Below are 60,948 nucleotides of genomic sequence, written 5' to 3' on the forward strand. Positions count from 1 at the left end.
GAACGGAGGATTCCAGAGAGTTCTTCTCTCGGAGCTTGGGAGGCTGATGGTGACGCGGTGGTCCGGCGGCCTTAGAGGCTTCAGACGGTGGTGGCGCAGAAGAGGAAAATGAAGAGCGCAAGGAGTAGAGTAAGTAAAACCAAACCTTTCTTTATTCTCATTTACTGCAATCAATTATTTGTTATTGTGTTTCTCTTAACTGTAAAACGTAAAGGGGAGCTCTATTTATAGAGCTCCGATAAACAGAAAACCACAAAATAATAACAGAAACTAAAGTCCAAAACAAAACGAACTTTGGTTCAATTTACAGTAGTGAATCTATATGATTCTCAACAGCCTCCCCTCAAACTGGATGGTGTATGGTCACCAATCCAAGTTTGGGAACAATAGACTTGAACTTCACGCGATGAGGAAATTTGATGAAGATGTCGGCAAGCTGTTCATCGGATCGCACAGGAAGAAGGGTGAGGAGATGTTCCTGAAGCTTTTCACGAACAACATGGCAATCGAGCTTGATATGCTTGGTGCGTTCGTGAAAACTCTGATTGTGAGCTATGTGTCTCGCAGACTTGTTGTCACAGTACAAAGCAGGAGTCCCCGACTCCTTAATTTGGAAGTCGTGTAATAGATAGCATAGCCACTGTATCTCACATACAGTGGCAGCGAGTGCTCTGTACTCAGCTTCTGTGGAAGAACGGGAAACGGTCTTCTGCTTTTTAGACTTCCAGTAAATGAGAGATGATCCGAGGAAGATACAGAATCCTGTTGTGGATCTTCTAGTATTGGGGCAAGTAGCCCAGTCAGAGTCACTAAAGGCCTTTAACTGCATATGGGAGTCAGCAGAGAAAAACAGCCCTTCAGAGGGCTTGGACTTAAGATACCTAAGAATGTGCTGAATGGCACGATAGTGATAGTCAGTTGGTGATTGCATGAATTGACTAAGTAAATTAACAGAGAAACATAAATCAGGTCTTGTATTTGTAAGATAGAGTAACTTTCCTATAAGCCTTCTATATGGACCTAGATCATCCAAGTAACTGTCCTCCTTATATAATGAGGTTGTATCACTGAGGAAAGGAGTAGAGGAAGGTTTGCATCCCAACATCCCTATCTCCTCCAGTATGTCCAAAGCATACTTCCTTTGGCATAAATGAATGCCTTTCTTTGACCTGGCTACTTCCAATCCTAGGAAATACTTGAGTTCACCCAGATTCTTTATTATAAACTTCTTGTGTAGGAGTTCCTTCATGCAGTTGATCTCTATCATAGAGTTCCCTGTCAAAACAATGTCATCCACATATACAAGTAGAGCAGTGAAACTGGTAGGGGTTGTTCTAATGAATAGAGAATGGTCAAACTTAGATTGAATATAGTTGACAGAGGTTAGGAAAGTAGATAATTTTTCAAACCACTGCCTACTGGCCTGTTTTAAGCCATACAGGGATTTTCTCAATCTGCAAACCTGCCCCTTATTGTGGTCTGTCTAGACATCTTTATTGTGTTTGAATATTGTGTTTGAATATCTAAGAGATTAATATTTTTACATAAATATTTATAACTTATCTCTAAGGAATTATCGCTTGTATACTTGTGATGTGAATGCTTGAATATGTTAGAGATATATTGTGTGGATGAGTGCATAGAGTTTGGGTCATGAAGTCCAACCCTGATGAGTCTTTACCCATATCACTTTATAATATTTATATCTAGTAATTTTATATGTTTGTAACTTATTTGAACCAATCACGGTTTATATTCATTACTTAAACTAGTAAATAATCATAATTATTTAAACAAATGCAAATCCTTTGAAAAACGGTACTTGGACTTACAATCTAAATTACTTAAAAAATTTGGTGTACTTGTTAAGGAGTTAACAAATACTAACAATGAAAATATATTTATTCGTATTTCTTCAATGATAGATTTTATCTCTAAAGTGTGCATCTATAAAGCCCTTTTCATTTAATTCTATTTTACTAAAATACTTTTTTAGGGAGAAGTAACATTTTTTTTTTTATCTTTTTGATTCTTCTTGCATGCATTCTTGCATTATTTATTCATAATTCAAACACCCAATTGTCTTTTAGTTATGAAAACTATGATAACTCTCAAACCTAGACCTCCTTTCCTTAGATTTACCATGTCAATTTCCTCTGGTCTCTTGATGTTATATGAATAGGTTGAAGATTCATCTAACTTGCTCTGTTTAATATCATCGCTAAGAACCAAATCAAAAATATTGTTGAATTTTAACTTATTGCTTCCCAACAAACTACTTACAATTATGATAATAACATTTCAACTTTCTGGTAAAGAAGACAAAAATATTAACAAATTATACTTCTTCATTGAATTTCATTCCAAATAACTCAATTGAGTTGTGACTATATTGAGTTCATTCATATGTTGTGTTGCTAATGCACCTTTTAACATCCATAATTTAAATTGGATTGTAATAGATAGAGGCAGCAAACATTTTTCTAAAAAATATTAGGCTTTAATACTATGAAAAACTATGTATAAGATTAATCTCTCTTGTGTTTCATTATAATAAAATAAATATGGATTAAGCTCAAAATATAAATAAAAAATAATTACAAACTAACTAAAGATAAAAAATTAAGATAATATATCTAACATTTTGGAAACCTTGTATCAATAATTTAATTGCATTATTCCTGTTCTCTAAACTAAAAGTATTTTAAGATTTAAAGAAAATAAGTCTCTTAAATTTTTTTTAAAACAGATTGATATCCTCTTTATTTAACAAAATCATTCATTATTTTCTCACACCACAAAGTTTGCTTTGCATGTCTAAGTTTAAAACTTTAAACTACCAAGAAAAGTAACACTTAAAACATTAAATGAATTTTAGAAATAATAATTAACACTTGATGGATGATAAGTTATCTATTTATTATTTTTCAACATATTAAGTTTATTTACTATTTATTGGCATTTAAAATATAGAAATATAAAGATGAATACTTAAACAGTAATTTACCTGAAAGATTAGTTCCAATTTTGGAATTAGTAGTAAGAAAAAAATAATAAATATTTTTATGTACAAAATAATTACAAAACTATATAATGAATTATGGTAAGAAGTTGGTTATTTCAAAGTTTTATAAAAAATATAACAGGAGCTACTTATTTATGACACCTGTATCAATTTGTCTACTTCTCTATGTAAATAGAAAAATATTTTGAGATAGATAATTTCTATCTGTATTTTATACATCAACATAGTTTATATTACATGTAGTTTTAATTTAGACATAGTCACATTTTTTAAAATTTTGTATGTTTAAAGAATTAATTAGCAAATACTTATTTAAATGTTATAGGCTTTTTGTATTTTGTGTTGTGCTGTAAATTAATTAGCTAGTAGTGAGAAAGTGAAATAATAGTGTGCTCCCCACTTTGAGTTGAGGAATATGGAGAACTGGAATGGCGCATTGATGATAGAGATATGACAGAGCATGAGCATGTGTACTGCAGCTTTCAAAATCCATTTTTATTCTTTCCAATGCAATCTTTATATCTCGATTGTTACAGCTGATAAAAACGGATTAATTTAATATGTTTAATCTAATATGTTCAAAAATAGATTAAGTCAAATTTATCTACTAATTGAACGAATGATTAATCTAGCTTCATCTTAATAGGTCACTTAACATTTTAAACAACACATAATTTATCACAATAAGTAGGAATACAAATATCAATCAAATTTTATATTGAATAAAAAAATATTATACAACATAAGAAAAATTTAGAAACTCATCTTTTAAATTCTAAATTAGAAGTTGCGATAAAGTTGACTCTCGTACACTACTACTTTTTATTATTCTTTATATTTTTTTTTCTTTTTATATAAAGACAAAAATAATTTTATTATAATCATTATCAAATGATAATTATGGGTGTCAGATAATCTATTTCCTATCTCATATTATGTAGAACTTTATCATATAATTATTATACCAAATAGTCACAAAATATTCATTAAACCAGATCGAATGGTTAAATCTTACAGTTGTTCTTATACAATATAATTAAGTTTGATAGTAATAATTTATGTTAAAATGTAATTATCATTAATTAGGTTAATAGTAAATCGACAATTTTAAAATGTATATATATATATATATGTTTGAGATAATAAGATAAATAATTAAAATTATTACGAATTTGTTTTTGAATCTGTTAAATCTTTGTTGATTTTGATATTAAAATATTTTTTATAAGTAATTTTCGAACTCGAACAAACAAGATGAATAATAAATAATAATAAAGAGAAATATTTTCTTAAATATGATTTAAGAAACTTATAACTTCAATCCTAGTCGAAATAATTATTTTTAGTGGTTAAAGAAATCATTGGTGGTGACTGTAGGTGTAGTGGAAGTGTGAAATAATTATTTTATCAACACACAAAAATAGATAAAAAAAATATCTTTAAATGAAGGAGATGTGTGTTGATAAAATATACTAATAGATAAATGAAATGAATATGGATAAAAAAATACAACTGTGGATAAAACACGTCAGACGAAGATATGAATATAGACGAAGGATAAGTATGAATATTTATCATATTTAAATCTCAATTTTTGAATTACAATAATATATAATTCCTAATTATTGTCATAAACATACATATATTTATAATATTTAAATTAGCACGACTTTAATTGACACAAAAATTAAAAATATATTATATTATTATCATATTCAATATCCTAACTTAAATAAATAATAAAATAAATGAAATTAGTATGAGTTTAATCAATATTAATTTAAATAAAACAAATAAGATTAGTATCAATTTAATTATGTTAGTGTTTTTATTTATTATGTTAGCGTTGATACGAACACAAATATGTTTACTTACTAAAAATTATTAATGTCACCTTATAATAGGTTAAGCCAACACTAATATTATTCTAACAGTAAATGGACTACTAGTATTTGTTAAGCCAACATTAATCTGACACTAACAATTTTTTTTATTTATTACAATATAACATTGACTAAACCAATTTTTAATAACTACTTATATATATATATATATATATATATATATATATATATATATATATAAAGTTGAGCTTAATCAACTTTGATAATTTCACCTTTTGGTTGATGTTATTATTTGAAAGTTAATATAATATTTATAAATAATAATATTGAAATAAGTTCAAATATATCCTTATGTCAATAGATTCGTGTGGCTTTAGTAATGTAATTTTACTAATTTTGACTAAAGATCAATAAATTTAAAAGAAAAAACAAGATATGTTAAAATACATAGTATTCAAAGTAACCAAACTTTAAATTATTTTACTCGACAAGGACGAGCATTAGATTTTATGAACTCATGTCAATATATATTTTCTAACTAATATGTTTAACATAACCTCATTTACACAATAGTCTCACTAATCCCAAATTTTTCATGGTTAGTTTTAACTGTAATGCAAAAACATTTTCTTAACTATTTTTACACAAAGTCCCCATTAAAATTTGGGATTAAAGAATGATAAAGAGATAAAACATTAAACCTAAATTTTTTAAATTTCTTTTAAAAAATTTTTAATTTATTTTCAAAAAATTCTTTGCCACGTGTAACATATAGAGTACCTGAATTTCAATTTCATTCCTATATTTTTAAATTTAATTTAATCATTTTTTTTAAATTTAGTAATTGTATATTTTTTTTATAAATTGAGATTACAATTAATTTTTATATAAATATTATATTAATTCTTTTATTAAAATTGATATTTTTATTAAATATTCTTAATAACATTTATTTTATTTATATTTATATTTATATTTTACGTTGAAATTTATTTAAACTTTGTTTTAAAATTTTACATACATTTATGTTGATATTTTATTACATCAAACTTTAATATTATTTTTTATTTGAATTTATATTTCAAATAATTATATATAAATTTATAAATTTATATTTCAAATATTTGTATAATATTATATATCAAGAATTTTTATATAAATATTAGAGTTAATTTAAAAATAACAACTTTGTAAATTCAAATATAAAATTAAAAAAAAAATATAATCATACAAAATAAATATATTTAAAATTGTAATACAAAATTGAAATAAAGTTTAATGGATTTGAAAACCACAAATACTATAAAAAAGACGATCATCTAACCCAATTGACTGTGTCATTCATCTTGAACCATTCAACGGTATTGTGAAATTAAAGGTTGAATACATAAATATATTAGCCTAATATACTGACAAACATAATGGTCAAATATATTGTATAGTGTCAGCTTAGGTTATTTAATTTCCACTGCTATACATACCAGAATCTTTGGTGCCGATTGGTGAACCTAAAATTAGAGCCATTTTGAAACTGAAATCACTCAACTGCTTTGTATGAAAAGCAATGTGCATGTTTAGAAAACTGCCAGATGTTATTAATTGTTACAAAAATGTCATTTAAATTGTGAAATGCGGTCAATGAAAATTGTAATATATATGTTTAAGAAAATTTACTGTCATATTATTGTCTCTTTAATTGTTTTACACCTTCCAGTTAAAAACGACTACAATTTTTTCATCCTGAAAAAGTAGCATAAAATTGTTATAGTTAGTGATAAATAATTGGAGGTGTTGAAACGCTCAATTTCAAAAAAGTGTATTAAGCATTTTAAAAATTAGTTAATTTATTCATATGATTTGAGTTACAGTAAAACATTGTGGTCAATTGGGTTGATTTTAAACTTGTTCATGTTTTACTTGAAAATTTATACAAGTTGATGGATTTATTAATGCTTTATCCGAATTTTTATCCTAAAAGTATTTATAGAAATTTTTCTCATTTTATCTATTTAAAATCCTAAAATTATAGGAGTTAATAAGAGTTTCTCCTTCATGCTTATGCTTTAAAGGTAGTTTCTTTATGCTACTCCATAAATTTTTCCTTCACTTTTTGCATTACAAAAATCATTTTAACCGTTTTCTAGTTATATAATTTAGAAATATTCTTGAAAGTCTTTTACTTTCAAATTCGAAATCTAAAATTATGATTTCTAAATAATATTTTGTGATTGTTTTTTCATATTACACAAGCAAAAAATACTTATAATCCAAAACTATTTTCTTTTTAACATTCTTTAACTTTTTGAAGTTATTTCTGACTTTAGAATTTAATAATTCAAAAATTATTTTTAAGTTTCAAATTATATAATCCAAAAAAATGTTTTTTTTTAAAATAACTTTCAAATTATGTAATGAAACTCATTTAATTTTCAAATTAAATAATAAAAAAGAACAATTTTTTTATACATATAATAATACAGAGGCAAAATTTACGGAGGCAAGAAGATGCCACATGCTCTAAAATAAAAATATACACAAACAGATTAGAAAATTTGGGGGCCAAACAAACGTACTCCTTCTATATATTTATAATATAACATAAATTAAAAAAAATATTCTTTATTTATATATATATATATATATATATATATATATATATATATATATATTATAAATACAATGTTTCTAAAAAGAAATCCTCACTAGTTTTGTTATCTAAAATATAGAGTATATATGTTCACCCACTCCCATCGACATTCACATATTAGCTCAGGGAAGTACCAATTTCATTCATCTCTCTTCAACAATTCTACACTACCAAATAAATATTTGAATAATCAAATTTTTTATCTGTAAGAAAATAAAAATAAAATAAATTTTTTCATAAATTTACTCTATATACAAATAACAAATAGATTTTAAACTAATAATTTCTTTTACTAATTAATTTATGTATTACAAATGAGTTTTTTAAAAATCTGAAAAAAAAAACTCTTTTTATGAGAACTAAAGTCATGTGAAAGTTTACTATAAAGATAGGAGTAATTGTAGAAGAATACTTTTAAATTTATTTGATACATGATATTAAGAATAAAATAATTAAAAAAAAGTAATTTTTTATATTTTAAAAAAATAAAAAATAATAAAAAATAGTGTTAAATAAATGTAAAAAATCTGTATACGTCCGTATAAGTTACTGGTAGAGATGACGCACCTATATATCTATATTCATTTTACATTAATTTTATAACAGGAGAATAAAAAATAACGTGTTAAGTGAGTCAAAAAAGTGTGTCAAACATCTTTCTTCTTATTATAATCATACAAGGCAAAGAAGCTTTTTTCTTTACAAAATGTAAGAAAAGCAATACACATATTTTGACCTTTACAAAACTGTAGGAATTTCAAAAGAGAGGTCTTTTCACAAAGAAAGCAAACACGTCATGCGTACATTGTTAAATAATGAAAAGCCAAGGAAAATTGTAATACAGATTCCATAAAAGTAACTTTATAGTATATTTTTCTTTTTCATTTTGTTACACCTAACTGTTCAAGAGAACAACTAATGAATTAAAACGTGTGTTCACATTCTATTATGTATGACAATTTCAGGTGGCTGTCGTTGGTCGGTCACTCTTGTCCTGCCGTGTTCTTATCAAAGTAGAACCACCTATTATTTTTAAAGGTAAATTGCACATTGCTTTTACCTAGTACAACTTCTTCTTTGTGTCCAGTTTCTCACCCTATATATAAATGCTTCCATATTCTTTCTCAATTCTCAGGTCATTAAGCTGCAGTGTTTGGTAACTTTCATCTCTCTTCCCAGAAATACATAGTAATATGGAAAACCTAAATGAGGTGCAAGAAGAACCAGTTAGCCCTATGGGACAATACTTCAACAGTTCTGCGCTGTGCATATATATTATTGGAGTGTTGGAATTTGAAGTTCCCATTGATGACCTGCAAACCTTCACTCTCATTAAAGATGTTTTCCTTCCCATCAATCCACGCTTCTCTTCCATCATGGTTCTCTCTCTTTTACTGTTTCATTTATTTTCATGTCTATATTACGATTATCATGGCATTCATATGGTTTATGATGAAAGCAGGTTCAAGATAAAGATGGAGCGAAACGATGGAAGCAAGTTGAAGTCAATTTGAAAGATCACGTGCAGTTTCCCAAATTCCCCAAAGGGAAAACAGTGGAATCTTACGACAAGTTTTTTCATGATTATTTATCAAGCATGGCAATGGAGCAATTACCACAAAGCAGACCTTTGTGGGAAATTCATGTGATCAGCTACCCTTCTAAAGATGCTTCTGGCAGTATAATATTTAAGCTTCACCATGCACTTGGAGATGGTTATTCTCTCGTTGGTGCTCTTCTTTCTTGTCTGCAACGATCAGATGACCCTTCTCTTCCCTTGTCGTTTCCTAGTCTGAGACCTTCAAAGCCACAAGCATCAACTAAAAGCTTCTGGAGAAGGTTTTCTTGGATGTTCTCCTCTGCCATAAACACTGCCTCAGATTTTGGATGGAGTGTACTCAAGAGTAGCATCATGAGTGATGATAAAACACCAATAAGATCTGGAGATGAAGGAACCGAATTTCGCCCAATTTCCATATCAAGTATGGACTTCTCCATTGACCATATCAAGAACATCAAGTCCAGGCTCGGAGTGGTATTAATTCCTTATTTATTCTTAAAAATTTTCTGAGTTACGACATTATAAATGCTCATACGTCACTTCTGTTACAGAAAATACTTTTCAGAATGCATGCATATATGTACATCCAAAAAATAATTAATTTATGAAGAAAAATAATATCTTGACAACTAATCCAAATGTATAACGTATCATGGTTTTTTTAGACCTGGCTATGATTTTTTAAGTCATAGGAAAATAAGTGATGTACCTTTTCATGCAATTAATTTTACATCTCAATTGCAGATTGATTTGAATTTTCTTTTACATGGTTTAAAAAAAGATATTTTAAAGGAGCTACCCACGTAGTTAATTAGTAGCAAAGCAATACTCCAAAACATTTGCTCTTGAATCTAGTTGTGCCTCAAAGTTTATAGGAAAAATATACATGCATGACTCATTGAACAGTTTCAATAGGACATGTTTCTTATACACAAAACTTGTCTTGAGATAAATATGTGCTTACAAAATACATAAAAAATGAGAAATTAATGCATGATATCATAATTTCCTTTTGATAGCACACACTCACTAACTCTCTCTCTATATAGTATGTAGAGAATAAAGACATTCAATCATTATCTGTTTTGACATTAGATTATCTTATTTTCTCTGCATGATTCTCCTATGGCAGACTATAAACGATGTGATCACTGGAATGGTGTTCTATGGGACGAGGTTATATATGGAAGACATGGACTTGAAGTCAAAAACAGCAGATTCCACTGCATTGGTTTTGTTGAATACGAGAAACATAGAAGGTTACCAAACAATAAATGATATGCTCCACAGTAAAGCCAAGGGTCCATGGGGGAATAAAATTTCCTTTTTGCATGTACCAATACCGAAATTAAATCAAAACAGAATGTCAAACCCTATAGATTTCATTTGGGACTCCCATAATATAATCAAGAGAAAGAAACAATCTTTAGCAGTTGCCCTCACTGGAACTCTTTTGGACATGGAGAGCAAATTCAGAGGACAAGAGGTTGGTATCCTTAAATTCAATGTCATATATACCATTATGTTATTATACGTTCTTTCATTCACTGCTTTCTTTAGCTCTTATTTTCTTAACTTCATGTAAATATGTCCTTATTGTACTTGCTTTTATAAAGTATATAAGAAATTGGATCAGAATTTTTCAACAGGGTTATTGGTTAATTTTGTTGCAGGCAGTAGCAAAACACCTTCGAGGGACAGTAATGAATTCAAGTGCAGTGATTTCAAGCTTGGTTGGACCAACACAACAAATGTCTTTAGCTAATCATGCTGTTAAGGGCTTGTATTTCACATTGGCTGGTGGACCTGAGGTATCCTAAGTCTCCTTCCTGCTTTAAATTAATCAAGTTTTAGAAGGAGAAACAAAAAGAAGGAAACAGTTTTCTTTTTGCCAAATATTTCATAATTATGAAATTTTCTCAATGAAAGAAATCAAATAACACTTTTCATAGACTTGATTTCTTTATTTAAAAGTGGAAAAAAAGAAGAAGACATTTTAACTATGAGCTATGTGCATTGCAGAGTCTTGCCATTTCAGTTATGAGCTATGTGGGAGTGCTTAGAATCACCCTAAAGACAGAAAAGGACTTCATAGATGAAGAGAAATTGAAGGCATGCATACAAAGTGCCTTTCAGATGATACTCAAAGCAACTACAGCAAATTCCTGACAGAGCAATACTTTAGTGTGCTTGCCACTCAACACAGAAGTCAAAATTCTTACATTTATTTTGAGGATTGGAATTGCTTGTTTTAATTTCTTTTGTACAAGTATCATGTCATTATTTCTTAGGTTTGATGAACACCTTAATTCATTAATTAATATGATGTGTGTATGCTCTGAAACTTCATAACGGAGGTCCACTCATCCGTGTAGATTTTCCATATGAAGTTATGTATTTCTACTATTCTCCATGTCTCGCTTAAATGCAAATTTTCGTGTTAATGAAAAAATCAGTATTTGTGATATTTATTTATTACAGATGGGCGGGCAGGAATTTAACAAGAATGTTAAGGGTGGCTTGTTTTCTGGAAATAACGTGCACTACATAAAAATAGTGTCGTTAAAAAAAGTTGACAAACTTTCAAATTCAATGCATTTTTTTTTTCAAGTTTGTATTACTTTAAATTTTTATATTTCCTAAAAGTTTTTGTTGTATTCAATATTTAAAATTTTGTTAACGAATGATGTAATTGTTATTTTTGTTTTTTCATTTTTAACCGAAATTATAACTTACTTATTTCTTCTTTCATATTTTCCAACTCGTTAATAAACTCATTTCTTCTCTGTTAAAAGTGAGAGTTGAATTGTGAGTTTTGGGACAATGGAGAATAAGAAGTGGGTGATAAATAAATTAGAAATAGGAAAATGAAAATAACGATCACATCATCTTATCTTATTGGCAACAAAGCCAAATAATCGAGTACTTGAATAAAAATAAAAACATTTTGAGCACTCAATGCAAATTTTTTATATTTAATAGTTTTTCTTTTTTTGTCTCTGTTAAAATTACTCAATGTAATATGTGATTCATTTGTATCAATGTAGTCATCAATTTTGTTAACAAGAGTCAACGTGATTTCTTTTGTTAAATTGGTGCTAACACCGTTTATAAAATAATAACATGACAATGTAAATGACAAAATCTTATGTAATAATCATCTTAAATATTTATAATGTTACGTATCATTCACATTATCACATTATCATCCTATAAAAAATGTGAACATTAATTTAATGAAAGAGATCATATTAATTACTTTTAACAAAAATAAGATTATATTGAGAAAAAAAACGAGGGATCATGTTGAATAATTTTGACAAAAATTGAGAAAAAAAAGTTATTAAACCTTTCTAACATAAAACCAATTGAAAATACCTAATTTTATAAGATACTCAATTAATTAAGTTTCATTTTTTTAATTCGTATAATTGAATTTTAAATCCAACTCCATTAATGACGTGAGCCCATGTTTAGTTGAGTTGTGAAAGGTCACATTAAGTTGATCAAACCCACTTCAATTGAATTGAGTCAAACTTAGATGTGGTAGCATAACTTAAGTCTAGTAAGGGAGGGTCAACTCAACGTCAAGTTGGTTAGGTTAAGGTTCACATGAGCACAATCGAGTCGAAACCCATTAAGTTGAGTTGGGTTGGATCCAAGTCAAAAGAGGTTAGATTAGATTGGACCTAAGTCATGCTAGGATAGGTAGAGTCAGGTCAAGTTCAAGTAAGGCCTAGAAAATTTTGGTTAGGTCAGACCCAAGTTACTTTAGGTTAAGTTAGGTTGAATCCATGTTTGGCTAGGTAGAACTTAATCCAAGTTAAGATGGATGATGACATTAGACTGAACTCATCATATAACACTTGGTAGAGCTAAATTAAAGTAAAGTCAAATTGTGTTGAGTCAAGTCAAGTGTAGGTTAAAATCTCAATTTGATCGAGCTTAATCCACATTAGGATGAGTCTATAGGACTGAATTCAGGTTAAGTTGGATCTGATCCGATTTGATTAAGTTGAACTTAAATCTAACCAATCTAAATTAAACCTAAATCTAATTTAATACAACCATATTTTTATCAATACATTGTGATTGTCAATTGACAATAGTTATAGCTAAAAACAAAAATTACAATGGAAAGAACAAATATATACAATTAAGACAAAATTTGGTGAAACGACTATTAAAGAGTGGAACAATTTTCATTGACTTTATGAAGTTAAAATGGAATCTAGCAGATCCTTTGATAAAATCTTTGTGAAGAAACATTGTTTTAGAAATATCAAAGGCAATAAGACTGAAGTCACTTGCAAACAAATAAGTGAGGGTAATATAACCTTTTTGATTGGAGATCCCATGAATAAAGTTCATGTGAGTAAATTCTACGTGGGAAAGTAAATTGATTTTAAATCAATTTATGTCCATTCCTATATGATGTGTGTGAAAGTGTTAAAGATTTCATTATTAAGAGGTTAAACTTTGTAATTAAATTTTATGTGGTGAAAATTTTAGTTTAAACAAAAATTTTAATAATTTTATATCCTTTAAGAGTAATGTATGATTTTCAACATAATGAAATAACACGTAACAATATCGAATATAGTGGCTTGTATAAGATCTTGATGTGATCCCTAAAACACTCACAAATACCTAACATTTGATAACTTAGTAATGCAACAAGAATTATGAGATGATGATAAACTGCTAGTAAACTAAGTATTTTAGTTCGTATAGATTATTATATAACTATATTGTATGCTAAGTTTATCAATTTAAATTTAATTTATATAATTTATTATACCAACTTTTACACATTAAATCTTATCTGAAACTCATTTTTTTCTCTCTTTTATTCTTTCTATCTCTTACTTTTTGCAATATGTGTTGAAATATTGCAAAAGGGATAAATCCAGAACAGTGTTGATCTGTTGCAGAACCTTTCCACAAAGTGGTTCCGCAAGCCGTGGTTATTGTTCCGCAAACATGGTTTCTTTTATGCAAATTGCAGTTTCCATCTCAGTTTCTTCGATGTGGGAAGTGGGTTTCAGAAGCCACTTCCTATTATTTATAAATAGATCATTCATGTTTCAAAAACACAATTTAACATCTCTTTTCTTATTATCATCCTTTTTATTTTATTCTCTTATATTATCTGAGTATATTTACCTTTAAAAGAATTTCTTATAATTTTTGAGTTTTTCTAAAAATTCAAAAAAAATCTTGTTATATTTCGAAGAATTTGTTCAATATACTACGAATAAAATAAATTTTAACGACACTAGATATACATAAAACCATATTCGTGTTTTCGATAACCGTTTGAACATAATCTTTGTCTTATTATAGCAACATCGGTGGTGCAAACATATTGGACAATAAATGCGGGTCAGCTTACGTTATTTAATTTTCGGTGACATGTAGTTAACAGTTAGCCAGCAATATTGGTTGGCGTTTGGTGAACCTAATTCAAAGTACAAATGTTTGGACAAACACGGTTCTTAAAAGAGTTTAATCAACTTAATTATTTTTTCATTTGCGTATAATCCTTTGATTTTGTTTATTAAACATGTTTATCTTTTAAAATTCGATTTAAAAGAATTTTCATATATGGAATAAATCGCAAGTGAACCCTACTACGTGCGTACATCATTACTCCATTTTGAAGATTTGTCTGAAATGACACAAGCTTCTTTTTCCGACTGTATGAAAACCAATAGGTATATTTTGACTTAATTTGAAAGTGCCGCCTGATATATTTAGCTATGTTTGAAAGGAAAAAAACACGATAAAAGGTCAAACAAACAAAAATAAACGTAAATTTTCATTTATTTTGATTTTTTTTTGCAATAGAAAAGAAAAATGGTGTACAAAAATATTATTACTATTTTTATTATCATAGAAATGTGTAATGTTATATAAACCATAATTGAAAATATTTGGAACGGTTTTTATTAATAATTGATATATTCATATTTCTCTTTACAAATAACAATCTTCTTCATAATAGAAATAGTAGAAATATGAGCAATTTAAACTTACATTAATAAAGAATTAAATATATTTTTAATTCTTAAACTTTAACAGAAATTATAATTTTTTTGTCTCAAAAAATAAAACTGGAATCCATTTTATAACTTTGATATATTTTAATCTTTAAACTTTAAAAATAATCTATAATCCTCTTAATTCAACTGCATTAAATATTTTTAAGGTGTCAAACATGTTTTAAAATACGTTTTTCACAGTTTTAACATATTTCAGACGGTTTTAACGTGTTTAAGTTTAAATGTCAATCTAAAACACTTTTTAATAAACTCAAAATGTTAATGTTAATAGGTTAAAAAGACTATACTAATTTATTTTTAAAATTTAAAAATTAAAATATATCGAAATTTAGAATAAAAAAAATTCTAATTAAGACTAAAACCATATTTAAGCTTTAAATAAATAAATAATCTAATTATGTCAAGGGCTAATATTGCAACATTTAAATGGATTATTGTTTGTGATTAATAAACATTAAAAATAAAAGAGGTAACAATGTGTACTTGTTTACGTAATAATGAATTGTTGGTTCTTATGTACAGTTGAATCTGTCATTCTTGCTCTATGCCTTTTTTCTTATCAAAGTAAAACTTACTCCATTTCAGTGGTAACTTACAACAATCTAAGGTCACTCTGGCACGTCTTTATCGCTTGCTTTTCGTCCTCACCTTCGTTCTGTGTACTATATATATGGTTTCATTTCCTCTTGAAGTTGTCAAATTTCATAAAAGATATACTATGGAACACCAAAAAGAGGAGCTAGCAGAACCAGTTAGTCCTGTGGGACAATACTTCAACAGCTCTGTGCTATGCATTTACATCATAGGAGTTTTAGAATTCGAAGTTCCAATAGATGACTTGCAAACATATGCTCTTCTCCAGGATGTTTTCCTTCCCATCAATCCACGCTTCTCCTCCATCATGGTTCTCTCTTTTGCTTCCTTACTACACTGTTTCATTTATTTTCATGTGCATGTGATGTTCAAGAACATTAGAATATATAACACAATTTTTAAGTCCCCAATATTTGGCTAGTTAATGTCATGATCTCGTTATTAAGTTAGTGCATACCAGTTTTTACCTTTCATATCAAGTCTGAAATTTGCATTGATCATATGGTTACCAGGTCCAAGATAAAAATGGAGAGAAACAATGGAAGAAAGTTGATGTGAACTTGAAAGATCATGTTCACATCCCCATATTCCCCGAGGGCAAAACAGTGGAACATGACAAATATTTCCATGACTATTTATCAAGCATAGCAATGGAGCAATTGCCACAAAGCAGACCTTTATGGGAAATTCACATGATCAACTACCCTACAAGTGATGCATGTAGCACTATAATATTTAAGCTTCACCATGCACTTGGTGATGGCTATTCTCTCATGGGTGCACTTCTTTCTTGTCTACACCGAGCTGATGACCCTTTTCTTCCCTTGTCCTTTCCTTCTCTCAAACAATCTAAACCAGAAGCTTCCACTAAAAGCTTCTGCAGAAAATTCTCCTATATGTTGTCCTCTGCCTTTAACACTGTCTCAGATTTTGGATGGAGTGTGTTGAAGAGTAGCATCATCAGTGATGATAGAACACCAATAAGGTTCGGAGATGATGGAGCCGACTTTCAACCAATTTCCATATCAAGCATGACATTCTCCATTGACCATATCAAGGACATCAAATCCAGACTTGGAGTGGTATGAAAACAATTTCTGGTTGTTGAACTTTATCTTTGACTTTAGCCATACATATAGTCTTTTTGGATCGCCTACTTGTCAGAGTAGACACATGTATACTATTATTCAGTATTCAACTTGTGGTGGTAGAACTGGTTGGATCTTATTATTATTCAGTATTCAGTATTCATCTTTATACAATCACTTATCTAATTACATTCCATCATGCAATAAAACAACCTTACCATGTAACCACTACTTTCTATGAATCATGGTCCATCACTATCTTCAAATCATTGACATAGTATCATTTTTTTTGAACAAACTTTGTATTACCAATTGCAGTCTATAAACGATGTTATCACCGGAATTGTCTTCTATGGAACTCGATTATATATGCAAGATATGGATTCCAAATCAAAGAGCTCACACTCCACGGCATTAGTATTACTGAATACGAGAAACATTGAAGGTTATCAGTCAATCAATGATATGCTCAATACTAAAGCTAAGGGTCCATGGGGGAACAAAATTACCTTCTTGCATGTTCCAATACCAAAATTAAATGAGACCAGAATTTCTACCCCTCTTGAATTTATTCGGGATTCACATAACATCATCAAGAGGAAGAAACAATCTTTGGGTGTTGTTCTCACCGGGACACTTTTGGACATAGAGGGCAAACTGAGAGGACAAGAGGTTGGTAGAATATTTGGTTACTTAGCTTGAAGTTGATCATGATGTAGTTACTTACATTTTTCCTACCAATAATCTGTGACTGCTTCTTATGCAGCGAATATAAGCACTTCAATCAGAATGCTACAATTGTTAATTTAGTTCTTGTTGTTGCAGGCAGTAGCCAAACGCATTCGTGGCACATTGACAAAATCAAGTGCAGTGATTTCAAATTTGGTTGGACCAGTACAACAAATGGCTTTAGCTAACCATCCTGTGAAAGGCTTGTACTTTACATTGGCTGGTGGACCTGAGGTATTCTCAATCCCTTTCATTTTTTAACTAATCATGTCAGTATGTGAGAATCTGCATTGATTCTTAATTTCCTTTTCTAGATACCAAATAAATTTTCTAATTTTCTGGTAGCCAAAATAGGAATGACACTTTAAGAAGGTTTTCTCATAATTTTTGGCTTAAGAAGGAAAGTTTTTATCTCTTTGTTCCTTGACTTGATTGCTGTGATACAAAAGCACCATTTAATGGTATTTGCAGAGTCTGGTCATTTCGATCATGAGCTACATGGAAGTTATAAAAGTTACCCTCAAAACGGAAAAAGACTTCATAGACGAACAGAAATTAAAGTCATGCATGCAAACTGCATTTGAGATGATTCTCCGAGCAGCTATGGAAATTCCTCTCCAAACAAAACGTTAGAGTTCTCCCTCACCAAATCGTTGTAAAGAGCTTGGAGCTGCTTAATACGAAATCAGAGAGAGAAATTTACATATTATTTCCCAGGATTTATCAACGCCTTCAATTGCTATTCCATTGAATTTGTCGTGTGTATGTTATGGAAATTAACACGAAGCCCACCTTGGGATCTGTCGTGTATATATATATTTTCTTGCTCTATCTGTCAGCAGCGATGGTTAAAACTACCATGGCTATGGTAGTTTTGCTGAACAGGAAAATCTCACCTACGTAATCGTTGAACACTTGTCATGATATTTTTTATACAATTAATAAATAATCGTCTACAACATGAATTAATTACAAAGCTGTTGGATGTTTTTTACACGTCTATACATGGAGAGAAAGAGAGATCATTATATGAACTCCTATAAATTGTCATACATCACTGATAACTTCTCAGTACAGATCACTTCTGAGAGAGACACTTTTGTAAATTGTACTCATACGAAGTCATAATCCTTATCAATTGTCTCCTAAATTAATATATAGGGATAGAGAAGACTTTCATGATAATACACTCATTATAACTATATGTAATAAAGTGATAACAATTCATAATTTTATACGTATTTTTAAAATAATTATTATGAAATTGTTAATTTAATCATAAATCTTAAATTTGTACTTTAGAGTTAATTTAAGAAAGAAAGAAAATTCATCCACCGATTGTTTTCCCCTAAGTCGACTAAATCATCGTAACATGGTGTGTTTCGCCACCAACTTTGACTGTCAACGCAACAGCTGTTTCATCATTCATTACAGCGACAAATCACAAGAAAATAGGTTTTTTTTTAAGAAATTAGAATGGATTGGGGTCTTCTTCCACATTCTGCGGAGAAAAAATATTTTGTAGTTCGTGGAAAAACAATTCTTAATTTATCATGATAGATTTTTTTTTTAAAATAAAACTGTCGCAAGGTTGTTAAATATTAAAATAAACAATGTATGAAGAGGTAGATGTACATGTAATATTTAATAAAATGAATTGATTACATATAATATAATATGACTATTGAAAAAATTTAAATAAATAAATTATAATCTTTTTTTGTCTTTTTTCCGTATATATTAGTTAATTTTTTTTATCTGTACTTAATCTCATACTCAAATCCATAATTATATTCTTATGCACCACTAATTATGAGAGAGAACACTAAATTATTCATTGTAATGGCTACAATATATGGACGAAATCCAGATTTATAACGGTTACATTGATTTAGCGTGGTAAACTGAAATTGGGAGAAACATGACTCCTCGTGTCTCTCTAAACTAATAGTGAGTTTTGGTGGAAAACTTGAAGAGCATATAGTGATTGTAAGGCTTTTCTGGGGTCACAATTGTCGAAGGAAAATTAGGATGATTCACAGAATCAGGGAAGGCTTGAGTCTCCAAACACAGTCCTGCATGAGCATTGTATACAAATCCACCTTTCCCCTTCAGATTCTTGATATAGTTACCACTGTAAAACTGCAAACCAGGAGCATTTGTATACAGCTCCAACACTCTTCCAGATTTCTTATCCTGCACTATAGCTGCTAGTTTCTTCTTTTTTCCCTTCTCAACATCCAGCACATAGTTGATGTCATAACCTTTGGTTTCAGCCAGCTGGTTGATCCTGCTTCCAATAATCTGTGGCTTAAGGAAATCATAAGCTGTTCCTTTCACAGAAGCAAATTTTCCTGTGGGAATGAGTTTGCTGTCAACAACTGTGATTTGTGAACCAAATATCTGCACAACCTCGTTCAGAATGTCGCCACTGTTTTGGCCTCCTAGGTTCCAGTAAGCATGGTTGGCCAAGTTCAATGGAGTTGGTTTGTTCAGAGCTTTTCCTTTCATAAGTATAACCAATTGGTTTTTCCCACTTAGAATGTAGCTCACACTTATAGTCACATCACCAGGGAATCCTGAAACACAAATATCAGTACTTTCTATCTCTGTCAGAAATTATTTAGCTCACACTTACACAACATATTGTTCACTTTTCTGATCTTTTACTTTAAGCATTTCGAAGCAATGAAAAGAACGGTACAATGGCTGACCTTCTTCACCATCAACGCTGTGGTAACTGAAAGTGATTCTAGGACTTGGACCTTCCTTTTGATACCTTTCCACTTTCCAAAGAACATCACTAAATCCTCTGGATCCACCTAATAAATAAACAGGACAGACAGAGCACTATGGTAAAAAGACTATACGACAACTAAGGTAAAGGTATAGGTATTTTTTCACTTATGTTAAACATACCATGAAGTGTGTTGTTTCCTTCATTGGCAACTAATTTGTAATGGATTCCATTTAGAGTAAACTGAGCTCCTCCAATTCTGTTGGCTACCCGGCCAACAGTAGCACCAAAATATGTTGTATCATTCTGCAAACAGTTGGCATGCAATAACTTGGTCACAATTTATCCACTATATATGAGGGATGTTGGGTGGAAATAAAAAGAACAAACTTTGTGGTATATAAATCCTCTGTTTGGTAGGGTTAAGTTGAAAAAAAAGGAAATTTGAATTGAAAAGAAAGCATAAATCATAATGTTACTATTTCTCCACAACTCTAACTTCCACCAAGTAACTTACAGTAATCACAGTACCCTGAGCCTCACACGGTGTAAATAATAATGATATATTAATAGATTTTCTAACAAACATTTTGTCATTTTTTTTATTAAGTTTATAATATATCAGTATAATAATAAATAAATAATAAACTAGGAAAAAAATAACATATATAATATGATAAAAAAAACATGTATGAAAATATTTTTTCCGTTTAAAAAGGCTCGGGAAAATTTTTATCTGATAAGGGCACTTCACCTACTACCGTGTAGTGCGTCCTTTCTACGATATCAGAAGAATAATTGATTTTGGAAACTTCCAACGTGCTTCACTGCCTTTCTTTTTACCCTTTGATGTTTCTTTGTGAAAATCTTTCTAAACAAGACTACCACTAAACTAGTGCAATGTGTATTAAGATATATTCTCCGTCTTAAATTATTATAATTTAACTGAATAATGCCTTTTCAAATTAAATAGTATTTATATTTTTAATAAAATATTAAACTATTTATTTTATGCATACCTCCATATAAAGTAATCAAGAATTTTTATTTATAAAAAAAATTATTGGAAATTTATTTTTAATAAGAACTATATTTATTATTACTGTTCATCTATTTATAAAACTTTAACTTCAATCATTATACTATTTAACAATCAGAGCAAATTACTATTATTTTAATTAATTTTGGTCATCAATGATTATACCACGAAACATCATTGCAACCAAATATTCGACGGAATCGCACGATGCCTGTATAATTTCCTCAGATCTAACCTACACCTATCCGAATGCAACACTCAACACACCTTGTTGTCAACTTGTCATTACTTGTATGCTACTTTTCTTCATTATAAAATAGTTAGTTAGATAATATCTACATACAGGAGAAGTATCACTTCTATAATTTTAATTTTTTCAAAATAAAAATTTAATGAATTAAAATTTTATCTACAATCTCAAATCAACAAATTTTTTTTTTAAGAAATAAAACAATTAAATAATACAAGTTAATACATTTTTTTACATACAACTGGGGAAGGTAAATATGACAAATATGTATGTAGGAATGTCAGAGTGCCAACAACTAGAAAAGGGCGTTGAAAATTAAAAAACGCTATCCCTTTCTGTATTAAAAAATTGACTTATACGTCGACCCTTTTTTTCCATACTGACACAAACTTCAAAACTATCTTAATATAGTGAAATTTATTAATAAGTATTCAGACCAAAATAATAATATTTTAATCTAAAAGTAATACGTTATATTGGACTCAAGTGGTGACCAGACTCTGGGATGGCGACAAACTATACTCCAAAAGCCAACCAAACATTTTTTGCGAAACCGAATTATTCATAGCTATCACATGTTTGAATAAATCCAAGTTGTTGAACACGAGAAAATTATAGCTTTGCAGAAGAAAAGAAATCACAGAAGGTAGCAAAGTCTGAACTCACAATAATGAACAAATACAGGAGAGAGTAGACTCACAGTGTAATCCTTAAGAGAATCGTATCCAAGAACAACGTCACCCAACTTTCCTAAACACAGATGACAGAGAAATCAGGAAAATAAAGAAGGAAAAACCATGATTTGAAGTTTAGATCAGTGAATTATACCATTCTTATCAGGGAGAAAGAGGGACACAATTGATGCACCCCAGTTGGTGACCTTCAAAGAAAGTTCACCTTTCTTAAGCTCAAATATTCTTATGTTTTCCTTCTCAACAACATAGCATTTGACAGAGGCAGAAGCTGCTAAGATGAGACTCAGAAGCAAGACGAAGATCTTGGTCATTTTTGTTGCACGTATGAAGGAAGAATGAGAAGAAGAGATTGTAATGTAGGAGGAGGGAGAGAAAGGGATAATGAGGAAAAATGAAAGACAGTGGGTGAGAGTGTCACATAGCACTTCACTGTTTTCGGTTTAAAACCACAGTTTACATGATATACTCTGACTAGGCTTGTTGGGCCTAGTGGACCCTCTGTATTTATTTGTCCTCCACCCAACTCAATGAATTTAAGGTTATCTTTTCAACCTCTGAAAATCATTTAATTAATTCAAATTTGAAAAATAAAACCATTTAAAAGGATCAAGTGATAATCAAAATGTTAGAGCAGTTCAAACTCAACACTTTTTGGAAAGAAACTTACAGATGAACTTATACTTATAGCTTGAGATTAGTTTAGTTTAATTTTGAATCCAAACAAAACTTGAATCAAATGAATTTTAATTTTATATAAATTAAATTAAGATATATTGTGTAATATATGTTTAAAATAAATATTATCATGTCTTGCTTAATTAGTCGAGTAGATTCCTTGTTTTTATCAACGTTTGAGAACTTTTGGTTTTTGTTTCAATAATTGTCTATAAACATATGTATAAGTTCTCTTTGAGTCCATGCTTGTTTGAAGGCAAACCTAAATCCTTTGACCAAGGAAGAAAAGAAAACAAAAATCAAGGCAAAAACCTGCTTCCAAATCGGCTTTTTCTTCCTACACTATATAATTTCTAAATGCATCTTTATAATTTTTAAAATGATCATGTATGTGTTGTACAATTGACATCTAGATTACTTGTTATGAAAATTTTTCAGAACAAGTTTTCTATAATTTTGGAACATAATTTTTGGAATAAGTTTTGTAGAACACAAAATGTATTCTAGAATAAACTTTTCAAAACAAAATTTGGAAACAAACTTTCTAAAATAATTTTTTTTTTAGAATAAATTTTCCAAAATGCATTTTTGAACGAGTTTTTCAAAACAAAATTTGTCAAACAAACTTTTCAGAACATATCATAACTTTCAGAATGACAATCTTTTCAAAATGAGCTCTCTCTTCATCTTCTTGTTCTTCCTCACAATGCACTACAAAACTAAGGTGCAGCATGTGATGGATGGCGTAGTGGCGACAACTGTGGTGTGGTGAAACGAGGAAAAGTATTTTAGTCTTTTTCCTGTTAGTATGGGGATAGAGTTAGTAATAATGTGGGTGTATGATGGAAAAGCCTCCAAAATTGAAATATGATTGTTTCTGCTCTCAATCTTTGAGCTGCTTGGGCCATTGTTTTAAAAAATGGTAGGGTCTTCCTGCACCTCCATAAATTTGTCCCTGCACCCTATTTGAAAATTCCATTTTCGTCTTTTCGGATTATATAATTTGAAAGTTAAAAATATTTTTCGAATTGAGAAATTCATAAGTAAAAATTAAGAAGAAAAAAGCAGTGCTGGGATTATACTTAATTGACTTCTGAATTTCGCAATTCGAAAGTTATCTATAATTTTCAAATTATACAATGCAAAATCCATTTTTATTTTTTAAATTATATAATCCAATAATTATTTTTAACTTTCAAATAACTTCCGAATTAAATAATTCATAAAGGAAAAAAATTTGGTACAAGAATGCAGTGGGAAATTTATGGAGGTGTAAGAAAAAAAAACTGTCGAAGAAAATGTATCACAATTTTTGAGTTGCGCTTCAGTAAAAACATCTTCCTATACACACAAACATCTACACCTTAATGAAGACATCACAATCTATATATTTTCACACACTAGTGCGAATTTAAAGATGGTACGTAAACAATAATAGTAACATAATGGGTCTCATTTACATTCAAATCATTCAATATATATAATATTGAGACAATATCATTACAAAACACATAAGTGCGTCCAAAACTCCAATTTTACAGTAGATCTTGTTGTTTTGTGCCCATCTTATTCACAAATAAAAACCATAAAACATGATATCATATGATCATGCGTCTTTATTTTGGTAACTAACCACAGAATTTATGCTTAGACACAAAAGGCAAAAAGCGAAGTTCCAGCAGTATAATTTCCAAGAAACAATCCAAAGCCTATCTTATATCCATTTCCAACATATATGCACCCATCACTGACAGACAAGCCACCGTACACCGATGATCCTGTCTCATACGACCACACAATACTACCAGTCTCAGCGTTAATTGCATAAATAGGTCCTTTGACATCTACGGATCCTGCAAACACAATGCCATTAGCTACAGAAACAGGACCATAAGAAGAGGCATTACTAGGGTTTTCTGTGGACCACAAGATCTTCCCACTCTTTGCCTCCATTGCTACCCACCCTCCACTTCTTGTAGTCTTCTTCGATGGTCTGAGGGTGAAGTTCTTGTGATCAGAATTAGCAATGTTAGTATAAACCCTTTCTATGTCACTCGCTGCTCCCCATGTTCCACCTCCTGCAACTCCTCCTGGTCCAGCTTCCTATACAAATCAAACTTTTCGATGTTAAGATGATGTAATACAGTTTAATATATATTAATTCCTTAGGTTTTGAGCATTCTTAATATTTAAAACCCTAACCGTGGACCAAATTAGCTTGCCGTCATCACGGTGCAAAGCCCAAGCAAAACCACTCTTTTGCACAGCAACAACAACATCGTGTTTTGTTTTGTTGACATCGATTGTGAGAATGATTGGTGCCTCCCCAAAATCAGCATCTGGGTTAGGACCAGGTGGACAATTAGGTGTTGACAAATTGCTGCATGAAAGGAACCAAACATCGTACCCTCCGAATTGGTGGTACCATTCGATTTTTCCATCATCCAAGTCAAGTGCAAGGATTGAATCAGAGTGATTTTCCGGCTCAACACAATCATCAGGGTGAGTGGGTCGTGTTGCATTATTTTCTTTTTCTTGACATTGACGTATTTCCAAAGGGGCAGAATACAAGTTTCCAGTGGCAATATATATATGGTTCCTTGATGCATCGATGGAAGGGCTACTTCCCCATACAGCTGCTCCAGCATATTCTCCTTTTTTTCCATGATTATCAGGTACCATGAAGGTTTGCCACAAAATAGCACCAGATTTAACATCTAGCTTTGAGAAGCTTCCTCGAAAGGTGCAACATTCTTCAGGTGTCAGAATTTCTTCTTGTGAAGATGTCCCAACATAAAAAGCCCTGTATAGATTTGGAACTTCATGTGCAAGAATACTTTTACATTGATTCTTTTACGGTGGTTTTGTGTGTGTCTGTGATCATTTTCTTTATGTAAATGACACTTGAAAGTTACTCGTCTGTGTGGCACTTCATCATTCAATCAATTTGAATTTACATGAAAAATTGTTTCTATCATTTTAGATTTGTTTTTTACTATACAAGTCACAACCTACTTATAATATTTTAATATTTACATTATATATCCACCATTGAATTATATTGATTTAACATGGATTCAACTATTAATGGCATAGCAATTGTTAACTTCCAAAGAACTGATGATGTATAATATATATACTATTTTTCGGAGACCGCGCCCCCGATAAATTAAATATAATTCAATGATATGGAAAGAAACGTTGAAAAGTGTACATTAATTTGTGAAATACTTTTCACATTCATACAACCAAAAGTCAGTGTTTTTCTTTAGTTGACTTTTCGTGCTTTTATCATTTGGAAACATAGTTATGCTTATCTGGTACCATATTTTAATACACAAATCCATATTATTTAACATCTCAACATCTCAGTAGACTTCCAATATAGTAGAGACGACAAATAAACCAGTCTTCTCGAATTAATACTAATTTTAATGGAAATTTTTTGTATTTACTAGATATGCATAGATAATATTTAATTTTTTAAATTAAGGTTTGGTACTGAGTAATGATATTACGAGACACTTTTATATTCATTTATTATCGAATATAAAAATAAAATAGTTATAAAAGTGTAAATTTATGTATATTTTTAAGAAAAAAAAAGTAAAAAGTAAATAAAAATAATGTCAAATGATTGTAAGAAATTTAAGTGTATGAAGTAATATTTTTTAAGTTTATTGGAACAAAAATCTCGTTATAGAATATGGGTGAAAGGAAAGAACTGACCCGTTGTAGTAGGTTCCAGACATGGTGATAGCACTTGTGTTATGACTGTCCAAACGTGTCTTCCAAACTAACTCTCCTGTTGATCTTTTGAGAGCAATAACAAGTGCAGGACCATATATTCCGACCAACAGAACATCATCGTCTGCTATAGTTGGTGTTGCTCTTGACACAGTCCAGTTAACACCTGGTACAAACCCTGTTGCACTTAGCCCCGTTAGATTCTGCAAGTTCTGCTTCCACACCAGAGATCCATCTCCTGTTCTCACCGCATAAAGCTCTCCATTCCACGATGGAAAGTAGAGTATGCCATCGAAAATAGCTGGAGTTGCAGTTATGTCTTTGCCCGCTTCGAACTTCCACTTCAAACTCAAGTTCGAAACAGTTTCAACGCTGATCTTCTGTTCCATGCTGGCATATCTTCTGTTGTATATATCCCCACCATGGTTTAACCAGTTTTGTGTCTTTTCCTGAAACTACTCAACAATAGTAAATTCAGCCTAAGTAGTCAGTGATTAAAATCAATAGTAGGAAACAAATTAAAGTTAGCATGGCACAGCGCTTACATGAGAAGCTTCGGATAATGAACTTGTTAGTAGGCATATTACAAGCATGAAAATTATAAAACATGTGATTTGCTCGAATTTTGCCATGATGTTATGAAGTTGGATGTGTGTAATTGTAACCTTCAGGACTTTCCAACAGTGTTTGGATTTACCATTTATATATGTATGAAAGTGTAGTTGTTATTTTATTATGATATGACAGGCAGAATAATTTTGTTTCTGAAAATGTTTTTTTTAACACTATATGCATCATTTTGACAATTTATTTTTAGAAGTATTTTTGTGATTAAAGGATAAAGTATGTGTCAAAATAATACTGCCTTTTGTTTTAGTTTACCGTGTCAATGAGGGCGGCATTCATTTTGAGAGGCATTTTGGTTGTGTATAGACATTGGCTTAGTTGTCATCCTTCATAAAGAAAGAGAGGTAAAACATCTTTATAAAAAACAAGCAACTAATGCAATCCTTCTAATTCCTTCTAGATCAATACTTGTATATTGATTGTTTAAAGTAGAGCCTGTTAATTTGATTCTGTCTACCGGACAGGCTCTAACTTATGCTTGGATGGGTCCAATTCGATCTTTCAGCTAGCTCATGCTAACCTATTTCAAATATAAGTATGAATTAACCAGAGCCAACATTCGATCTGAGCTAAAAATTTAACTTAGGTCTACTTATTAAATTCGATGGATTTTTGGTGAGGATTAATTTGGATGAATTCGATGAAATTCAATTAAGGATGACTCGATCGAATTTGACCAAATTTTGACTCGAGTTGACTAGGTCAAATTTGATTGATTTTTGACCTGAGACGACAAGATCGAATTTAACCAAATTTTGGTCAAGAATAACTCAAGCAAATTTGGCCTTTTTTATTTGGAAAGGGTCAACTCAGCTGAATTTAAACAAATTTCAATGGAGGTTGACTTGGTTGAATTCGACCAACTATTGACTAGCGAGGACTTGGTGGAATTCAACAAAATTTTCGACTTGAACCAACTCAATCGAAATTATGCCAATGTAGAATCAATTGAATTTGACAAATTTTTGACCGAAGTCGACTTAATCAAATTCAAAATGGAGTCTTTTCTTACTTTCCAAATTCACCTAGGGATCAAATTTGATCGAGTTTGACTTGACCGAATTCAGCCGAATTTCGGTTGGGTTGTCTTAACGAAGATTTGCCCAAGGAAAACTTGACTAAATTAAGCCAAATTCCGATCATGGCCAACTCGATCAAATTTAGTCAAATTTTGGTTGACACCTACTCAGCTGAATTTGATCAAATTTTGTTTGGGATTGACTTGATCAAACTTATTTTTGGGACAAACTCAGCCAAATTCGACCGAGGTAGACTTGACTAAATTTGGTTAAATTTTTACTAGGATGACTCATCAAATTTGATCAAAGACTGGTCGAATCGATATATGATCTTCATTAAATGAATTGTTTCTAAAAATTAATTAAAGTCTTGTAAAAAGATCAAACACACCTTAATTCTAACCCTAATCCATTTGAAAGCAGACTTTAGGGGTTGAAGCTTTTTTTTCCTTTGTCAAGTAGAGATTTATAGAGGTGTTTTCAAAGATGAATTAAGAAACAGCCATGAACCATAGATGAAGCTGATAATTTTAATTTTAATTTAAAGTCATTTTGTTTAAATAACTATCGATTTAAATACTTCTTTAAAGACTACATGAATTGTCTAGAGAAACAATAACGTTAACGTTTGAATTGTGAAGGAATATGATAGTTATAATTTTGGTATTTTGGATGAGTTATTGTTATTGTCATGTGGATCACCATTAATCGGGATCCCACATAGCAGGACACAACAATTCAACCCATGCTCCGAGCATGGGAAAATAGAGAGCAAACCATACAAATATACTGCACAGGGTTTTTCTTCATCATGGAAGACATAATCTTTTCTGCGCAAAGGAATTGAACAACAAATCATGCTGCAAATCGACCCCAATATTAAATGTGCAAGACAACGGCATAATCGAAGGAGCAAAGCTAGAAAGTGTTTTCAAAACCCCTATAAAAGGGAAGGCGTTCCAGCGTTATTTAAAACCCCTATAACTCATTCATTGTTTTTCCGCGAATAAAGGAATCTGGTAATAGTGATTAATGTTGTATGCATTTCCGTCTTTTCACGCTATAATGCAAACTTCTTACTTTATATGGTGATGTTTGCGGTGAAGTCACGATAAGATCATGCTATTTTGTATAAAACTCCAAGTTTCTTCCTCTAAATAAAGAACTTTTAAAACCTATCATAGTCAACTTTTAACCACTTGACATGAATTCATATTAGAGATGAGATTTAGACATTGGCCTTTTCTAATTTTGAGAAAGTATTATTTTGATTATGGACATCTATTTTTAATTTGATATGAAAATAAAAATAAATAAGAATGAATAAATATATATTTGTCCTCTTATTTTTATTTACTCACATCTTAAAATTAAAATATTTTAATTAATTAGATAATTTTAAAAACTTTTTTCTATTTTTTTTTGTCATTTGTTTTATTTTCTTTCAAGACTATTACATAAAAAATTATTTTTTTCTCAATTACTAAAGTCATTTACTTATAAATAAAATTTATTTAAATTTTTAAGAAATTCTTTCTCATCATAATTTTAATTACACGTTTTTTTATCTTATCTTTTTGAACGAGGTATCGTAATTTAAGAAAGTAACCTCAACATTGATTGAATAAAATTGTTAAACTCTTAAACTATTGAATAACATAAAACATTTATTTTCACTTTTATTTATGATTTTTACTTTTGTATTTTTATTTAAATAATTCTTTTTTGTTACACAATATTTCATTAATCTCTTTTAATAATTTAACTTATTTGTATCGAAAATACTTACTTAATACATTTTTTTATTCAAATAAATTTGTAGAAAAATTTTCAGTTCTAAAATTTAGTTATTATTTAAATTTAATAAATTAATATTAAAATATTGTAAATTTTTATATTATATATATATATATATATATATATATATATATATATATATATATATATATATATATATATATATCTTCCTTAACTTTGTTTGGAATATTAGTTGGTTTTTTGTTATCTTTAAATAATTTGAACTATCTCTCTGCATGAGTTTTTAAATTGTCTGGATGTCGTTTACAAAATCCTTTAACAGGTTCGGGATAAAACGAAATTGTAAATACTACATTTAAAAAAGATTAACATTTTTAACTATGGTTCTTACCATCATAATCGTTGTTTATCAATTGTAACGAGGATTATGGTCATGCTCATTATTGTTTGGTAGTTCTATTTAGTTTTATTTTTATTTTTTGTATATTGTATTATGTTACTGAATCGTCATTATAAATATTTTTCATTTTTATTTTATCTATTTCTTAATTCTTATTTGACAATGAAATTTCTATACATCGTGGTTTTTAAAATATAACAACAAACTTAATAGTTATTGTCATTGATAGACCTTTAATGATGATTCAAGAGTAGGAGTAGATAGTCAATCTTAACCGTCATAAAAAAAGTTTTCTACAAAAGTGTCACTAATTTTGTTTTATATATTTTGTGATGACTTTTATAATTATACTTTTTTTGACAAATTGTTGATATAACATATGTTCATTTAGGTAATTTTGTTATAAAATCTCTCGGATATTTACTCATTCACATTCATTACAATCCGTAACTTTTTATCACAAAATTTGTTATTTATAATTGATGAAAACATGACTTTTTTAGCGTGCTAATCTTTGTATTTTCAACACTTCTTCAAAATTCAAATGTGAAATTATAGTAATTTATTTCCTGTGGAACCATGTAGACAATCCAAGCAAAGTGCCAAACACACATTAATGTTAGTATTGACCTTCACCATATTTACTAAAAAAATTTCCGTACTCACATCATCAAGTGCTCACCAATTTATAATTGACCTCGATTGAGTTAGGCATGAACTGACTTTTTAAAGATATTTTCAAAATAAAAAAATATATTTTTTAAAATTTAAACTATTTTTTGTGTATGGCATAAATTGTATAATTTTCTAATAATTAAAAAAATAATATGAAATAAATTATGTTGAATTGATTTTGTTTAATGAAATGTTAATGAGATATTAATCCATGGAGTTTTAAATTCGTATAATGTATTAATCAAAGTGTTTCTTTTTAATAATTGATAAATTGAAATACACTTTACGTGGATTAGATGGATCATAGACAAAAGTTTTCTATTTAAATACTTTATATATTTTAATTTCATTAATCTCTTAATATAACAAGTCACATTTGGTTATATGCTATCATTTATCCGATAACATTAACATAAAAGACTTTACTTTCAAACAAAAAAAAAACGCACCACTATTGTTTTCCTTATATTCGCAATAGTCTCTTCGAAACAAGTTTCTCAAACATATATCTTGAAAATTGACTCAGCATCTACAGGTTCAATCATGCCACTACCATGCAACATGCACTTGTATCTTTGTCTGATGTTATTATATATCCATTCAGTAGTGGTCTTTGCAGCAAAACCTGATGTATGATATATAGTAACCCTCATTATATCGTTCGTGTACATATAGTTTTAAGGACTACTCATGAATTTTTGCGTTGGTTTTAGGTAGCAAGACACCAATCACAAGGCTGGTTAAACCATGGTGGAGATTTGTTCAACCGAAGACATGCTTCCAAGGAGCGTAAGATCAGTCCCAAAACTGCCCCAGACCTACGTATGAAGTGGAAATTCTATGCTGGCAGAGACATCACTGCAACACCAGCCATATATGATGGTACCCTTTATTTTCCAAGCTGGAATGGTAACATCTATGCAGTTAAAGAAGCTGATGGATCGCTTGTTTGGAAGCAGAACTTGGACAAATTGACAGGTCTGAAAGCACCCGAAGGCCTTGTTAATAACGTAAATTGGACAGTGTCACGCTCAACTCCTACAGTGGCCGGTGATTTAATGATTTTTGGAATGTATGGTCCTGCTGCTGTTATTGCTGTCAAAAGAGAAACAGGTAAGCTTGTGTGGAAGACCATTTTGGATTACCATCCTAAAGCACTCGTCACCATGTCAGGAACATATTACAAAAGGTCACTATTTGCGCATCTATTTGCCTTATTTTCTTAGTGGTAATGTTATAAAATTTGTTTATGCTCAACCCTCTTCAGAGGTTACTACGTTGGATCATCTTCCTTGGAGTCACTTGTAACCCTTGATGAGTGCTGCACGTTTCGTGGAAGTTTTGTAAAACTTGATTCTGAATCCGGTGACATCTTGTGGAGGACCTATACGATACCAGATAACAATAACAGAAAAGGAGGATATGCAGGAGCTGCCGTTTGGGGAAGTAGTCCTTCCATTGATGAGAAAAGAAATCATGTCTATATTGGCACAGGGAGCCTATATGCTGCCCCATTACGGATACGCCAGTGTCGAGAGAGACAAATTAATCGAACTCAGCCTACTCAACCAGATGAGTGTGTTGAGCCAGACAACCACTCGGACTCAATCTTAGCCCTTGATTTGGATGATGGGAAGATCAAATGGTACCAGCAGTGTGGAGGCTACGATGTGTCAATCTTAGTATGCAGCGCTTCTCCCACACCTGGTCCTGATTGTCCTCCTCAAGCAGACGAACCAGATGTTGATTTTGGTGAGGCACCTATGATGTTGACCGTATATATAAACCGGATCAAGAGAGATATTGTTGTTGCTGTCCAGAAAAGTGGCATAGCATGGGCTTTTGATCGCAATGATGGTCACCTCGTTTGGCATACGGTAATACATAATTTATAGTATGATAGTTTTCTATTTTCATCTCTCCCACCCTTTTCAACGAACAGTTGGTGGATATCTCTGTATCAGTTGAAAAGTTTATTCATTTTGTTTTGTAGGAAGCTGGGCCATATGGGTTGGCAGGAGGTGGATCATGGGGTGCAGCAACTGATGAAAAGAGGGTTTACACGAACATTGTGAATTCTGATGCCCAAAATTTCACGCTCAGACCCTCAAATAAGATTACAACTGCGGGTGGGTGGGTGGCAATGGAGGCTAACGATGGTAGAGTTTTGTGGTCAACAGCAAACCCAGCTAACAGCACTGCTTATGGCCCTGTCAGTGTTGCAAATGGTGTTGTCTTTGCTGGATCCGCTGATAGAATGGGATACATATATGCAATTGATGGAAAGAGTGGGAAAATTTTATGGTGGTATAAAACTGGAGCTAGTGTCTATGGAGGCATGTCAATCAACAAAGGTTGCATCTATGTCGGCCATGGATACAATGCTGCTTATGGGTATACCTTGAACTTAACAGAGGGAAAGTTTCTGTTTGCTTTCTGTGTCTAAGAAGTTGCATCGTTGTATTACTTTTATTTTAAGGAATAATTCAGTTCTTTAGCTTTTGTAAAAAAGGTGTTAAAAGTTTTCTATCTCTTTCAAAAAAATATGTGATAATCATAAATGGATTATTAATAAAACGAAAACTAGCATATATTTTCCTCTGTTTTTAGCGTAGTTTTAAACATTTATTTATGCATCGTTAATTTTGTTTTCTTACTCAAATTATGATGACATAATACAATTTAGTCAAATTAACAACTCTGCTGATAATGTGAATTTTTAATTACCGTATCATCCCTTATCAAAGGTCGAATAAGAACTGCAATTGGTCTATTTACTGAACAGGGGACTAAAATATCCAAACTTCAATTTGAATGAGGCACTGGAAGCGAATATTAAATCTTTAATAATAACTTCGAGTGTTCAAAGTCAATCAAATAAATATGCACACTAAAAATAATTAATAAACATTAAGTGTTATAAAAATTCATAATTAATTTAACAAAATTTCTTATATTAAAAATAATATTGTAATATTTCAAATTATTAATTATAAAAACAAATCTAAACAAACCAGTTAAAAAAAATTTATTAGTCATAAAAGAAATATTTTTATTTAAAAAAAATCTATTATATAAATTTATATTATTTTAATTATAAATTAATTGTACTTAAGATACTCTATAGCGTTCTTCAATAAGTATTTATAAATGATGTAACATACCAATAGTTTTTGGTACAGATATACTGTTTATTCATCCATTACAATACTAAAAATAACATTAATGACTTCAGACACAGAAGGCAAAGAGTGAAGTTCCACCAGTTAAGTTTGTGGCAAACCCTAGATTTACATTATATCCATGACCCACATATATGCAACCGTTGCTAATTGACATGCCTCCATAAACACTGGCTCCTGTTTTGTAAGACCACAAAATCTTCCCACTCTTTGCATTAATTGCATAAATGGATCCCATTCTATCAGTTGATCCAGCAAATACAACTTCATTTGCAACACTAACAGGACCATTAGCAGTGCTATTACTAGGGTTTGCTGTGGACCATAGAATGTTACCTTTGTTTGAATCCATTGCCACCCACCCTCCAGTGGTTGTAGTTATATTTAATGGTGAAAGAGTAAAATTTTTGGCCCCAGAGTTTGCAATATTGGTGTAAACTCTCCTTTCATCGGTTGCTGCACCCCACGTTCCACCTCCTGCAAACCCACCGGGTCCAGCTTCCTGCACAGTATGAGTTTCTTTATCAGTTAAAAAGAAATAACAAAAGGTACAAGAAGTGATACAAACTTAAACTTTGGGAATAATCATAGGTTTAACAAAGTGAGTTAAATGCATTTAGTAATGAGTTTGAAGAACAATCAAAATCACATTAGGGTGTGATCACAGGCATTGGTTTTTAAAGAAATTCTGTACACTTTTCCAAGTAATGGATTTCGATCTTCTAAACTTTATAAATTATATTACAAATTTCATATATTGTTGCTGTAGAGTATGTATAAGCTTTATCAAAAGTGAAAATTTAATAAATTTATATATCAAATAACTTGTATATTTATGGAAATTATCTACTGTGTACCGTAAACCAAATGAGACTGCCATTGTTGCGGTCTAAAGCCCAAGCAAAGCCACTTTTCTGAACAGCGACAACCATATCTTTTTTGGAACCATTTACATATGTTGTCAGCATCATTGGTGCCTCTCCAAAATCAGCATCTGGGGTAGGACCTGAAGGAGGACAATTAGGAGTTGAAGCATTGGTGCATGCAAAAAACCACACATCATAGCCTCCTAATTGGCGATACCATGTAATGTTCCCAGAGTTCAAATCAAGGGCCAAGATTGAATTGGAGTGATTTTCTGGTTCAACACACTCATCTGGTTGAGTAGGCTTGGTTTGATTCTTTTGTCTTTCTTGACATTGAAGTATGTGTGATGGGGCAGAATAGAGGTTTCCAGTAGCAATATAGATATGGTTTCTATAAACATCAATGGAAGGGCTGCTTCCCCAAATGGCAGCGCCTGCATAATTTCCTCTAGTGTTATTGTTATCTGGTAATACATAGGTCTTCCACAAGATGGCACCAGATTGAGCATCAAGTTTTGTTAAACTTCCACGAAATACACAGCATTGTTCAATGGTTGCGCCTTCTTCAAGTGAAGATGTTCCAACATAGTAACTCCTGTGGCGAATTCAGAACAGGTGCACAGTACACAAAATGGAAAGGTCGAAACAAGTAATTCAGAGGACTACTGAAAAATTCACTATAATAGGTGTGGATTTGAGTAATATGCATGGAGTTGAGGATTTGAGAAATATGCATGGAGTTTTATGTTCAAAACTCTTTGATGTACAAAGTTTGGGTTTGAAATTTGTTTAGTAAGGTTCGTGGTTTGTATTTTTTGTGTCTTGGATATTTGTAGTTTTGAGGTTTGTGTACCTTCTTGTTGTGGGTTCATGGCCTTCTATTTTGGATGTTGGCTGTGGGGTTTGCCTAGTAGTTGGATCAATTGTGAGCAAAAGTTGCAAATGTGGTGATGTTTCTGTCATGTTTGTCTCTGGTTTTCTAAGTGTCTTGTCGAATGAAATTGGTATGGTGTCGGATGTGGTGAGTGGCAACATTATATTTTCGCCCTGTCTGGTTTCTTGTCAGCTCTTGTGTTGGGTTGTTGACTGGTGTGAGTCTTGTGGTAATGCTGGTTGGGTGGTGTATCGGTGTGTTGTTTAATTCTATTGGCTGATTGGTGTTTTGGTATATACAAACCAAAGCAGAGTAAAAGATTGCAGTGTACTGGTCCTATGATGCTAGCTTTTATAATGAACTTTTGTGCCATAAAATTTATGTAATTTGTAGGTTACTAGCAATGTTGAGTGGTAAGGAGGTGGAAGCTTGTAAGTGTATAGCAGCATCATGAGCTAGCTAAGGGTAGACCAGGGGAAGATGTATGCAGCAATACATCAACACTTCTTCTGTATCAACCACCACATTTGAGGTCATTACCACTTTTTTGGTACATTCATTGTTAGTTCATGCATATACTTTGCACTCATTCAACCTATCAAAAGAAAAATCTTATATTTGTTCCACTACCTACTTTCTAGGACACTGCCTCCTCAAACCAGCTTAATTGATATCAGATTCATACTTTATAGTACAATCCCTTTTTTATGCTTTTCTCAAACCCTCATATTTGAATTCCAATACCTTCTTCCATAGGCTGTTATTTTCAATAGCTAATATCCACTTCAACTTTGAAAACAAATCTTCTTTAAACAGTTTAACATCTTTAACTCCTATAATTCCCCATTTTACTTAGGCTTATATTTTGTATCCAAGCTTAATTGATTCTCCCATCACTTCCCAACTCCATAAGATTTCCCTTTGAGGTCTCTAACCTCCTTCACTATCGAGGGAGTCACTCTAAATAAGTATAGGAAAACTAAGGTATCAGACTTTCCCTTCAGACAGAGGACAATTTCCTCCTCTTCTGTCAAAACATCCTCTTTTTGGTTATTAAAATTTTCGTTTATTTTTATCCTTTCTAAACTAATGAAATTCATTATTAATACGTAAAGTCAGAAGACAACCTCAAAAAAGAATAAATTATCTCAGCTACTTTGTACACATATAAACAATAAAATCACTTGTGCATCCTTTCTTTAATTAGAATAAAATTTCATTAAAAATAATATTTTTAAACTAATGGAACGAGAGCGAGCAAGAAATAAGAAAGATGCTTCTACTCCAAACCATATATAGATGACAGAGCACAAGAAGTCTAAGATTGTCTAATCAAAATGAATTTGTGAAAAACACCCAAAATAGAATGAGGTGTACAGAACATATGTACCGAATTTAATTTATAAGTGGGAGATTGGACAGAGAAATCAGAAAAACTGCTAAGAAAAGAAGGCAAGTAGATATGAAGTTGTAGACTGACCCGTCGTAAAATGTCCCAGACATGGTGATGAGTGCTGCAGGATGATTATCCAAAGTGGTCTTCCACACAAGTTCACCATTTGTTCTTCTGACACCAATAACAATGGCAGGGCCATAGATTCCAACAATCAATAAATCCCCAGCAACAGTGGGAGTTGACCTTGACACTGTCCAATTTACATTCTGAACAAAACCAGTTGCTTTTAAACCTGTCAGAATCTGCAAGTTCTGCTTCCAAACAAGAGATCCATCGCCTTCTTTAACTGCGTAGATGTTACCATTCCAGCTTGGAAAATAAAGGGTACCATCATATATGGCTGGTGTTGCAGTAATATCTTTGCCTGCATAGAATTTCCACTTCAAACGTAGGTTCGCTGCTGTTTCTGGACTGATCTTACGCTCTTTGTAAGCATATCTCCTGTTGAACAAATCTCCACCATGGTTTAACCAGTCTTGTGACTCTTGTACTTGCCACTAGAAACAAAAAACCAATAATCAGAACAATATATGTCTTGTGATTAATTTTAATTCATGAGTAATCCTTAAAACTATATATGCAAGTTCTACATTATAGACTTAAACGATGGTGGTAATGGGTATTATACATCTGAAGTTGCTGCAAACACTGCTACTGCATAAGCACAAACCAACAGTGAAAAATGAACTGAATGCATTCTGTATTTAGGCAGAGGAATTGGCAAGATATGTTGGGAAAATTAGCAGAAAGACACTCAATTATATGGAAAACAAAAAAAATGGCACAAGTCTTCATGATGACACGTATGATCTAAAGTTCGTTGACTTTGACTTTAATGCCTGATAAAATAATGATAGCGTTTATCTTCCCTTATAGAAAACCCTATTTTCATAACTATTTCTATCATTAGACGAAAAAGATAAATATTAAATTATGCATGGGATATTGAAACAAAGAAAAATAAATTAGGGAAAACGTTGTACTTCGTACTTTATAATTCTTTTTTTTAGTGCCGATAAAAAAAAAATAATCTCTTTTTAGTACTTTTTTTTTAAATTATACAGAATAAAAAGATGATATGTCAGTCTTTATTTGTAAGGAAATCATAATTTAAGAAACTTTATATATTAATGTAATTTACAGGAACAAGATCGATGACCAAAATCTAAATTGACAATGTTTGAGTTGAAAAAAATACACCGACAATGTTTTCTTTTGCTTCACGTATAGAGTTATGTAACGTTGACATGCTCATCTAAATCCAAGATGAATAAATAATGAGAAAGACCAAAGTTTCAAGGAGAACTTTTTTAAGTTCTCTAGTATCTGGCGTATAAGAATGGAACATCTCTCCTTACAAAAGTCAACAAACGTAATTAATTATATGGATTGGTGAATATCTTATCTATTTAAATGTTTCATGTATCACTTTTGTTTCTTTATTCATATTGTGAGTTGAGCTCTTAATTTATGTATTTAAAAAGTTTAAATTAGTTAAGTTTTTTTTTCTTTTACTTAAAATGAGTTGAGATGGCCTTTTAAGTCAAAAGTCAAAAGAGAGTGTAAATTTTGTATAGTTTAGAAAATATAAAACGGATGTAAAATTAATTGGGATATTCATTTAGTTGTTACAGTAAAATTATGATTTCTGTTTAGTTTATGATTGAATCAGATTGAAATTTTGATAAGTTTATTTTTTTTTTGGTTGTTCACAATTCTTGTATTTGTAAAAATTAATTGACTGATTTATATATGTAAATTTTAGTTTTTTTCACAATAAAAATATTGGTGTTCACTTTTTATAATTATTAATATAATTTTTGGTTTTGCTCACATTCTATTAAATTTGAAAAAATGATTTTTATTGCCTACTTTGATATTTTATATTAACATTATGAAAAATAAAGTGTAGAGAGAGGGAAAGTAGCTTAATGGATGTATTGATTATCACGTTGTGCCGAGAATTATAGACTTAATGGATCAAGCTTTGTGTGATTCATAAGAGATATAATTTGAACGCAAAATTCATTAAATGAATAAAATCATAACACTTAGCATTGGAAAATGAACATTTATCTATTTAGGATTTGTCAATGCCTCTTCATATTTGCATTCAGATCGTTAGCTTTATTTGACCAGTCAATCTAATTCTAGTAACTAGTGTGCCTAACATTGCAGACTGTAAGTAATATAAACTAAAGAAAACAAATTGCATATTTAGCTTTAAGTATAGGATTTGGTTACTAATAGATTAAATCATTAAAACTAACGCCGAAAGATTGAAAAACAATGTTAAAGGGAATCAAAGAAACTCTACAAGAATCCTGCCAAACTTTGCAATGGTCATGGCACTGTTGCAGATGAGTAACAACTTGCCCGTAATATAACTATATCGATCTATCACAGTTAATTATACATAACATCCATCAGTAAAAGATAAATAAAATCTATGAAACTCGGAGGTTTCAACCGGAAGTCGTTTCCCTCTTCCGACGTTGCTTATAGATATGAGCAGTTACTGAGTATTACAAAAATGGCACGAAATTTTGTTTTTGATAAGACAAATATATATTGATGAAATGGCATGGAATAACTAGATTGTAGGGAGACAACATTCATTTCTACGTTCTTTTTTGTTCTAAACTTAATTCCTAGTTAGTGGGGTGCTACTTTGACCTGAAAGAATAGGATCTTAGACCTTTGCCACGTCAAAGGGGAAGAGAGAGCTAGTGATGCGTGTTCATTTCTGGAACATAGCGGTTGATCTGATTTGTGACATTCTTGGAGAAAGAAAATGGCAATGGTGGTTGGAGAAGAATGAAGTTTCCAGCCTCGGAAGTTTTAGAGGCCAAACTTTTGAAGTAGCCTGTTAAGCATCCTTTCCCGTTTTGGTTCAAGGGACTAGGCGAAGCCAATTGAAGATGTTCCCCAAGTTTTAAGTTCAACCCTGAACCAAGACCATATTCTGTTACCTCTTGTTTATCAACGTTTGATCCACGTTCCACTATTGATGAAACTGCAGCAGCTATTACTGAACGAAAACTCGGATCTGTGCTGATTGCTTTGGTTATTGTTTCTGCCAAAGCTTCTCTGGAAGGAGTTTGGTTTGTTGTGCATTGTTGGTAGAAATGTTGTTGGAAATTATTTGGCTGCGTAATTGGCCTTGTGGGGACTTTGTCAATTGCTGTTGTGGTTGTGGCATTATCATGGAACCCCTTACCCCAAATGGATGGTATGAAGTTATGCTCCGGTGAACAAAAGCTGAGACTAGCTGAGGATCTTGGGTTTGAAACTGGAGCCATGGTTGAAGTTAAGCCACGATGGAATTGAGTTGATGAGGAGGAAGGAGCTGAAGAAGTAAGGTCTAGAGTGATTGTTGAGAACACATGTGGTGAGGCATGGTTTGATGGTGAGAAGATTTGTTTGGCTCTTGATTCACTAAACTGCTCACTGAAACTTAGACCATTTCCAAAAGATGCTGAGATGTGGCTTGAAGATGTTGAAGAACCTGACAGTAGCATGGATGCAGCAGCAGAAGTGGTTGAAGCCATGGCTGTGGCTGAGACAGGAAGTGGGTGGTTATGGGTTCCTTCATAGGTTGTGATTAAGATGGACAGGTCCTGGGAACACCTTTGTACCTGAAATGCATTAAATTTGGGTTTTGTTATTCAATAATACATCTGAAACATATTCAATTAGTATACAACAATGCTAAAGCACATATATGAGCTTGTATGTTTTTACACTGATATATATTCGAGATGAAAGTGCACTATTTTCATATTATCTTTTTCATTGATGTATGGACATTGAGTGGATTCTTAATTGATGTTTATGTAAATATTTTAAATTTATAATGCATACACTTTAAACTATATATATACCTGTTTCCTAACTGGGCATGTTGGTGCAACTGTGCAACGATAGTATGCCCTCGGGCATGGATTTCCCTTTGCTATCTTCTGTCCATACTTCCTCCACTGACACCCATCATTCATCTGTTTGAAATGCACAAGGTTAGCTATTAGACAACAAAAATAACAAAAGTATATTAAAATCAAATAGATTACAAGAATGAAAATATAAGGGTGCAGTATTGTTTTCACAAATACTAAGAAAAACATCACTTTCATTTTTCTTTGATATGTTCTAAAAAAACTATTGTTTTTATTTTGAAAACCATTAAAAACAAAGTAATATTTTTATGACTATTTATCAAACAGAAGGTAAACACAAAACATTTTCTTAGATACTAACCGTGGGAGTATCACATCTAGCTCTCACAGATACCCTTGCTCTCTTGGCTGGCATTTGATCTGAAATGTCGGTATTTACATTTATCACTTTTGCTGATTGACTTGTTGACAGTGTTCCCTCCCTTTCCGTTTCCTTTGGTTCTTCTGAGCTGTTCATCGGACTCAAATCAGACACAATCTCCATCTCCAACAAGTGTTTGGAGTCTAATCCAAGAGTAAGGTTGGGTCCAACATTTTCTTCTGTCGGTTTGTCAAAGTCTGCAATTCTTGCCTCCTTCTTAGGCTCCGTTGGACTCCTTCCAAGGCAAAGTGAGACAAACTCAGGCTCTTCGCTTTGATCATCATGGGAAGTAACCACACCCTTCTTTGGAACATCTTTGTGAAGGATGTCAAAGAAACGGAGTTGAAGGGATTGGTAATCCTTTTCTACTCTTTCCAGCGTCTTCTTCAATCTCTCATTTTCTTCCTTCACCTCACCCATCTCAGTTTTAGCAGATTTTACTTTATCTTCCTAGATTTCAAAACAACGATAATTACAATAATCAGCCATTTCATCCCTCAATTTATCATCCACACAGACTCAACATAGCACAAGACAAAAATACTTTTCAAAGACAACCAATAAATTTAAAATTCGACAAACTTAGGTTTATATTTCATTATTTACAGTGACATATATATATTCATGCCAAACTACTGTGTGGTCTGTTCATACAATGGTTGGTCTATTTGAGGTCTACATAACAAGAACAGAAAACCTCTCTAGATTTTCATATAACTCTGAGCAAAAAGTCAATTTATTGATTCATATGATGTAAAGAAATATCCTGAGACTGAAAAAGGTATATACAATCAAAGTTAAGGGATATTCATGAGTGCAAGATAAAGAAAAATTATTAAAAAGTAGTAGTTTTCACAAGAAGAAAGAATTGGGAAGGAAAAGGAGAAGCATATATATATACCTGTGTAACTCTCTTCTCTTCTATCTCTGGATTACTAGGGCTAGACATTTTTTGCTTCAAATAGTACTATTTCTCTGACTGGTAGAACACCCTCAAACTCACACAGATATAAATGCCATAAATACACAACACACGCTTTATATATTACAAACCAATCGACTATAAAAGTTAGACACGGTATAAAGACAATTAAAGAAATACAAATCCCAGAGCTCTCTAAGCCCCCTTCAAATGTCAACACCGAATTGCTAAGATAATTTGTTAGAGTTTTTTATTAATTATTGAAAGGTTAAATTAATTAATTAGTCTACCAAATGTGAGTCATAAATGATGCTGGAAAGGAGAAATTTGACACACAAATTGTGCATTGATTAATATTATGTTGAAGCTTGGTGGTGGTGAGAAGACGTCACATGGGTATGTGGTCAAAGTTGTAAGATGTAACCAGTTATTAGCCATGGCGGCGAGTGAGACCTCTGAATATTTGTCAATGGTGAAGCCTTATTACGCGGTCCATACGCTGCATGGTTGTAAACTATTGCTCTGCTGTCCACTCCCATTGACTGGCTTTCCATCAAAGCATTGCCACAACACGATGAACAATTCCAATATAGAAATATGCTTTTTTAAATCCTTTATGTTCAAATTGATTAAACAATTAATTCTCTTTATCATCTTCATCTTTTCCACGCCCTTGGAATGTTTAAGAGTTACTTTGTTAGGTAGACCTATTATGTTTAGGAGTTATTTCATTTAAACTGAATTATTGTTTGGAGGGATAACACAAATATATCTCCATAGATATTGTTGATTTTAGACTAAGTTTTTATAAATTTGTTTTTGGTATTATTTTAAAAAATTTCTTAACAATTGAGATATCTATATATATATATATATATATATATATATAATATATATATATATATATATATATATATATATATATAAATTCATATTCATTTTTTGTTTTATTTACGTGTGATTTTTGTTTATATTCTAACAATTATAACCTTTACAATACAAACACAAAATATACATGTGCATTACTCATTTCATCCTTTCAGGTAAACAAACTTCATTATTCGGTTTTTATACTATATATACAATCAAAGAACCATTACTATTTCAATTTTAGTTTGTAAACCAGCTCTTTTTGTATAAAAATAATATATACCAAACATGACGAAATCAGTTTCAAAGGTTGCTAATTAACAAGGGTCACAGCACAACTGCAAAATAATATTTAGTTTTGAGTTGTTAAATTACGTACTGTCATTGTTACATGTCAAGTTGTTCTTTCCAATCAAACATTGTATGTCTATCGGTGCATTACAAAGAAGCTACTTATTTATATTATTTTTGTAAAACAACGTCAATGTTTGGTTAACTAGATGCTTTTTAAACTAAGACAAACCTCAAGATGTATGTCTCGGGATCTGATACCTATTACCTTTCAATTGTTTTAGATACAGTCAACGTCAAAAGCGAAAGATAGATGTGTATTTTATACAAGACAATGTTATATATAGGTCATGTAATAATATACTAACAGAAGAAAGATAAACAAAAGAAATATTATTGATGAAAGAAAGATAAAAGTTATGGTGTGTGTATATATGAATATAATTATTGCAAGTGTCGTTTGAAACATATTAGAAAATAATCTGGATATGTTATAAAAACTCGTAATGGTGTCAACGTGACGATTAATAAGTTCATGGTGTGAATGCATACAAGTATGCATCAGTTAACTGTTACGTAACTCCATGCGTTTTTTAGGGTTGATTAGATTAAATAACTGAGAGAGTGGAATATTAATTAAGCCCTAATATTAATTTCAATCATGTGGGCATAGGATATTAATAAAGATGCCTCTTCGAAATATTCCCTTTTTATATTATGCAGTTTTAATTTATATGATTCGTTCAAAGCCAAGGGTCAACCAGTATTACTTGTCAAAGGGTTAGCATGTCCTTCTGCACCTTTTCACTCGTCTTAAGTTATTATTAGTGATGATCTTAATAGGCTAATAAGCTACCCTAACCCCTCTTTTCCATGACCTATTCCATGTTTGAATATGGTCCCAGAATTGTTTTGTTCTGTTTCAATCCAAAATAATGAACCTTTTATTAATGTTTATCTAACACACTAACGTTTAAGTGCCATTACATGCAAGGCAAAAGACACCCATGTAAGGAGTCAATTAGTATTTCTTGTAAGAGTTAAGTATGATTTAATTTAACAATCATAACTTTTTCTTACAAATGTTAAGTGATCTTTTAAGTTTACATTTAAATTGAAATATATTTGTTTTGGATGTGGGGTCGAGTCATTACTAACACCTACACAATTTTTTCTGGGATGTCGTCCGGTATCTGTTCTTCTAGTTTTTCTCTTCGTTCCACCGTTTCGAAGTGTATCTGCCAAAGATTTTTCGATGCCTAAGTTAGTTGACTGTCCGTATGGGAGTTCAATGTAATAGTAATAAATGTGTCGTTCCACACCGTTCGGAGGTGTACCTGCCGGTTTTTCAATGCCTAAGTCAGTTGACTGTTTGGGAGTTCAATGCAATAGTAATATAAATGTGCAATAAATGTGAACCTCTACCTCTTACTTTTAAGATTAGTGAAGTCTTAATCAGGGCTCAATCTCAGTCCAATACCTCTAATTATCATTTACCTTAATTTTTGTAGGAAAACCTGATTATTGACTTAGACCAGACGTTCTGCTCCTGGATTTTTGCCACGTTCAATTACTGCTCGACTGCGTCCTGCTCTCCAGAACCACCTTATTGGTTTGATTATGGGGTTACCGTGTGGTCGTCCAGGCCATACGGTACAGTATCGAATGATGTAAACATCTTAAATATTAGTCTAGAACAATATTTAACATAATTAACACTGTTAAGTTAAAAAGACTATATTTATTTATTTCTAAAATTTAGAGATAAAAAAAGCATCAAAGTTTGAATTCAGAAATAAATTTTAATTTCACATTTAAATTTAAAAATTAAAAACATATTTGATATTCTTTCTAAGGGATTGTGGTGTCATTAAGTGATATACATGGTCATTTAAAAAAAAATACAAACACTCAATCACAAAGTATAAACCTTAAAACTCCCAGGAAAAAAGGTGGAAGAGGATTTTACAGAATCGTTGAAGTAGGTTTTGAGTGTTTACCGCATTTTTTTCACTTTTTAGAGAGTTCGTAATTTTTAAAACATTTAAATATATTAAATTTGAATAAAATAATTTAAATTTATTAGATTTTTCATTAAATATTTCAGTTCCCATCAAATATAAAAATTTTATTTAAATATGAAATAATTATTAATAAGTTTAAAATATCAATTAATAACTTTTAATCGATATTTGTTATGTTAACTTCTAGTTAAAGTCTAGCAAGTTTTTACTCGTGATATTGACAAGGATTTTTTTTTCAATTAACATTGGTTGAAATTGTTTCACTTCATTTTAATTGCAACTATCTTACATTGACACGAATCATAGTTATTCTTCTGTTGTTTATTGGTTGGAGTATCTTTTGTCAACTTTTCAACCAATATCAATTAGAATATCCTAAACAACAATTGGTGAAAGATTTTTTAGTCAACATTAGAAAAGAAAATCATAACAAATTATTGAAAAAATAACATTGGTGGCATTAATAAAAACCAATTACTACAAACATTAATAAAACAAAAAATTATTTACATCAATTTGAAAAATCTAGTTAACATCTAACAAAATAGTCTTCCCATCATTTAGATAAGAAAACTCTTATTAACGTCAAGGGAGAAATAACAATAATTTACAGATTAAAAAAACACTACAAGAAAAAATTAAATTACATACAGACAAAATCTGTATATAAGATCAAAAATCCGTATATAACACTTAGTTACATACGGCTTATATACGGACAAAAATCCGTATATAAAACTATCGTAGATAAATTATATACGGATATATCCGTATATAATTTATATACAGATTTTTCCGTATGTAAAATCCGTATATAAATTATATACGAAAAAATCCGTATATAAAATCCGTATATAAATTATATACGAAAAAATCCGTATATAATTTATATACGGAAAAATCTGTATGTAACTTACGGTTTTATAAAAAAAAAATAGATGATCTCATATCTACACCCAATAACTAATAGTTTAATATACTTATAAAAATCAAATAAAACTGTCAAATTATAAAAAATAATACCAAATATATCTCAATTTTTATTAAAACGTGATGTTTACAACTGGATGGTCCTACCTCATTGTAACTAGATTGTTATAGGATATTACAGAAATTACGGCAGAGGTAACTGACTATGCAATATATACTATTATACTATTGAGACAAAAATTAGTCATGTTATATTCTACTTTGGTCCATTGCAAAAGTTACAAAACCATGAAACTATGGTCGAACTGGTAGAGCTTTGGGCAAAGCCTCATGAGCAGAGTGACTGACAGAGTCTGAAGCTTGCAATAAGAGGAAATGAAGGGAGAATAGTCTCCACTTCCATCTCCAAGTTCTTCTCCATCACTCCAACCATGAATGTCAACCTTAAGAAGTGAAGGATCTCTGCATATCAGATCCCACAATGCAAAGTTCTTCCTTGGCATCATAAAGTCCTTCTCTTTCAACCTCAAACTTGGACAATAGTCTCCACTTCCATCTCCAAGATAGATCAACCTCTTATCCTCTTCTGATATTGAATCTTGGATTCTCTCTATCACTAAACCCTGCAATCACAAAATAACGTCTTTCAATCTTTGATAATTGAAGAAGCTTCAACCCAACATTTCATAATTTTGTATTTATTTGGAACTCTTGGTGGGGCCTATGTAAAAAATAATCCTTATTCTGTATTTCAATCAAATCCCGTGGGCTCATACCAGAGACAAAACCAAAAGGGCATGGTTGCTTGGTTAAGAAAAATTTTGATATTTTTTAAGGCCGAGAAATCAGGAAACAGCACTCCACAGTTAGCACTTGTCAACATGATTAAAAATAGAAAATAATACTTTCCCAGAAACTAGAGCCAGGTAACATCAACTTGAAAATAATATCTGGAAATGTGTATAGTTGCCAACTGCATATACCACAATACAAACCTGTAATATATATAAACACAACTATCCATCACAATAGTTTTCATTCAACATCATACAAAACATTTTACATTTAAAATAGATATATTACATAAACTTAACAAAATATACTCAAACCTATTAATGAATTATTGAACACTTACAATATCAAATTTACGATTTTTCATACAATCAAGAGGCGTGGAAAGATTTTGTTTGGATAATGATATCTCTTCCAATACATTGTTGAAATTGCACACAAATTCTCTAATTTTCACTTCAAGCATCTCAATTACAATCCTGAAAAGAGAAAAATACTATTAAAATTGGTATGTTACTGTATTTTCTATAGCTAAATTTTAAAATTAAGACATAATGATTGTAGACCTATAACCCACAAAATATGGCAGCACATTCTGAATGGGGTACAAGGCGTCCAATGAAGCTAGAAGAAATAAAACACGACATACTTCAATTAAATTTTTCCAAAATAATAAAAAAATTTATATTGAGATTTACAATGAAACACATGCCTCCAATTGAAATTAAACTAAAACTAATTTGAAAAAGGATACTTACACTTCATAAAATTTGCAGTATATCAATACATCAGCATGGAACTTTAATTAGAAATCCTAGGAAGATGATAAGGCAATGGGAATTTTAAAAAATATTTCTAGGATCAAACTAAAGAAAACATAGAAATTAGAACCACTTTACCTTTTAATCTTATGGATACAAAGAATGTGAGACAGTAATGTCCCATGATATTCACACTAAAATGACACCTATGTTAAAGTTGTATTTTTTTTCCTTTTTATAATTATAATTACCAAAGACGAAGATATTTCTTCGACTGCAATTAAAATATAATGAAAAGGTACTTTATTTCACTTGTTAAAAAACTTCACTTATTTCGTTTTGACCCTTTTCTCACAGTAACTATGTTACAATGATCACAGACAAAGAATTTAAGATCCAAGATAATCAAATAATATATAGATTTATTATGTGTTAAGTCTAGGGGTGGACAAAAATCCTTTTTCCCCATATGATCAACTTTTGCACTGTTTTGATCTATTTAGAATTCATTTCATCAAATCTGTTTTTTGGTGACTATAATTGATTACCAGGAGCCTCTTTGGATGAGCTTCTTTATAAGCTCTTTTTAAAAGAGAAATATAAGAAGAACCTTTATCATAAACTAAAATTAATTTATCCATATGTTACTTTGCAGAACCTTTATCATAATTCCTCTAACTTCTTATTTTTAACTCATGCATAAACTAAATTTGGAACTTGTCAAGTAGCTATACAAACAAGTTAAAGTAAAAAAAAAATTAAGACTCTCTATATGCCAAGGATTATGATTGAGCATTTAAATATTCATGTGAATTACATCACCCCTACCTAATTTTGGGCCACACAGTGATAAATGGCATCCTTTGCATTATAAGAATACAAACACACAACCTGATTTCAAATTCATGATGATCAAGAGTTTATTACTTGAGCATGGCAATATCTATTCAATTATAACTGCTTTCACATTAAAAATGTCTCACCTTCTCAATAAAATCTGTCAGGAGAAATAACAGGTCCATTGCGTAAGGTCTTACCATCCTGCAAATATATGAACTTTTAGTATCACCTAAAGGTAGGGAATGTACAAACTAACAGATATAATTCTGCTTTGAATGATATATTATTCACAGTTTTTCTCCTCTTCTTGAAACCAAATCAGAGGATAATTTTCTTGGTAATTCATATTTTACACAATTTGATTTCATAAAGTAAGGCTACACACTAAAGCTACTTTTTTATTACAAGCCACAAAAAACCTTCATGTTCGACAGAGTAGACAACCCAATTTTTATGTTGAATCTAGCCTACTTGGGTTGCATTGCTACGCCATTTCTCCAGGTAGTCTTAATTATTTATAGCTGATATAGAAAAGAAATTTAAGGTAAAATGGCTTATTAATTAATAACCAAGTTCCAGATAACAATCTTAGTGGGGTCAGGTGCTCAGAACAAAATAACCTTAAAGATCATTCTATTTTTCCTGTACATTCCTTCCAAAGATAGCCTTAAAGTAAACAACTAATTCTCCTGAGATTGATGACCACAACGGGTACATGTATAGAAAGTAGTTTGTCCTTCATCTGCTGATCTCATCTGAAAATAGAATGATTGAAATAAATAATTCTGGACTATAAATAAGATTCAGATCAAATTTCCAAATATACATTATAAAGTCTAACAACACCTGTCGTGGTGAAGCAGTAGCCTTCAAAACAGAAATTGGGAGAAAGTGATGCAAACCAATCTCTCCCCATTACATAACTCCATGAACATTCATACAATCATTTCATCAAAAACCTAGAGTGCATTTAAGCTTCTCTTACGAATTTCATCAAACATATTCGTAGAGTTTGTTACTCTTCACATTTTAGGTACTATTATAGGTTGGATTAGTTTACAAATAGTTAATATCCACATTTTATACATTCTCATCACTCTATACAATAACATTTGCATTTCAGAATTAGAATAGAAGAAAACAAGAAATAGTCTTGCGTTTGTGACTCATTCAATAATATTCTCAATCACAAAACACAAAAAAATACCTTAAAAGCCCTCTGAATCCTCCCTAAACGCAACATCGGTAATACAAATATCATTGTATGAAGGCCTGAAGGCGCGATTTAAACTGTAATGAGGCACCTCCGATGAAGAAACGCAGCGGAATGATGTAAATTGGGAAGAGAACTCGAGACCAAGAGCCGAATCAGTGGAGAACGAAAACAAACCCTGAGAATCCATGAATACTCCAAAAACGGAGAGGATTCGACGCCAAGAACCCTAAAACCCTAGGTTGACGAAGGAAACCTAAAATGGATCGATTAATCGGTGTAAATGATGGTATTCAAAGAATCAATCGGTGGAAAGGCTTTTAATCGATAGAAAAGAGGATTTAATCGGTTGAAAATGAAGAAAATGGTGAAAAGAGGTTGGAGCCCTAACGAGAGATGTAGATCGACTAATGAATCGGTAGAACAAACGTTCTATGGTTGCAAAGGCTATGGAAAAGCTAAATATGAAAGAAGAAAAGATTGTGTGAAGAGAAATGGCTTGTGAATGAGGAGCTCTCGAGTGGAAAGAGGAAGCTCGAGGAAGACGAAATCTGAAAGATGAGAGCAAACCTGAAAGGAAGATAGCGTTCAAGACGAAGGGGAAAAGCCACAAGCACGCACTGATGAAAGCAAAGAAAAAGCTCGAAGGAGGGATCAAGAAGTTCACGTCGAATTGAAGGAGAAGCATAAGGAGGAGTAAAGATGGGGAAGAAGCTCAGAGAAGAGAGAAAAGCGAAGAAGGTTAAGGAAAGAGGGTTCGAGGAAAGAGGCTGAACTTTGATTTTTCTTTTAAATAATGATTTTTCAAATCCGTATATATTATCAGTAGATAAAACTTGTTTTTAGTTATATACGGATTACAACAACTACATATGGATTTTATCCTTCGAAAATCTTTCCGCCATCACGCACTAAAATTATATACGGATTTTATATATAGATATTCAGTAGATAAAAATCCGTATATAATATCTGTATATAATTTATTTTTTAAAATCCGTATATAAAATTCGTATGTAATATCTGAATTACATACAGATTATAATCCGTATATAAATATCCGTATATAAATGCAATATTTCTTGTAGTGAAATAATATTAATATTCTAAAACATAATTCCTATTAACATGAAAAAAAAACAAAAACTAGCATATAAATCTATAAAAGTAATCCTTAAAATATTAATAAAAAAAATCTTTTCAGTCAAATTAGATCATATGAACATAAGATGTAAAAAATAAGTCTTTTTAATTACATCTCAAAATTACATACCTAAGTTTATTTTAAAATAAAATATACATGTGAATCAAGTTGTGCTTCAGCACATAAGCACGTATTGTTGTGAAGAAGTTATCACATTTCATAAACGACTTTTAACCATTGAAATAAAGTCGTGAAAACACATCATGATTTTTGTGTATACGTTAAAGTCGTTAGCATTAACAATTAATTTAATTAATAATAATTACATTTAATTTGACTTCACTGAAAAGAAATATCTTCCTGTTTCAGTAGGGATGTGGAGACCGAGATACAAACCTAATAACTCTGAACTACTTCTTCCAGTGATGCTGTTACTGTTAGGGCTGGGCAAAAATAACTGATCTGTACTGTACTATAGTTAACTATACTATATTATACTTAAACAAACTGATCCACTTTTACTAAAAGTTCAGTATACTATTTTATGGTTTAGTTTTTAAAAACTGAACTTATAACAGTTTCGGTTCAGTTAACTGTGAGAACTGTATCTACTCTTTTCTCTTCTCTAGTTCCAATTCAATTGCTCCGTCTTGCTAAGAAAACGTTAATATTAATAAAAGAAATCGTTCAAATAAAAAATTAATAATGAATTTTTTAAGACAAAATTTTTTTATCACAAATTTTTATATTTTTTTATGAATAAACGTATATTACTTTTTAAATAATATTATTTTAAGTAATAAAAGTAAAATATATTTTTTTAAATTTAATTTTATTAAATGATTAAGTAATATAAATCATAAAAAAAATACTATATAAAAAAATAATACTTTAAATATATTATATTCTTTAACATATTATTAAATATGTAAAAATATGTTAAAAAAACTTTTAATGATATTAAAATGTGTGTAAGCGCACACTAAAATAACTATTTATTTTAAAAATCAATTTACTTTAAAATAAATATCAATATTATTATTTTTAAATGATAGTATTTTACATACTAAAACTAAAATATATTTTTTAACGTTAACTTTAATTAAATGAATATATAATGAAATATCATAAAAAAATAGTAATGTAGCAAAAATAATTAATATTATAGAAATATTATATTATAATAATTAATAAATATTAGTTTAATTTTTACATAATAAAATATAAATAATAAATAATTGATTAATAAAACAATTTTACGAAAGAACAAAATAAATATAAATAAAAAATTATTTTAAAATAAAATAAGTAGATAAAAAGATAAAATAAATTATATACACATATAAAACAAAAAAATATAAATAAAAAATTAAAAAAATAAATATAAAAGTAAAATAATATTCATGACAAAATAAATATAAATAAAAAAATAAAAAATAAAATAAAATAAATAAATAAATAATAAAATAATTTCCATACACATATAATAATAAAAGAAATATAAATAAAATAGAAAATAATAATATCAAATAATTAAAAAGTTAATTTGTAAGACACTTATGAATAAAATAAAATAAATATTAAAATAAATTTCAATTAAAAAGAACGTGTATTGTTATACTATTCAGTTTAAAAACTAGTACAATTCAGTTTAAAAACTAGTACAATTCAGTTTAAAATTAGTATAGTTAGCAGTTCAGTTTAAAATTAGTATAGTTAGTAGTTTAGTTTAGTTTATATTGTAGTTTAGTACAATTTAGTATAGTCCAGTTCAGTTTGTTAAAACAAAAAACAGTTCAGTTCAGTTTGTCTGAACTGTTTTACAGTTCAGTTTAGACAAATTAGTTTTTAGTTCAGTACAGATTTTAGTAGTACAGTGCAGTTCAGTTCTATTTGCCCACCCCTAGTTACTGTGCTATCTTTCCTTCAGTGTTGTGCTCTCCGAGGGGAAAATGGACTGGGTACCTGCAAAGGCACTCCGACGCTCCAGTCAGAAAAGGGATGTCCTGAATCTTTTCAATTCAAAATGATCAAGAAGAAGAATAATTTCTCTCTCTCTTTTCTTAGGGGAAAAACGTACCTTTTTTCTGGTGTGCTTTGTGTATTTAAAAAAGTAAAATAAACTGTTTACCTGAAAGTCTGGATGGTTACCGAAGTTTACTATCTGGAAGTTATAACTGCTAGATCGTGTCTGATACTGGGTCAGTTATTCCCGTGATTTATGGCATTGACCGATATTCGTAATTGGTAACTTCTAACCGCTACACCTTTTAAGTTTAAGATATCACTCATTATATGTCGAGCACCTTATGTACTGATGTAACTATGCGAACTGTTGTGCGAGCATTTTGTCACGACATCACTGTTTAGTTGTCGATCACCAAGTGGTCGACGTCAAACTCTAAAAGATACGAACATAAGAAAACCCAGAAAATGGTCGGTTGGGTTATGTGTCGATCGTTTAGTAGACTATATTAATGTTTAATTGTCGATCACCAAGTAGTCGACATCAAACTGTAAGTGATACGAACATAAGAAGGCCTAGTGGACGGTCGGTTGGGTTATTTGTCGACCATTTAGTGGACTCAGGTATCCTACGGTACATGCCCCCGAGTCCGAGTAAACGAGCGTAAATGTTGCTTGCGAGTTTACTAAAGGACGTTGAGTGGTAACTTATTGGGGAAATGATACGCACCATTTTGATGTTAGAATTTTAGGGTTTTCCCGCTTTTTTGGGGAAACGAAGAGACATAAAAAGGCAGTCGTTGGATTAAGAGGGATCCTACGGCGCTGACGCTTAACCTTCCTGCCTTCTTCAACACGCTTCAGAAAGGAAGTAATCACTTTTGCGGAAGAACAGAAGTTGGTATTGTGTGCTGCGAGCGAAAGATTCTTTGCAAGACCTCTGATTACGCTGAATCAGGAATCTACCAGGTAACCCTTTCCTTCGTCTTAGCGTGTTTACTGCTGATAATGGAAGAAAAGGGGCATAACACCGGTGACCATATGCCGGGGCCGTCATCAACGGCGGAATGCCTTGAAATCACCACTGTGCCCTGTGGTGATGATGTCTTTGTGTATGGGAATGTGTGTGGTGAGGGTCCAGAGGGACGTGTAATGTCTCCGGTTAGCGGGGATGAGTATGCCTGGGCGGCGCGTGAAGTGAAGGAACTTAGGAGTCAGTTCAGGAGTAGGGCAGTTTTAGTAAACTGGATCGAGAATAGTTGCATTCTGAGAACCCTAGGGTACCAAACATGTGTGAGGTTGGTAGCTTGCCGGGAGGATGAGAGGGTATGTTACGGTAGGGAGAATGCTCCAAGTGAGTTTTTTTTATTGTTATGCTTCGCCGTTTTATGATTTATATCTGAGATTGCCGTTCACAACCTTCCAAATGGATGTGTTGCGGACCCTGAATGTCGCACCTAGTCAACTGCATCCCAATAGTTAGGGGTATATGCAGGCGTTCGCCGTGTTATGTCGGGCGTTAGGAATCAGGCCAACTGTAGGATTGTTTCTGTATTTTTTTAGATGTCGACCGGTTGCAAAGAAGGGATGGGTGTCGTTAATTTCTGAGCCGGGTAATGCGCTACTAGAGCTGTACCTGCAGTCATATAGGGGTTTTAAAGAAAAATTCTTTAAAGTGTCGATCACCGATGCCGGGCGGATGTACTTTTTCGGTGGTGAGGGGAACCCCAAATTCCCATTGTATTGGACGCAGGATCCGCTGAGGTTCACCTCTTGGCCTGAAGATAAGATGACGATTGAAGAGTTAGAGGCTCTGAGTGTGTTGACCTCGTTGCCCCATCCCTTTTCTTCCCGTCAGCTTATAAACTGCCTTGAGTTCGATGACGCTGATGCGAGGGTGTTTGGTATGTGTCTTTGCTCGCTATTTTTGTAAATTGCTTTGTTGTTGCTGACTGTTCTATGTGGACCCTTGTTTTGCAGAGATAATGGGGAGAAAGGGAAGTGGCAGGAATTGGTTCCAGTCCATCGGCAATGAGAGGGCTGAAGTTAGCCGCCCAGGGTCGTCCTCCGGACGTGCTGTTGGTCAACAACGTACACAAGTGCAACCAACTGGTCCAGTTGTATTGTCGGTGTCGACTAATGAAACGATGGGCGTTGAAGAGCAACTGGTGCGAAAAAGGAAAGTGAAGGCGGTCGACACTAGCGGCGCTGCGTCGAAGAAGCGGAAGGAGATAGCAGATGAGCAGAGCGTCCGCTCCCACTTGGCGTGTGGGATCCTTCCTTTACGTTGGGCCATAAGGTTGAGCTCAACCTGGACAACTCAGAGAAGAAGGTCTTAGAGAATATGAGCGAGCAACAAATTGCCGATGCCATGCTGGAGATGACGACCCGGGCTCAAATGTTAGCTTGGCATATGGCCTATGCCTCTGATAGAGGTACGCTCCGGGTTGAGCTGGAGAAGGCGCGGGCTCAACTCAAAGAACTTATTGAGGTTCATGCTGTATGCGAGTCGAAGCAGAAGCGGTCAGAGCAACTCCTGAGAGAGGCTGAAGTGTTGCTGAATGACGCTCGGGATGTTGGCCGGAGCTTTAAAAAGGAGCACGATCAAATGTCATCTGAGTTGGAACAGGCCAAGAAGGCAATGGCGGCGCTGACCAGGGAGAGGGACGACCTGCGGGCGGAAACCGTGGAAGACAAAGAGCTAATAGAAGAACTAAAGGACGCGGTGGTGATTGAACATACCAGGGGTTTCCGGAAGGCTCTGAGGCAGGTCGGACACTTGATCGATGTGTCGATCGAGGGAGTAGAATTTGACATTCAGAAGGACGTGCATGAGGGTCAACTGAAACCTCTGAATGAAATTCCTGAAGATTCCTTCTTGGAAGAGGGTGAAGAGGCGGTCGCCAACGATGAGCATGATGAAGCGGTTGCCATGGATGAACCGGCCTCGGAGACTATCGGAGATGTTGGTGACGGCACGCCTAATATTGTAATAGACTAGGATCTTACATGGGGATGTAAATGTAAACATAGATGTTTGTTTGAATGTTGAACTTGATTTCGTTGAGATTTTGACGACTATGAATGGTGAACTTTGTAATTTGTTTAAGTGTTCGTTGTAACACCCAAATATTTTAAAGGGTATTACTGATAGTAGAGACTAAATTAATTCGATATCTCATATAAACAATCAAACTTTATTTCAATTACTCCAAAGTACAATACCAAACTTACAAACTTTAAACAATATAGTCTTCACCGTTGACATTTCAACTTTTAAATTTTACACAACATAATCTTCCCAATACAAATTTATTCTTTTTACAAAAATCCATGAAAGGTTTTCCCCGCATCTCTCTCATCTCTAAGCTTTTTCAACCACATCTGCAACATTATCTAATCACATATAACATGAGTTATATGATCATAGCATAAACAAATAAGGGTAAGCCAATCATATCAAATCAATCATTAAACTTGTAATAAGAATAGTTTAATCATTTATTTCTACAATTACTCAAATATCATTACCCTGATGTCATTAATTCATCATTATCAAAATCATCTTCCTCAATTTCATAAACCTTACAATTTATACTATGCTTACTCACGAAGCCTTATGGTCAGACCGCTCTCTGCCTGCTTCCTTAAGCCTCACCTGTATACTATGTCTTACTCTCTGAAGCCTTATGGTCAGACCGCTCTCTGCCTGCTTCTATAAAACTTATGATCCACATATTTATGTCAAAGCCTTATGGTCAGACCACTTGCTGCCTGCTTTCATTAACCTCAGGTGTTACTTTGTTCATACCAAGCTCTCATGGTATAACCGAACATACTACTTCCCGTAGGGAACATCATTTCATAAGCAATAATTTCTTATATCCACTCCAACATTTCATCACCTCAACATTTCATACTCTCTTATCCACTCCAACATTTCATCAAATCAACAATTCATAACCTCTTCTCCACATAACTCAATCATGTTCATTCTCTAATCATAATTTGACAATAACCTATGTTAGTGTTAATAAATTAAACATATCGCCGGCTATCATACTTCATATTATAAACTCATTTTTTTGACCATAACGAGTATAACTCAACATATTTTCACCAATTAAAGATTCATAGATCAGCCAAAACATTTCATCATATCTTAGTCACTACGTATTAAAGTCTGAACTCAATGTAACGATAAATAAAATATATATGAAGTTTTTACCATGATAAATTTATGCATCTCGAATTAACTTATTTTATTTTAATTTCATCCTATTAGAGATCTTTCTTTACCCCAATTGGTCACCGGAGAGGACCCAGATGTCTGAACGCATCAAACTCACCTTCGACGCCAACACATATGACTAGTCACAATTGACTGGACCAGGCCAGGGCTGCTCTATGATCAGGGATGTGCCAACTCAGGTTTTTAAGGTTCCTCTATCCTACCAACAAAGGGAGGCCTTCAATAATTAACAATTTATTTATTTAAATTATCTACCTTGTTCGCTTATGCTCTAAATCTAAAATGCCTAATTTTAATATTTTTACTTCGTCTTACAACAACCTCAAATAGTATCACTGCATCTATTTAATACTCATATACAAGTTATTACAGAATCCTTACTCCAGACCTTCCAACAAGATCAATTTCAGCCAAGAAACTCATTCATGATAGAATTCATACAAGATAATTATAAACAATTACCCATAATAAGATATTACTATAAATGGTCATAGAAGAATACAATATTTGACAATCATAAGAATAATCTTAATATAAAAATTCATGGGAAACAAGAAGTTGAATCTGGCAGAGCCGGTTAGACAACTTCTAATCCATCCCAAAATACAATATAATTAAATAACAAGAACAATACATGTCTGGGGAAATAAGAAGTTGAATCTGGCAGAGCCGGTTAGACAACTTCTAATCCTTCCAAAAATGCAATAAAATAAATAACTGAAGCAATAGAAAGTTTGGGGAAACAAGAAATTGAATCTGGCAGAGCCGGTTAGACAATTTCTAATCCTTCCAAAATACAATAAAATTAAATAAGGGAAACAATAGAATGTTTGGGGAAACAAGAAATTGAATCTGGCAGAGCCGGTTAGACAATTTCTAATCCTTCCAAAATACAAAAAAAATAAACAACTAATAACATACAAGTGGCATAACATAATCAACATTACATTTTACAACTATCACACTTGGATATCAATACAAAGCATACTCTCATTTAAAATTTAAGATCATACAGAAACAAAATACTCCATATTCAAGATATAAGATCAGAAAAGCAAAATATAACATATCCAAGACTCAAGATAATACAAAAGGAAATACTCAAAGTTGGCTCCCCTTACCTCTATTCCAGACTTAGTTTCCTCTTCTCAAACCGTTCTCCGGAAACTTCCAGAATTTCCCCTCTTCAACTATAATTTACTCCAACTCTCTTCTCTCACAATTTCTCTAGAATTTTGGTGTAAATTTCCAGCCTCCCCCCTTGGCTATTTATAGTAAAAAAATTTACTATTCATTTTTACTATTCATTTTTACTATTCATTTTTTTATTCATTTTACTATTACAAAAATAATTTTTTATTTGCAAATTGGTGAATTCTGATCTCAAAGCTACGTGTAACACTTATCCTTTCCAAAAATATATATATATATATATATTTTTTTTTTACTATTCACTTTTTACTATTCACCTTTTACTATTCACAATTTACTATTCATTTTTTTTTAGCTAGTATTTAACTTACAAATATTTTTCAAGGATCTTACAATCTCCCCAACAACAATTATTTTCGCCCTCGAAAATTATTTATTTAAACAGAGACTATCTAACAAAAGATTACTTACAAAAGAGATATGGATATTCCTTTATCATAAATTCTTCCAATTCCCAAGTCATTTCCTGTGTGTCTTCATTCCAAAGTACTTTTACTGTGCGAATATCTTTCCCTCTTAGCTTTTTCATTTGAACATCTAGTATACGCACTGGTCCAACTTCCATTGTTAAATCTTCCTTGACCTGAATTTCATCAACTTCTAACACATGCTTTGGATCTGGAATATACTTCCTCAGTTGGGATACATGAAAAACGTTATGCAAATTTGCCAATCCAGGTGGTAATGCTACCTCATAAGCCACTGGCCCAATCCTTTTGAGAATCTGATACGGTCCGAGAAATTTTGGTGTCAGTTTCCTCATCTTGATAGCTCTCCCGACTCCTGTAGTTGGTGTTACTCGTAAGAATACATGATCTCCTTCTTCAAATTCTAACGGTCTTCTTCTTTTGTCGGCATATGACTTTTGTCTACTTTGAGTTGCTTTCATCCGATCTTGGATTAATTTTATTTTTTCTGTGGTTCGCTGTAATAGTTCGGGTCCCACTGTTAGTGCTTCCCCATCTTGAAACCAACACAACGGGGTTCTACATCTTCTTCCATATAAAGCTTCATATGGTGGCATACCAATACTGGAATGATAACTGTTGTTGTAAGTAAATTCTACTAATGGTAGTATCTCATTCCAACTTCCAAGATGATCTAATACACAAGTTCTTAGCAAATCCTCCAAAGACTGAATAGTCCTTTCTGTTTGACCATCAGTCTGAGGGTGATAAGCCGAACTCATCCTCAACTGCGTTCCCAGAGCCTTCTGTAGCGTCTGCCAAAACCTTGAAGTAAACCTTGGATCTCTGTCTGACACAATGCTTGTAGGTATTCCATGCAACCTCACTACTTCCCTGATGTATAACTCCGTCAGCTTTTCTAGAGACATACGTTGATTAATGGGCAAAAAGTGAGCGCTCTTGGTTAGTCTATCAACGATAACCCAGATAGAATCGTGACCTTTTGATGATTTTGGTAAATGTGTTACAAAGTCCATCGAGATACTGTCCCACTTCCATTGAGGAATGTCTAACTGTCGTAACATCCCTCCCGGTTTTTGATGCTCCACTTTTGCCTTCTGACACACCAAGCAGGCTGCTACAAACTCGGCCACATCCCTCTTCATTCCATTCCACCAAAATGACTCTTTCAGGTCTTTATACATCTTAGTCATACCTGGATGTATGCTAAGACGACTTTTATGGCCTTCGTCTAAAATTAAATGTTTTAATTCGCTCTTTGCAGGTATACACACTCTGTTCTTAAATCGAAGGATGCCATCTTTACTTAGAACGAAGTTCTTAACTTGATCGGTGTCCAACAACCTGATCTTTTGCTGCAACTCTTGATCCATCGACTGCTCAACCTTCACTTGTTCTAAGAAGTCACTAGTGATTACTAAATGACCACACCAT

At 31.7% G+C, this 60,948-nt stretch overlaps 9 protein-coding genes across 16 annotated transcripts; 3 read left to right on the forward strand and 6 right to left on the reverse strand.

The window, feature by feature from the left end:
- Window positions 1-343: 343 nt before the first annotated feature.
- LOC108327169 (uncharacterized mitochondrial protein AtMg00810-like) lies at window positions 344-1,491 on the reverse strand. Its single transcript, XM_017560900.2, has 2 exons — window positions 1,463-1,491; window positions 344-1,334 (listed from the first exon to the last, which is right to left on the reverse strand). Exons 1-2 carry the CDS (start codon window positions 1,489-1,491, stop codon window positions 344-346), a joined length of 1,020 nt encoding a protein of 339 aa, XP_017416389.2.
- A 7,182-nt stretch (window positions 1,492-8,673) lies between these two features.
- On the forward strand, window positions 8,674-11,419 carry LOC108328821 (wax ester synthase/diacylglycerol acyltransferase 4). Its single transcript, XM_017562708.2, has 5 exons — window positions 8,674-8,895; window positions 8,979-9,551; window positions 10,210-10,563; window positions 10,751-10,888; window positions 11,100-11,419. The coding sequence occupies exons 1-5, from the start codon at window positions 8,710-8,712 to the stop codon at window positions 11,244-11,246; spliced, it is 1,398 nt and encodes a 465-aa protein (XP_017418197.1). The 5' UTR covers window positions 8,674-8,709; the 3' UTR covers window positions 11,247-11,419.
- Window positions 11,420-15,854: 4,435 nt separating this feature from the next.
- LOC108328772 (wax ester synthase/diacylglycerol acyltransferase 3) lies at window positions 15,855-18,522 on the forward strand. Its single transcript, XM_017562660.2, has 5 exons — window positions 15,855-16,046; window positions 16,249-16,818; window positions 17,143-17,496; window positions 17,650-17,787; window positions 18,025-18,522. The coding sequence occupies exons 1-5, from the start codon at window positions 15,861-15,863 to the stop codon at window positions 18,184-18,186; spliced, it is 1,410 nt and encodes a 469-aa protein (XP_017418149.1). The 5' UTR covers window positions 15,855-15,860; the 3' UTR covers window positions 18,187-18,522.
- Window positions 18,523-19,366: 844 nt separating this feature from the next.
- Window positions 19,367-22,710, reverse strand: LOC108327792 (uncharacterized). The gene is made up of 5 exons (XM_017561499.2): window positions 22,408-22,710; window positions 22,280-22,329; window positions 20,473-20,596; window positions 20,268-20,375; window positions 19,367-20,132 (listed from the first exon to the last, which is right to left on the reverse strand). Exons 1-5 carry the CDS (start codon window positions 22,583-22,585, stop codon window positions 19,498-19,500), a joined length of 1,095 nt encoding a protein of 364 aa, XP_017416988.1. The 5' UTR covers window positions 22,586-22,710; the 3' UTR covers window positions 19,367-19,497.
- Window positions 22,711-24,384: 1,674 nt separating this feature from the next.
- On the reverse strand, window positions 24,385-27,376 carry LOC108327170 (uncharacterized). Its single transcript, XM_017560902.2, has 4 exons — window positions 27,242-27,376; window positions 26,679-27,151; window positions 25,152-25,752; window positions 24,385-25,052 (listed from the first exon to the last, which is right to left on the reverse strand). The coding sequence occupies exons 1-4, from the start codon at window positions 27,326-27,328 to the stop codon at window positions 24,597-24,599; spliced, it is 1,617 nt and encodes a 538-aa protein (XP_017416391.2). The 5' UTR covers window positions 27,329-27,376; the 3' UTR covers window positions 24,385-24,596.
- A 4,242-nt stretch (window positions 27,377-31,618) lies between these two features.
- On the forward strand, window positions 31,619-33,756 carry LOC108327089 (uncharacterized). Its single transcript, XM_017560801.2, has 4 exons — window positions 31,619-31,805; window positions 31,889-32,364; window positions 32,443-33,052; window positions 33,169-33,756. Exons 1-4 carry the CDS (start codon window positions 31,719-31,721, stop codon window positions 33,619-33,621), a joined length of 1,626 nt encoding a protein of 541 aa, XP_017416290.2. The 5' UTR covers window positions 31,619-31,718; the 3' UTR covers window positions 33,622-33,756.
- Window positions 33,757-34,304: 548 nt separating this feature from the next.
- LOC108327090 (uncharacterized) lies at window positions 34,305-38,334 on the reverse strand. The gene is made up of 4 exons (XM_017560802.2): window positions 38,182-38,334; window positions 37,578-38,050; window positions 35,215-35,818; window positions 34,305-34,859 (listed from the first exon to the last, which is right to left on the reverse strand). Exons 1-4 carry the CDS (start codon window positions 38,248-38,250, stop codon window positions 34,407-34,409), a joined length of 1,599 nt encoding a protein of 532 aa, XP_017416291.1. The 5' UTR covers window positions 38,251-38,334; the 3' UTR covers window positions 34,305-34,406.
- Window positions 38,335-39,859: 1,525 nt separating this feature from the next.
- LOC108327091 (WRKY transcription factor 72A) lies at window positions 39,860-42,966 on the reverse strand. The gene is made up of 4 exons (XM_017560803.2): window positions 42,772-42,966; window positions 41,811-42,320; window positions 41,438-41,551; window positions 39,860-41,191 (listed from the first exon to the last, which is right to left on the reverse strand). The coding sequence occupies exons 1-4, from the start codon at window positions 42,817-42,819 to the stop codon at window positions 40,280-40,282; spliced, it is 1,584 nt and encodes a 527-aa protein (XP_017416292.1). The 5' UTR covers window positions 42,820-42,966; the 3' UTR covers window positions 39,860-40,279.
- A 4,018-nt stretch (window positions 42,967-46,984) lies between these two features.
- LOC108328410 (uncharacterized) lies at window positions 46,985-51,290 on the reverse strand. Of its 8 annotated transcripts, XR_008247103.1 has the most exons (6): window positions 50,508-51,290; window positions 49,921-50,055; window positions 49,444-49,501; window positions 48,266-48,323; window positions 48,043-48,178; window positions 46,985-47,530 (listed from the first exon to the last, which is right to left on the reverse strand). XR_008247103.1 is itself a non-coding variant. In XM_052873335.1 (4 exons), exons 3-4 carry the CDS (start codon window positions 48,163-48,165, stop codon window positions 47,186-47,188), a joined length of 468 nt encoding a protein of 155 aa, XP_052729295.1. In that variant the 5' UTR covers window positions 48,166-48,178; window positions 49,444-49,501; window positions 50,508-51,285; the 3' UTR covers window positions 46,985-47,185. The 8 variants fall into 8 exon arrangements, 2 of the variants coding, with proteins under 2 accessions (XP_052729295.1, XP_052729294.1); XR_008247104.1 differs by lacking the exon at window positions 49,921-50,055; XR_008247100.1 differs by lacking the exon at window positions 48,266-48,323.
- Window positions 51,291-60,948: the final 9,658 nt, after the last annotated feature.

This window comes from Vigna angularis, chromosome 2, assembly GCF_016808095.1.
Source record: "Vigna angularis cultivar LongXiaoDou No.4 chromosome 2, ASM1680809v1, whole genome shotgun sequence".
Lineage (NCBI taxonomy): Eukaryota > Viridiplantae > Streptophyta > Magnoliopsida > Fabales > Fabaceae > Vigna > Vigna angularis.

Excerpts from the sequence above, each read along its gene's own strand:
- LOC108328772 (XM_017562660.2), top strand. The coding sequence starts at position 15,861 with ATGGAACACCAAAAAGAGGAGCTAGCAGAACCAGTTAGTCCTGTGGGA. Across the intron at positions 16,047-16,248 it reads CACGCTTCTCCTCCATCATG|GTCCAAGATAAAAATGGAGA; the intron begins GTTCTCTCTTTT and ends TATGGTTACCAG. Across the intron at positions 17,497-17,649 it reads GCAAACTGAGAGGACAAGAG|GCAGTAGCCAAACGCATTCG; the intron begins GTTGGTAGAATA and ends TTGTTGTTGCAG.
- LOC108327091 (XM_017560803.2), bottom strand. The coding sequence starts at position 42,819 with ATGTCTAGCCCTAGTAATCCAGAGATAGAAGAGAAGAGAGTTACACAG. Across the intron at positions 42,321-42,771 it reads AAGAGAAGAGAGTTACACAG|GAAGATAAAGTAAAATCTGC; the intron begins GTATATATATAT and ends TTTGAAATCTAG. Across the intron at positions 41,552-41,810 it reads CTAGATGTGATACTCCCACG|ATGAATGATGGGTGTCAGTG; the intron begins GTTAGTATCTAA and ends CATTTCAAACAG.
- LOC108327090 (XM_017560802.2), bottom strand. The coding sequence starts at position 38,250 with ATGCATTCAGTTCATTTTTCACTGTTGGTTTGTGCTTATGCAGTAGCA. Across the intron at positions 38,051-38,181 it reads TGTTTGCAGCAACTTCAGAT|TGGCAAGTACAAGAGTCACA; the intron begins GTATAATACCCA and ends TTTTGTTTCTAG. Across the intron at positions 34,860-35,214 it reads GCAGTCTCATTTGGTTTACG|GAAGCTGGACCCGGTGGGTT; the intron begins GTACACAGTAGA and ends CATACTGTGCAG.
- LOC108327170 (XM_017560902.2), bottom strand. The coding sequence starts at position 27,328 with ATGGCAAAATTCGAGCAAATCACATGTTTTATAATTTTCATGCTTGTA. Across the intron at positions 27,152-27,241 it reads CATTATCCGAAGCTTCTCAT|TTTCAGGAAAAGACACAAAA; the intron begins GTAAGCGCTGTG and ends ATTGTTGAGTAG. Across the intron at positions 25,053-25,151 it reads GCAAGCTAATTTGGTCCACG|GAAGCTGGACCAGGAGGAGT; the intron begins GTTAGGGTTTTA and ends TGATTTGTATAG.
- LOC108327169 (XM_017560900.2), bottom strand. The coding sequence starts at position 1,491 with ATGTCTAGACAGACCACAATAAGGGGCAG. Across the intron at positions 1,335-1,462 it reads CAGACCACAATAAGGGGCAG|AACAACCCCTACCAGTTTCA; the intron begins GTTTGCAGATTG and ends TCTATTCATTAG.
- LOC108328821 (XM_017562708.2), top strand. The coding sequence starts at position 8,710 with ATGGAAAACCTAAATGAGGTGCAAGAAGAACCAGTTAGCCCTATGGGA. Across the intron at positions 10,564-10,750 it reads GCAAATTCAGAGGACAAGAG|GCAGTAGCAAAACACCTTCG; the intron begins GTTGGTATCCTT and ends ATTTTGTTGCAG. Across the intron at positions 10,889-11,099 it reads CATTGGCTGGTGGACCTGAG|AGTCTTGCCATTTCAGTTAT; the intron begins GTATCCTAAGTC and ends TGTGCATTGCAG.
- LOC108327792 (XM_017561499.2), bottom strand. The coding sequence starts at position 22,585 with ATGACCAAGATCTTCGTCTTGCTTCTGAGTCTCATCTTAGCAGCTTCT. Across the intron at positions 22,330-22,407 it reads CTTTCTCCCTGATAAGAATG|GAAAGTTGGGTGACGTTGTT; the intron begins GTATAATTCACT and ends ATCTGTGTTTAG. Across the intron at positions 20,597-22,279 it reads ATTCTCTTAAGGATTACACT|AATGATACAACATATTTTGG; the intron begins GTGAGTCTACTC and ends AACTGTTTGCAG.
- LOC108327089 (XM_017560801.2), top strand. The coding sequence starts at position 31,719 with ATGCCACTACCATGCAACATGCACTTGTATCTTTGTCTGATGTTATTA. Across the intron at positions 31,806-31,888 it reads TCTTTGCAGCAAAACCTGAT|GTAGCAAGACACCAATCACA; the intron begins GTATGATATATA and ends CGTTGGTTTTAG. Across the intron at positions 33,053-33,168 it reads GTCACCTCGTTTGGCATACG|GAAGCTGGGCCATATGGGTT; the intron begins GTAATACATAAT and ends TTTGTTTTGTAG.
- LOC108328410 (XM_052873334.1), bottom strand. Across the intron at positions 48,179-48,265 it reads CCATATTTTGTGGGTTATAG|GATTGTAATTGAGATGCTTG; the intron begins GTCTACAATCAT and ends TTCTCTTTTCAG. Across the intron at positions 47,531-48,042 it reads AAAATCGTAAATTTGATATT|GGTTTAGTGATAGAGAGAAT; the intron begins GTAAGTGTTCAA and ends TTGTGATTGCAG.